Source organism: Zeus faber (assembly GCF_960531495.2).
Source record: "Zeus faber genome assembly, chromosome: 14".
Taxonomy (NCBI): domain Eukaryota; kingdom Metazoa; phylum Chordata; class Actinopteri; order Zeiformes; family Zeidae; genus Zeus; species Zeus faber.
Window position 1 is genome coordinate 16,797,391 of NC_137200.1, and position 71,235 is coordinate 16,868,625.

A 71,235-nucleotide genomic window follows, 5' to 3' on the forward strand; every position below is an offset into this window, starting at 1 on the left:
ACCCCCCCCTAAACAACATTTTGCACAGGGCCCCCAAAAAGCAAGAAACGCGGAGAGGAGCCTCGTGCAAAGAAATTGGAGCGAACAGGTGACTCTTTGAAATCAATGCTCATCGCGGAACAACTGTGAGAGGGAATACTTCCTCCATCGCACCGGACTCCACGACAGGCTCCGACGGAGTTCCACAAACGGCCTGCGGAAGGCAGCGGCGCGCCTTTGCTGCGTCGAGCCCGCCGCCCAACTCATCGGAAGAAGAAGAAGAATGCAGCGCAGCGCCGGTCCGCCCCGGTCCGCGGGTACCGGGACTCCAAGCCTCTATTTCTTGCCGAGAAGCGTTTAAAACCTCGCCACGCTGCCGGTAAGGTGCTGCTTTGGCGTCCCCGGTGATTGTTGCGGTGCCTGGAGCAGTGGAGGAGGAGGAGCCGGGGGGGCAATAATAATGATACCGCCTCAGATAGCCTAGCCTGTTACCGTTAGCGGCTGGCTAGCGCTAGCTTCGAATGGAGATGAAGCGCTAATGTCAGACAGCGTCATCCTCGTTTTAAAGATGTGGTTTTAAAAAACACAACAACAACAAAAAAAAAAAAAGAATATTACTAAATATGATTTAATGTTGGGAGGTCAGACTTGTGCTTAGATAACTTCGAGGCGAGTTTACTGACTGGTTAGCCATGTCTTGTGAAACAATAGAATACAAATAATAATATGAAAAATGGCAATAAAACAATAAACAAGGGAAGTTACAAAAATAGAAATTTGGAAATATACAATAAACCTACAAATTAACAGTAAAATGGCGATATACAAGACATCTAAAAATCAACTAAATAATAGAAGAAATATAATACAACATAACATGACATGAACCTAAAAATGCGAATAGACAATAAACCTTAAAAAAAACCCAAGAATTGGCAATATATAATGAACCTAAAAATAAGAAAATATTGACAACATACAATAAACCTCAAATGGGAAATTGTGCAAATTTGCACACACACAAAATATGTACTTGTGTGTGCTGGCATTTGGGTTGCAGTAGTGCTTCGTACTGTACTAAGGAGTGTAACTACACAGTAATAATAAACTGATCTGCAAGGGAGTCTGATGAAAGACATCGCAGTAAGTTGTAAACATGTCTCTGGTAAATTTGATCTCGCTGTGGCAATAGGGTATGAGGCAAGGGAATACTTCTGAATAGGAATTTTGACCATTGACTAATAATGGATGGAAACCTATGCATGAATAAAACAGATAATAATATGAATGAAGTCACACTAAGCCAGGATCTGCAGTTTAGTTGTCAGTATGATGACAAGTTTAGGTCAGCCGCAAGTTTCGTCGGCCACAAAGCCTACAATAGGCAGACACAATAAATCCCCGATAAAATTAATAAAACCATGAACAAAATATAAAACCCGGGTAATGAAAGCTTGAACTGAGTCAGTGTGTATGGAGGTGTGGGTGCGGAGAGTTCAAAAGAGTTTGTTGGCGCTCAGAGGAATGAATGACAGTGATCAGCCGAGACACAGTTACTCCCGGTACCAAACACAGTTCTCTCTGCAAGGAAGAGATTATTCAAAGGCAATTAACTAAAAGCAATCCATGACCAATGTCATAACCAGCATGCAAACACACACACAAGGAATCTTCATGCAATCGGGCAAATGCAAAGCTAAACTCCACAAGTTGCGATACATCCACACACCCCCCCTCGCATCCTTCGGCAACCATCTTATATGTATATATCCCCTGTGCGAATAACAAAAACGTCTCTGATAGGCCGAAACCTTTAACAAGCGCTACAGATGCACAGCTTTATTTAAAGACAACAAAAAAAACCTTATTTTACATATTCTTATATATTGACTTATTGTTTTACATTTATGTTTCATGTATGCACCGTACACCAAGTCAAATTCCTTGTATGTGTAAACTTACTTGGTAACAAAGACGATTCTGATTCTGATTTGATGAGACAACTCCCATCCATAAGGCTTGTGATAACTTCTGAAAACATTTAAGGTGCAATGCACTCAATTGCAAAATGGTTATAGCATAAACCCAATTCCAAATGCTGTATTATACGAATAAAATACATGGTAATAAAGTTCAAGTTCCTGTTCTCTATCAGTGCATTATAAGGAGAATACAAATTCCCCCTCGGGGATCAATGAAAGTGTTTCTTCTTCAACTTGCTCCGACAGAGATGAGCAACAGTGCCGGGCTGCAGTTTGTCAGCCCGTACCCCTTCGAGGCCATGCAGAAGGTGGACGTAGTGCGCCTCGCCGCTCTCAGTGACCCAGAGCTGAGGCTATTGCTGCCCTGCCTGGTGAGAATGGCTCTATGTGCCCCCGCCGACCAGAGCCAGGCCTGGGCCCAGGACAAGAAGCTCATCCTCCGTCTCCTCTCCGGGGTGGAGGCCGTCAACTCCATTGTGGCCCTGCTGTCTGTGGACTTTCATGCCCTGGAGCAGGACACCAGGAAGGAACAGCAGTTGAGGTAAATGTGACTTATACACCATAACATTCTTGTGAACTGGAGACACAGAGATTGTTCTTCCGATTACAGTTTGTATGCTAGTGTGCCCTGGAAGCTTGCCAGGTGTGCTGTGAATTTTTTTTCTAAATTCCACCAGAAAAAATGGAAATTACTTGTGTTGCAAGATCAAAATCGCAAGCCTGCACTTATTCGTCATTTTTAGCCAGGATGCCAGCTCTTTGTTCATCACAAAAAGCTCAGGTTTCACACTGAAAGGGAGAATTATTAGTAGGCAATAATAATAAGCACATGTTTAGTTTGTGACGTTTTGAGTGGTTAACAGGATATTGGCGTGGCAGAAGAAGGGTTTATAGCATGAACAAAAACACATCAGAAAACCTTTCATGATGTCTTACTAAAATGATGATGCAGTTCGTAATTACATTTTTTTGTTTGTTCTCTTTGTTTCCTTTGAAAGACACAAAGCTGGTGGGTCTAACGGAGAGAGCATCCTGGTGTCTCAGCTTCAGCACGGCCTAACCTTGGAGTTTGAACACAGCGACCCTCTCCGAAGGCTCCGCCTGACCCTTAGTGAACTGCTGGCCATCATGAACAAGGTCCAGCTGAATACTCTGTGCTGTGGGGAGAATGTTTTTGTGTGACTTCCAGGACAGATAAAACTCACAGTTTTTATTTATTTTTTTGTTTTGTTTTTTTTCTTCTCTCTCCCAAACATCTGGGTTTTTTTCTAAAGCCCCTTTCCCACATGGAATCCATAACATTGCTGGATAAAAAATATCTGGCAAAGAGAGGAGTCTCTTCCCACATTAGATGACTGTTACGGTTACACTACATAATGGGTCAGGGTTAATACGTTGTTCAGTGTAGATGTGATGATTTGGACAATCTGTCGGCAATGGATGTGCAATCGGAATCGGTTTAATTTTTTTCCTGGCTCTGAGACCAGCTTTCCCATCTCCCCGCCCCTCCCGGACAGACTCGGTTCCCTCCGCTGACAGAGCCGAGACAACAGATGCAATAACCCTAATCCAATGTTATTAAATCAGTGTGATTATTTTCAACCTGTTCTACACTCTGCTCCGGAGAAGGAACTTTCTCCACCCGTTCCACCTCTCCATGTCCGCTGGCTCCTTGCCTGAATCCGTGCTGCTGTGCAGCCAGGGGGGCGAGCGAAGCGCTTGTGCCCGATGTCCCCGCACCGCACCCCAAACACGATACTCGTCATTTTGCAGAATTGTGAGAGTGGGGAAATTTATGGAACGGCTTTTACAGAACTTCGAAACCGGCTACTGTCCCTGCATTACGCCAATATGTAACATTGCCAGTAGATTTACGGCTTTCATTCCATGTGGGAAAGGGGCATGAGACTTTATTTTCTCGAAAGTTTGCATTCTTCTGGTTTATCAAATTTACTGCACTTTCCTTTAACTTCTTGCACGTGCCTGATCTACACCAACAATGGAAATGTCATATAGTGTAGTGCTTGCATAACGTAAATACATTGAAAGGCTGATTAGAAAGTGCCAGCTAAGAATCCCACTCAATGTTAGGTTGTACTGTTTCAGTGTGCGAGGACATGAATGAGAATATGTTGGGAGCATGATTGTAGTGGTTGTTGTGTTTTAGTGGATGACTTTGTTTAATTGTTTATTTAAACTGCATCTTGTCCAATGCATTTATTTTTGGCTGTTTTATTTTTTATTTTTTTTAAGAGGTTGTACTCTAAGTCAAAGTTAAAAATATGGGATATCTCTTTCAACAAGCATGTATTCATTGCTGTGGTTTTATAGGTGGCAGACTCGAATGGAGAGTTTTTCTTGAAGTCATCAGAACTGTTTGAAAGCCTCGTGTACTTGGAAGAAGTGGCAGATGTACTTTGTATCCTGCAAGCAGGTAAACAACTCACATTACAGTCTCAACTGTCAGTCTCTATGTAACACTATATTATTATTATAACGTGATGTGTTTTAATACAGGTTTAATTTGACATTTTGTTCTCTGAATTGTAGGAAATATGATAAAAATTGATATTTATTTTGCTTTTATTACATATTTAATACATTTCGGTAAGCATTTTTTTAAGTTGATCATAAAAGTTAATAACATTTAAGAATCCAAAACAAAATCGAATACCCTGAAATCCTATTAAAATAGGAATTCCTGAAATGAACCTGAAGCAGGCTTTATTCTTCAGGTATTTCATTTACTGAGTTACGATTTTTAATATATATATATTTTTAATTTGATTATTTTCCCTCTATTTGGCCAGAGCTGCCCTTGTTGCTTCCTATCGTGGACGTTGCAGAGGCTTTGCTTCATGTCCGTAACGGAGACTGGTTTCTCTGTCTGCTTGTGGCCAACGTTCCTGACAGTTTCAACGAAGGTCAGTCAGAAAGATCAATATGGAATATGAAATAAAGAAAAGTGTAAAAAAAAAAATATATATATATATATATATATATATATACACTACTGGATGAGAGTGAAATTTAAAGGCAGAGAACTCCATGTTTCCACAGATAAAGGCAACTATAATTCGGCGGGGACACTACCCATACAGCTTCATAACATTCTGATGTCAACTTTCAAGATGAAAGCCTTTTTAAATTGGAATTAGGATAGAATTGAATCATATCAGAGTATCATTATGTATTGTTCTATTTTAACCCAACTGTAATGTGTACATTAGCACAGTATCTGACCAGATACCAGTACCTCTATCAGTGCATCCCTAACTTTAGAGTCAGAATCAGGCTTTATTGGCAAAGTATGCTTCCACAAACAATGAATTTGACTCCGGTTTTCAGTGACTCTCATTACATGCAGAACAGTCAATAACAAATGTACAAAAAAGTAAAGCAAAATTTAAGAAAAATATTTACTTTAAACCCTAGTTAGAATCTGAATAAACAATAATAAAGAATATTTATATTATTTATATAGCTACACACAGGTTGTTATTTTGTTACTCCCCTCTACTGTTAGAAGTGCGGGATGTGGTTCTGCCTGGAAGCGTCAGGGTCTATTTTATATTTATCTATTTGTTTGTGTATTTATTTATTTATTTATTTATTTATCTTCAGCTAGAGTGTGTAACCAGCATTAAACTGCCAGTTCTTGAAATGATCCAGAAGTGCCAAAGATGGAAGCTAATATAATTTTAGTACATGTCAAAGTCTCATTCAGCCTTAAAGATTTTTTCAGCTGCAGAATGAGACATCTGTTGGCTGTTAAATCTTATTTACAGGCTGTTAAGTGAGCCATGATTCTTCAGTTTAGGGTATTTATTGCAAAACATGGCTGAGCTGTGACATTTAAGCTGTAATTCACTATAACACGCCAGGCAATGCAGATAAATGTCAAAATCCTTAGGCAAGATTTATACTATAAAAGCCAAATGACAACATAAATGATACGATTCGGGAAGAAATACTCCATGGATATTGAACAAAACATTGATCACAATGTTAATAGCTATGATTAGCCTGCCATATTTTCCCACTTCTCCTATTTTATAATCTGTTTAGTGAATTGGGGAAAAAAAAAAAGGCAATTCTTTCTTAGTTTATCTGAGATGAGTATACATTTCACACACATGCTTAAATGTAAACTTTCACTACTTCTAAGTAGTAAACTACTTCCGTAGCTAACGGTACATTCACTCATGATGTGAAAAGCGGTGTGTTTCCATCAAGCATGGTGTATGGCTCGCCATTATAAAGTCTGGGAAAGTATTAAATCAAATGATAAAAATGTAAGACCCTACACTTTATTTAAAATTGTTTTCAGCTGTTGTGAGGTGGTAGTATATTATCTGCTTCTAATTTAAAAACATCCTGACAGTCAGAAAAGGGACATTCGGGAGGTTGTATGTTAATTCAAGGCTTCAATCTTATTCAAATTCATTTTGGCTCTTGCAAAGTGCTTCATTTATGTTTTGAAAACAGAATTAGACTAAAGCCATTCTCTCAATAGTGGATGAATTAAAATGATTCTGATCAAATGATTGATCCCAGTGATCAAACAATAATGTTTAAGTTAAAGGAGCAATAGACTACTTATTTGCTTTTACTTATCATTGTGAAGTAAACGTTGATTGCACAGTGTAATGGCAATAGAATAATGACACTGCTGGTGTTTACATTGGTTCCCTATAAGCCTCTATCACTATGCAATACGGACGGCCACCGGGTGCGATTTCCTGGGAAAAATGATGGATTTACAGCAGTGAATCACAGGAAGTGCGTCAACCAATGCGCAACCATTAGCGGAAATGGCAAACGGTGAAGCAGTCTACTCCACGTAAATTATAAACCCTTGAATATAAAAACCACTTATGTAAACGTTATAGTGCTTTTTATTTATTATTTTTATTTGCCCGCTCCAGTCTGGTGGCGACATTGACCTATCACAGCAACGTGCCGAAGCAGTCAATGTGCCGTCTATGTATATACTGTATGTCTATGATTGTGCAACCAAAATAAATAACATTTAACTAAAATTGTGATAAATTTGTGACAGTTTTCCTCTTCAGTGAACATGCTTCTTTCTTCTCTCTTATCTCCGAAGTGGTGTCATCATTTCCACGGAAATGCTCCTTTAAAAATTACTAGAGTTTTCATTTTTAATCAGGTATATTAAGCATTTAATTTTTTACTTATTTGGAGTTATTTGAGATATTTTCTTAAGGCCAACACTCTTTGCCTTCTATTTCATTGTCTGTGCGTTTTGCAGTTTGCAGAGGGCTGATCAAGAACGGAGAGCGGCAGGATGAAGAGAGCATCGGTGGCCGGCGCAGAACAGAGGCCCTGAGGCAACTGTGTCAGATGAACCCGTCACAGGCGCTCAACATTCGAGCCATGGTGGTCAGTTTAGTTTAACAACCAGAGCTGTGGTGGTCGTTCACACATTTAGTGCCCTCGTCCGTAGGGCTAGGTTTGAAAATGAATGCTCCGATATGATTCAATTCTATAGAATCATATTTCTAGTTGATCACAGAAACAACTGGAAATATAATGTTTATTATAAAAGGATATATAAATATTATATAAAAGCTTTAAGCCATCTGTTAATTTGGACATTTAATGCGGCATGGTCACAGCAGTTTTGCAAAGTTACAGTCAGGTTGGATTTGCATCAATTATTGTAATTGCAAAATTGCGATGTCCTGAAGGATTGACTTTTCTTTCTTTTCTTTTTTTTCAATTTTTTGTTCATGCGGACCACTACGGTCTATTAACTCTCCTTCAGACAATCAAAAACGGAACACAATAAGAATACAGTAATTCATTCATTCAATGCAATTGAATTAATTCATCAGTGACATTGGTGGTCTTTAATTTAAATGGGAAATAGCTGCATAACTTCCAAACAAAGTGTGGATGCTACAATTTTCATATTGATTCAGAAATTCAGTCCTACCAATCAACATATAGTATGTGATGATAATGAAGCATTACGTCTCCTACCTCCAGGTGGAGGAGTGCCACCTGCCAGGCCTTGGTGTTGCCCTGACTCTGGACTACAAACCAGACATGGCGGACGAGGCTGTCAGTCCGCTGGTGTCCTACGTGAGTGGCCTTCTGCTCGGCACCAACGGCAAGGTCCGCACCTGGTTCAGCATGTTTATCCGCAACGGGCAGCAGGTAAGGGCCACAAATTAAAGTGTATGTATGATTTAATTTGTCAAAAATGACAAAACAAGTGAGAATATTGAAATATGGAATATAATTGGAGAGCATCATTATTACTCAATGATGAAAGGATTAAATTCCTCAAAAAATACATACCAAATTAGGTGAAGTTGAAACAGATGTACTGTTCTGAAGTTGTCTTGTATTTGTCCTTTGTGTCCGCAGAGAAAGAGGGAGAGCAGCTCGGTTTTGTGGCAGATGCGCAGGCAGCTGCTGCTGGAGCTGGTGGCCATCTTGCCTCGCTCCCGCAGCACCCACCTGCCCAACGACAGCGACATGGAGGAGGAGGGCATCACTGGGTACTCGGGCCTCCGGGAAGAGCATGTGGTGAAGGCCAGTGCGCTGCTCCGTCTCTACTGCGCCCTCATGGGCATCGCTGGCCTCAGGTGAAGAGTCTTTCCAGGGTCCATGCTGCTAGTTTGTTTGTTTGCAGATGATGGAGACAACAGTAAATGAATAATGATTTTGTTAATATCAATTACGTATCCTCTTCTGAATCGTAAATAAATCAGTTAATGAAAAGGGTTCCTTCCGTTGATATGACGATTGAGATAGTGACAAGGGTGTCTACTCTACATCTCTCCTACCTCCTTCTAATATACCTCTACCCTACCTCCCTCCAATATACCTATACCTCTGCTCTAGCTCTACCTCCCTCTACTCTACCCTACCTTCCTCTTATACACCTATACCTCTACCCTAGCTCTACTCTAGCTCTACCCTGTGAGAGCTGATAAGGGAATCTGCTGTTTTGATGAGAATTTTTCCTTATTAGTTGAACGTCGTTGGACTGAGATTGTGCCAGTACCTTCTTCCATATCAATGTGATCTGCTCCCAGGCCCACTGACGAGGAGGCTGAGCAACTCCTCCAGCTGATGACGAGCCGCCCCCCTGCCACCCCGGCCGGCGTGCGCTTCGTCTCGTTGTCCTTCTGCAAGCTGCTGGCCTTCCCCACTCTGGTCAGGTGCGTTGGCCACCATGCCAGTGGAGTACATCTCCATTCCAAATTTTTCATTTATTTCAAAATGTTTTGCCTCCACTCTCATCACCTTTTTTTTCTCTAATTGTGTATTTTGTTGAGCAGCTTTTTTCTTGCCACTGCAATGTCATTCAGGATAAATGTCATCTTATCTTTCTCACTTTAAAGTGGAAAAAATTAACACTTAAAACATATATCTTCAAAAAAAAAAAAACATTTATAATTTCATATTTATCACACATATATCTAGAAGGCACATTTATTGTGTGTGTGTGTGTGTGTGTGTGTGTGTGTGTGTGTGTGTGTGTGTGTGTGTGTGTGTGTGTGTGTGTGTGTGTGTGTGTGTGTGTGTGTGTGTGTGTGTGTGTGTGTGTGTGTGTTCACACTTAGCACCCCGGAGCAGGAGCAGTTGATGGTGATGTGGCTTAGCTGGATGATCAAGGAGGAAGAGTACTTTGAGAGGTGAGGAAACAGAAACTCTGTAACTATAGTGACCAGAGAGCCTTTATTGTGACGGATTAAGCTGGAAGTCAGGAATATCTCCCGGATGTATTGTCTTAAGTACAACAAACAGCATGCAAGCAGATATTGCTCGCTATAGAGCTAGCCTATTATTATGTTTTTATTATAATTTATTTATTTTTTTAAGTTTAATAAAGTGCAGGATTAGAGGAACATCTTTATCTCTGTTCTCTTCCTCCCAGCGCTGCAGGTGTGTCTGCCTCTTTTGGAGAGATGCTCCTGCTGGTTGCCATGTACTTCCACAGCAACCAGCTGAGCTCCATCATCGAGCTGGTGTGCTCCACATTGGGGATGAAGGTGAGGTGGAGGAGGGGCACTTGTTGTTAGCACACTTTAACTAAAATTTTAAACCCCTGATCAGTTTTTTTTAAGTCACGTGGTCCTCAGCCAGCGCTTGGTCTTCCATGGAAAAAAAGTTTGGGAACCCCTGGTTTAGTGCACCAGATCAGAGCCAGAAGCAGGGCAGCGCTTGTCAGTTGTTCACGGGAACCCCCAGGGTCCTTCAAAAAGTTCCAAGGTATCCCCAGTGAAATGATTAATAATTATACTTCAGTTATTTAATTTACAAGATGTTAGAACCATTAGAGATTGACTGCAATAATGATAGCTTTGATCACAGTTTCAATGTTATCTGTAAAGTAGTATAGTATAGAACGATATAGAAGTTTGGACAAATCACATCTGATAGTAAAATATAAAAGTCTAATTTAGTCCCAGAGACAAAATCTTATCGAATGGGGTCCATGGCTAAATGCGTATCAAATTGAGGGTCCTTGATATGAAAATAATCACTGACCTACATGACTGAAGCCCGTGGTGCCTTGGTGCACATCGTACCAGCCAGCGCTCTAGGTTCCCTGCGGGCAGTAGATTGTTTATTAGTTATTAAGTGTTCTATGGTTTCCTGCCAGCGCACTAAGTATTTCCACTCAAATGTGTGATGTAATTGAGTTTATAGCTTGCTTGTTATTACAAGCCCTCCCCCATGGGGCAGTCTCATCAATTCAGTGCTCTGCCCTCCGTGCAGGATTCCTTCTTATCAAATATCAAAGGAGGAAATTACTAAACCTGCTGCCTGCAGGGTGTTTTCACTCACAGTAAACCTTCCTCTGGTGATGTTCTCCATCTTCCTTCTCGCCGACGCTCTGCCCCCAGATCGCCATCAAGCCCAGCTCCCTCAGCAAGATGAAAACCATCTTCACTCAGGAGATCTTCACCGAGCAGGTCTGCATACTCTACTTCTTTATTGGCTGTTTAATTGTTGCCAGGCCTTTGTTGTTGTGTTGCTTGTTTATTAAAGTCAGAGCAAAATTAAAACACCAATAGTTTGCTGACATCACTTAAAACTTAACTCCTCAGGCATTTTGCTCTTAACATGAAAAAAATAACTTGTGTGTAAATACAAGAAATCTGTGGTGGAAGAAGCATTTTACTTCAGTGAAAGTACAAATACCATGACACAAAGTGGACGTGCCACATTGACATTTCTACTTAAGTAAAAGTATTTGCTCTGAAATTGACTATGTATTAAAAGTAAAAGTACTTAATTAAGTAGAGGGTTAATAAAGCAATATCGTACCATATTTTAACGTATTCTGTGAGGCTTGTATCTTCATGAACCCTCACAATCCATCCTAATATGATTTCTGCACTCGGCATCAAGGTGGTTACTGCACACGCTGTGAGGGTTGCAGTGACAAACAACCTGAGCGCCAACATCCAGGGCTTCCTACCCATCCACTGCATTTACCAGCTGCTCCGCAGCCGAGCCTTCACCAAGCACAAGGTCTCCATTAAGGTAATTCAGTCGAGAACACTTAGACATAGTTTAAACAATTGATTCATTCCAATCATACATCAATACGATGTGCATAGAATAGGACTGCCGCACAACCCCCCTGTGGATCACAGAATGGAGTCGAGAATTAACACTGCTTCAGTATTATCTGCAATAATTCCAGCACTTGGCCAGGGCAGAGTTAAGAGTTGCAGAGAGATTTAAATGGTCTGTCTTACTAAATGGAAGAGCTGTAATGGGTAGACATTAGACAGCAATATCAGGCAGGCACGTTTACTATCAACTCAATTGGGTAGTGGATGGAGTTGAGGCTCCAACCAGGGGGTGAAATTAATTAACTATATAGTCACAAAAACAATACAGATTGTACTTGCATAAAATAACAACAAGCAAAACAATTTAGAACGGATAATAACAATTGACCACTATTGTTTTACAGGACTGGATCTACCGTCAGCTGTGTGAGAGCACCACTCCTCTGCACACCCAACTGCTGCCCCTCATCGACGCCTATGTCAACTCCATTCTAACCCCGGCCTCCAAGGCCAACCCTGAGGCCACCAACCAACCAATCACAGAGCAGGAAATCCTCAACGTCTTTCACAATTCTGCAGGCGTGAGTTGGCTCTCGGTCCCTTACAAACTTTGAAATGTGAAATTGCGGCTTCATCATATTGGCTTTCAATGATTCCATTTCATACAATTCTCTGCTGCAACTTGATTTGTTGATTCCGCCTTAAGGTTTGAGGTAGTAGTAGATTCTGTGAGGTCATTATGTTAAATCCAATATTTTATCATATTGTATTTTATATATTTTTTTGGCACACTGTATAAGAAACAGCCATTCAATGTAAAAGTATCCTTATGTAATAGGTCACGATTCTCCAAATCCGCTATTCGATTTGACTTTGGCTTTTAAGGTCACAATTTGATTTGATTTAAACATGTGTATTCTTCTTCAGCACTGACGGCTATTTCATTGTTAGACTATCAAGTCTTGATTTGTAAAAAAAACACTTGTTGCTCAATAAGTAAAATTTGAGTCCAGTCACATGAAATCATTATAAATAATATTTTTGTAAATATTATAAAAATCTAAAAATATTATAAATTTTTTTTTTCTAGTGGAATGAATATAAACCAAATATTTCATACAGTTTCATAGATAAAAGATATGCATGGGAGCCGTAAGAGCCAGCTCTTTTCAATGAAATGGATCATCCGGCTCACTGAAGAGAGACAAACCTTTCAACACACTGCAAGTGTCTCTCTCCTCCGCCCACTGCATCTGTGTCCACTCTGTACATTCTTCTCTAATCTGACTTTTTTCCTAATTCTATTCACCATATCACAGCATTATGTTCCATTTAACATTATTATTTTAAATATCACAATCCAAATCAAATCCATGACCTTAAGTGCTCTTATGGAGTTCGTACCGGTGCGTACAGGCACTTCTCACAAGCTGCTGGTCTCTTCTTTAAATAATTAGAACACACAAGCAGCTACTGCAGCTCGGGGCTTTGCGCTTTCCAAGCTCCGCTTCAGCAGTACAGCACACCGTTTATTTTCAGACAAGGTTACATTAGAGATCACATTTATGTCGGACAATATTACCCACACAAATACGGGGAGAATCGCGAACCTGCTTGTGATTTCGAAATTCGATTTATTTTAGATTTTCAGGCCCTGATTTACTTAATTATTTAGTAATTAGTATTTATCTTGTTACAGTCTAGTTATCACCACATTGCTTGTCCGTACGTCCTACACACTTCTCCCCAGGGGAGCGAGGAGGCTGAACCTCTCCCTGTTCTCTGTTTGCCAGCAGGGTGAGGCCGGTCGAGGAGGCCGCCAGCGCTACTCTATCACCCCCCAGCTGCTTGTTCTCTACTACATCCTGTCCTATGAGGAGAACCTCCTGGCCAGCACCAAGCAGCTCGGTGAGTGCTGAAACAACGGACACCACCACGTCAAGCCGTTTGTTTCCTGTGGAGGAAGTGTGACACCCAACCAGATAACTGGTTATCAGTAATCATCAATTGATAGCGATAATTTGATTTGATTTTGTCTGTCTCTCTCTTTGTCTCTTCCTTCCGTCTGTCTGTCCCTCTTTGTCTCTCTCTTTCTGCTCTCCATTTATCGCCTATGGCACAGTGCACAGGCACAGTGTTGTGCGGGGCTCTAAACTAACTAGGACGGCTGTAGGTTAGACAGACGATTAGTCGTTAGCCTGGTTGGTGTTTATTCTCCTCCTGCTGTGCACTCTCCTTGTGCCCTTCATCACGCCAAATTTATGCACATGTTTACGCCCATCTCTTTTAATTGCTGTGTTTACGCAAGTGCTCCCGCAGCCTTCACGGCAGGAGTAATGACGGCTATCAGCGGCGGTAATGAACCCACATGGATGAAGAATCACCTCTGCTCCTCCCTATAAAACACCCCTCCATCCTCTCCTCTTCATCCTCGGTTGTCTTTCTTTCTTAATTGCTGTTTCTCCTTGTCTCCTTACCCGTCTTTGTCCTCTCCTCTTTTATTTATTTATTTATTATTAAGCCCTAATGCAGAAGAAGCCGAAGTCATACTCCGCTACTCTCATGGACCAGATCCCCATTAAGTACCTGGTGACGCAGGCCCAGGGACTGCAGCAGGAGCTGGGGGGTGAGGGCTGCTGTCTCCACACAGACTGTCATAAAGCTAATTTAATTAACATGGATGTTATTACACTGCTTTTAACAGCAAGATCTGTAATTGCCACACTTCTTAATTGAACTTGCTGGAGATTTTGTCCACCTGTTGTGATGCATATCAGAAAACATGTCGGGAAAAAATGCCTTAGTATCACTCAAGTTTTTGTGCTTGGCTGACAAAAGTGAAAGTTGGTGTTATCGATGACGTGAATATGAAATTTAGGTAGTGGAAATGGGTCTTGACGATTTATTGGGACTAGATATCGTCTGGGAAACCCACCTACAGTGGAGTTTCTCATTTGTACTACTGTGCTACTCTCGAATAGGGCCAACACTATCTAAAACACATTAGCAAAAACACTATCCAGCTGTATTGTTTTGTATGTTCACTATTGGCTTGAAAACAATTTTTACTGGTGGTTTTATTTCCTCCAGTATACTGCCTGCTTCATCCCCCTCTTCCATTCTGCTCACAGGTCTCCACTCGGCCCTGCTGCGGCTGCTGGCCACTAACTACCCCCACCTGTGTCTGGTGGAGGATTGGGTGTGTGAGGAAGAGGTGACGGGCACCTTGCCGCTTCTGAGGAAGATGATGCTCACCAGCAATGCCTGCAGATACAGCCAAAGCCAGCTCCACCAGGGTGAGAAACCCACCAACTTGCTGTTGGAGGAATGGAATTTCCTCTATAATGCCAAGTATTAGAGTAAATGATGAATTGACAAACATTTTGCATGTTGATCAGATATATAAAAGGTTTCAATCAGCAAAATTAAACATTTATTTGATAACGGTACTAAATTTACTTTTCAATGGTTGGTATTACGAAAAGGAAAGTGAAACATTTCACTGGTTGTCTTGCAGGTCATTAATAAAAAAAAGATTAAATCCGTGCAGCCAAAGTTTGCGAAAGTGAGGGCACGAACATTTGGCTCAAACCTTAAGGCCTCATATACGTAAATGACACAAAACTGAGTTATTTTAAAGAAATTCCAAAAAAATAAAATAGAAAGCCAGTGCTCTGATATAACACAATTTATGCCATAAAGTGCCTAACTTTGCTTTTTTTTCTCCAGATCACTCTTTATTACAATTTACAATATAAATAACATAATGGTGTCAAATTCATGGATATGGACCTTCATGAGTAATCCTAAATCAGTTTGATAGATCAAGTCCCTGATTTTGATATATATAAATCCTGATTGAAAAAGAAAATATTATTATTTTTATTATTGTTATTATTATTATTACTACTATTATTGAAGTGTCGCCGTGTTAAAAGTGACTGTGTTAGAAAGGAAGGTACAGTGGTACCTCGACTTACGACTGCATCTACTTACGTCTAATCCAAGATACGAGTAGCGATAGTCGCGAAAATTTGTGTCGACTTGCGACCGACTGCTCCAAGATACGACCTTAGAAATTTGTAGTTGGCGCGTCGGCGGTCAGTCAGCAGTCAGTCAGCAGTCAGTCAGCGGGTGACCTACATCGTGTGTGCACGTAGTTCGTGTCTTATCCATATTTTTTTCATATTTACTGTGTTTGTGCTGTGTTTTTTGTTTATTTTCACCCTTCATGATGAGTCCTAAGAAGGATGATGGGGAAAAAAAGGGCAATGATTCCCATTGAAACCAAGAAGGAAATCATAGAAAAAAATTAGCGTAGTGTATATGGGAAAAATTGCTTCGACATACAACATACGACCGTTCTTTTAGAACGAATTACAGCTGTAAGTCGAGATACCACTGTATTTGCTTTGAAACGAAGTTTAGTCAAACAACACAACTCCGAAACTGAATATACATACAACAATGTACTTATTTACTTAAGTGCAGTAACAATGTAATTGTCCTTCATTACCTTCTACCACTGGGTTCCAGCTAAAATGCTCCACGCTGCGTGTAGCTATGCAGACAGCAGAAACAGCATTTAACGGCTGCTAACCATCAAGCATATCTTCCCCGCAGCCTTTGAGAAGCTTCCTTCCAGCAGCCCCAGGCTGATGCGGATCCTGGATCACCTGACTCTGCTGTCGCCAGGAGACCTCATACCTTACGCCGAGGCCCTGACATCCAGTATGGCCGTGCTGCTGGAGCCCGGTGAACCATGCCGAATCCTGCAGACCCTCAACAAGTTGTGGATGGGCCTCAACACCGTGATGCCCCGCAGGTACCGGTTCTGCACCCAGGTCTTAAAAACAAGATGAAGATGCGGAATATGCACGTCGCAAAGGGCAGCTATATCATTATTTATAACATTGTCAGTCACTGTGCCTTTGTGCGAACAATTAAGGTGGTAATAAGCGTTCTATCTGCTGCATGTCAAGTGTTCTTATTAGAGTATCGAAGTTGATAAGTTATTCAAATGAATGTGTAGATAAGGAGTGTATGGTATGACGCTTTTAAATCATAGTATATATTATAATACATGGAAAAACACAATAGAAGCTTTACTTTTTAAGTTCATATTGTATTGTTCCTTGTAACATTTACATACATTGTAGGCCAAGTGTTTCTTTAACCTTTGTCAAATGTTTCTGTGATCCATGACAATTCGTCAATAACAAAATAGTTCACAATAATTACGTTAAAATAATTAGAAAAATGAAATATTCACAATATAATAGATGGAAATACTCGACGGAATGACATTTTTATTAAAAACAATAAAATAACTAACAGTTAGTCTGAAAGACACGGAATGAAAACACAGACAAATATAACCTTCGCAACTTCCAGGACTTCAAGGATCTGCTGCAAACGTCTTGGTGTCAGATACCACAGGACACCTTCAGAGGTCTTGTGGAGTCCATGTCTCGGCTGTTCAGAGCTGTTTTGGCGACACGAAGGGGAGCGACACAATATTAGTGGTTGTTTTAATGTTGTGGCTAATCACTGTATAGCGCTATGACCTAGACTACATATTTGATATTATCTTGTACATATTATGAATGAATGCAATGCGCTTCCATTCCATGATGACTGACAGAAATTAAAAATAAAATCGTCAAGGCTGTGATCAGCGCAACAAAACAATCCTGTCTTATGATTGGTCAGGACTTTCTGGAATTGTAATGACCAATTTTAGAGGTTGTGATAACAGATTTGTGCTTGTAATAGAACTTCGAGTGGTTGTGATCCTAGATTTGTAGTTGGACTGTAAAGCGACTGAAAGTGGGGGGGGGGGAATATATATAAGTATATTCATCCAAATATCAAATTAGACATTTGTGAATTTTTATTCTCACTTCAAATTCAGAACACAGGCGTGTGAATATTTTATGTGAGTGTAAATTTCAATATACAAGTTCAGATTTTTGTTCTACAAGTTCATCCTACAAAATGCAAGCGCTTACATTTTGCAACATATTTACCTTCATATTAGCAACCCTAACTCCAAAGGTTTATGTTTAAGTGATGATTGTCAACTTTTTTTCTGGCAAACTCTTTTTTATTCTGTTTTTATTCTGTTTAACAAGCCTGCCAAAGAACATCACTAGCGCATGCGCTGTAGGTGCACACAGTCTGCGCGGTCACAAAATCTGGGAGGTGTGCCGACCAGCGTTTCCATTATCCGGTAATTGCCAGTTTTTGACCAGGAAAATCTGTCGAAATCAGACATATTTAAATCTCTCCGGTCATAATGTCCGGTGAAAATAGTTCCCTCTAAGCACAACTTGAATTAGTGTTGGGTGGATCATTTCGATAGAAAAAGATCTGTTGATTTTCACGCTCGGCAAGTTGCGATGGGAAGCCGATCAGCTTGGACGATCTAAAGCTGATCTGAAAGCTTCACCTCTGACCAATCACGTTTGTCGATATAGAACTATGCCCCGCCCCTTCCGCCATGGACAGCTTGCGCTTGTGAACACACACGGAGCGGAGACAGCCGCAGTGTCTAGAACTCTGAGGAGAAGCAGAAGGATGATGTGTCGTTGGGACACATACATCCAGAGTTTGGTGTTTTTTGGGATATTTAAGTTCCGACCCAAGGCAGATGGTAAATATTCATTGTGTAAAATATGTCGACGGGATGTCCCGAGGAAGACGGACAACACCACAAACTTTATTATTTATTAAGACCTACTTGTCATATATATTTTGTTTTTGATTTGATCAAAATGTTATCTTTGTGAAATGTTAAAAAGGGCGGCTACACTCACGAATGGAAATGATTTGATTTCAAGCAGCAATATTCGTAATTTTTATTTTTTTATTTTTGAAATGCCGTTAACTGACGGGGCTTATTTTATTTTTAAATTGTATTTCGGGGGTCTCAAGTGACAATATGACATAGGTGATCGGTCTCCTATCTCACAATATGTGGTCGGTGTTGCAGGTTGTGGGTGATGACGGTGAACGCCCTCCAACCGTCAGCCAAGCTCCTCGGACAGCAGATGTACAATCAGAACGACCTGATGGTGGACCCTCTCATCGTGCTGCGCTGCGACCAGAGGGTGTACAGGTAACCACTGAGTTCAAACAGCAGGCTGTATGTTTACAGTCCAACATGTTAAATGTTTCCATCATTTGTTTCAAGTAATAAATTACTTGGGAACTTGTGTGCAAAATTCTCCTAATGAGCAGGAACTTCAGATCCTGTTGGTTTTCTGACTGAAAGTGTCCTCAACTGGCACAGAACTTACAATACAGGGACAAAATGTATGTGCAAAGTGAGAAAAGGCAACTGCCTTGGGCCTCACTTTACACGCTTCTTTAGGTGATAATATCCGACCACATAATGTCAATTTCCATACCAATGATGCTCAGCCGTATTATACTGTATATATTTCTGTGGAGCTAAATCTTGCAGATGCCTTAAGCGCCCTCATTACTTGTCGATTTTCTATCAATGATTGGATGAGTACAAAATGAGTACACAATCACTGGATCAAATCAGGGCTTCAAGCCTGAGTGTTCTAGATTCTGATTTATATTTTAACTCCCATTTTAAGAAGGTGACCAGAACAGCATTCTCTCATCTTAGAAACGTTGCCAAAGTATGGCCCGTCTTAGCCCAGTAAAATGCTGAAAGGCTCACTCATGCAATTTTAATTTGACTATGTACTATCTACTGTAATGGCCCTTTTTGCTGGTCTTTCTAAAAGGTCCATTCAGAGGCTTCAACTTATTCATAACTGCGTGACTCCCACCTCTGTCCCCAGATGCCCCCCTCTGATGGACATTGTCCTCCACATGTTGAACGGCTATCTGCTGGCCTCCAAGGCCTACCTGCACTGCCACCTGAAGGAGACCGCCGACTTTGACAGGCAGAACCAGACCGTCTCGAACTTGGGCCTGCCCGGTCAGCCTGACACTCCCGAGGTCACCAGGGAGGAGCTGAAGAATGCCCTGCTGGCTGCACAGGTAACGTACATCTAAGAACCATTGAGCTGAAGACACTGGTATGGCAGGGCGGTGGCTCAGGAGGTAGAGCGGGTCATCTAGTAAGCAGAAGGTTGCTGGTTCGATCTGATGTGCTGATGTGTCCTTGAGCAAGACACTTAACCCCCTAACTGCTTGCGGGGCGCCTCTACATGGCAGCCCACTGCTCCACGATATGTCAGATACCAGGATAGGTAAATGCAGAGAAATTGCAAATTTCCCCATTGTGGGACTGATAACGGTATATAAAAAATAAAAAAGAGATATATATTTTTTTAAAGTACAGAACAAATATACCGAATGTAACCAAATTTTATGAATGTCGCTATGTTCATAAGAGTACAGTTCAGTTCCTAAATGTGTGCACTTGTGAGCTTCCCTCCGAGGAAAAGGTTTGCCCTTTCAAACCATCCTTTTTGATTCATAATATACAACTGTTGAAAGTACAACCTCACTGAACACTTAACTATTGAGAAACTAGTGCAGAACTACTGCTCTGCTCCTCACTGGGCTAAATTGCATTCCAACAGGCCAAACATCAGAATCAGCTTTATTCGCTAAGAATGTTGACATGTACATACAAGGAATTTTTTCAACATACAGCTGAAACAAAGACAACAAGCCAACAGCATAAACATTTAATTGTTATACACACACACACACACACACACACACACACACACACACACACACACACACACACACACACACACACACACACAACAGCAATGAAATTGTAGCAGGAAGTCAATGGTGCAGAGTGCAAAGATGCTGGAATAAATATGGAATTATTAACAGGTTACTTTATGTACATGAGGTATGTGGATTTGACATAAAATGCATATATACAATGTACAGTATATACACCATGTTTAAGTTTATATTGACAATGAAAAATGAAGTGTTGGGTCTGGTTGTTTTGGTGTACCGTGTTCTGCAGCGCCTACCAGAGGGGAGGAGTCGGAACAGGTTGTATCCAGGGTGTGAAGGGTCTGCAGTGATGTTTCCTGCACATTTCTTGACTCTGGACACGTACAAGTTCTGAATGGAGGGCAGGTCGGCACCAATGATTTTCTCTGCGGTCCTGACAGTCGGTTGTAGTCTGTTCCTGTCCTGATTGGTGGCCAAACCAAACCAGAACGTGATGGTGGTGCAGGGGACAGACTGGATGATTGCAGAATAGACCTGGATCAGCAGCTCCTGGGGCAGGTGGAACTTCCTGAGCTGGCACAGTCTGTTGGGTGTCCTCTTTAGGCTCTGGGAGATTGCGGATCCCAGAAACCTTAAGGATTCCACAGCAGACACGGTGCTGTTGAGTACGGTGAGGTGTTGGGGGGGCTCCTCCTGAAGTCCGCTGTAATCTCCACAGTTTTAAGCTTGTACAGCTCCAGGTTGTCCTGACTGCACCAGAGGGGCCAGCTGTTCAACCTCCCGTCCCTATATGCAGACTCGTCACTGTCCCGCATGAGGCCGATGACTGTTGTGTCATCTGCAAAATTCAGTTTTCTAACAGATGGGTCTCCCGAGGTGCGGTTGCTGGTGTAGAGGGAGAAGAGCAGAGGGGAGAGCACACATCCCTGGTGGGCGCCAGTGCTGGTGGTCTGGTTGCTGGATGTAGTTTTCCCCAGCCTCGCCTACCTGCTGCCTCCTGTCTGTCAGGAAGTTAGTGATCCCATGGCAGGTGGGGGCCTGCACAGTGAACTGGGGGAGTTTGAAGCAGAGGATTTCAGGGACGATGGTGTTCAATGCCAAGCCCAAATCCACAAACAGGACCCTTGCGTATGTTCCTGGCGAGTCGAGGTGTTGCAGGATGTAGTGCAGTCCCATGTTGACTGCATCATCCACAGTCCTGGCAGCAGATATGTGTGTGATGTTGCAGGAGCGATGTGAATGCGGGCTTTTCACCTGCAGTAAAACCCATTCAGGTCGTCAGCCAGTTGAAGGTTCTCTACAGTGTTAGGAGATGATTTCTTGTAGTTGGTGAGTTCCTGCAGGCCTCTCCACCCTGTTGCAGGTTGTTGGTTGAAAACCAGCTTCTCTCTGTAGCACCTCTTTGCTACCGCGATCTCCTTTGTCAGTGTGTTTCCAGCCTGGTTGTACAGGATCCTGTCCCCACTTCTGTAGGCCTCCTCCTTGGCCTGATGAAGCTGCCTGAGATGTGCAGTAAACCAGGGTTTATTGTTGTATGTGCAGAAGGTTTTAGTCGGCACACACGTCCTCACAAAAACTGATGTGTCAGTGAGTTCGTCCCGATCTGTAGCCGCAGCCTCAAAAACACCCCAATTAGTGCAGTCAAAGCAGGCCTGTAACTCCAGCTTTGCCTTGTTGGTCCATTCCCATGAAAACTTCGTTATAAACGATATGTGATATTACTGTTATTAAAATAACTGTTACGTGAAAATAAATGTCTTCTGAGTTTGTCACACTACAGAAAAATGTGTTATTAACCACCCAGCCAAATTTGAAAAGTTGTCATGTATATAAAATTTGTTTTCAAAATCGTGAAGGGGGGAAAAAAAACGTGTAATAACATAAATGTTTACGTTGGAGTAAATTCTGTGTTTAAATGTTCTGCTGAACCCAGTCCTGTGTCCCTAGTTGCTCACCTCAAAGTCCCGCTGTCTGGCCGCGGGGCTCTCCGGTGCCCCCTGCTGGCTCCTCCACACAGGCCAGGTCGGGGCTTAGCGTGCACCTAATGCTGACGTGAACAAACCCTGCGCGGTCAAACCAACGGGATGGTTCGTTTTTGTTCCTGGCCGGCATAGACGCTGATTTATTGTGCCAGGGGTTGGGGGAAGCACCCACGGGTTCCATCACGGTTTTCCTAAAGACACCGTTTACGCCGTGCGCTTATTCCCAAAACAGTGTTTTATCCCAAACTCTTGGTTTGTTAACTTAGCTTATTCCACCACTGATGCTCCAATCCGAACCCGGTGTTTATATAGTGTAGGGGAGGGTCTACGCGAAGTCAGGCCACTGTGCGTCATCCATTCCTGATTTAGTCCCGTCCAAAAAAATGTGTACCACTAAAATGGTAAGAAACAGTTTAACAGTCTGCACAATTGAGCACCACATCGGTCAGTCTTTTCCCGTGTTTTCAGCAATTACTTTCTGACATGTATAATGTGTTTAGAAACAAATAGCTGAATTCACTTCACAGGGACTTTACAAACATCTTCAAAAATACGTACAATACATGTGACTATAAGTTCTCTGTTTTCAAAACATTAAAGATTTTCCTCATTGGGCCGCATTCAAGCATTCACAGCCTCAGTTGATTAACAGCAAACCTGTCCTTGATAATAAAAACACAACACCCAGTCTTCATATTCAGTCAGTTCCTGGCAGTCCAGCTTTCGTTCCTCATTTGAAGCAAACACAGCATCCCGGACATGAGATGGTGCAAGCATTAATCCTGAACCACTGTCTAACAGTGATGACTCGGGAGCAGAAGAAGAGTTGGAATCGACAATGCTGCAGCTTCCATCCGTTCGGTCATCATCCATTTGTCCCACTTGCCTTAGTAAGGCTCTGGACCTTTGCTATGGCTCCAACAAATATGCCTAAACATCTGTGGCACATATTATTTTATGTCAACACAATATGTTTTTAATTATATAATTTTTGCTTGTTTTAGAAAACATTCTTTGAAATAAATTACTTACTACTGCTTAATTGACAGTTCTCAATATCAGTCCAAAGCTGCTTTCACGCATGCACTGCAACCCTGAAATTACCCGGACATAACCCAGGTGAGCTGTATGTGTGAACGCAAATGTTGACCCGGACATTACGCTAACTATTAATGTCTGATTGACCGGTATGTGTTAACGGAGCAGGTGATTATCAAAATCATTCACAGCGAGCAAGTGGGCGTGTCGTGTGTTGATGTAGCTGCTGCGTACTCCTGCTCTCTTTATTATTCCTTTCCACTCCCGTTTATATTGCGGATACCTCCAAATTCATGGCGTATCAATGCAAAAAAAAAAAGCCCAACAACTGAAAAGTCTGTAGCCTCATCCACCATCTTGGGTGTGCTGTAAAACTCTGCAGCGTCATAGCGTCACGTCCTGCCTCCTTCACGCTCTACTTAGCTCCTCGTCTAAACCAACCGGAATATTTCCAGGTAGTGTAAACGTGTCTGACACAGACAATCTCGTTTTTTTTTTTCTACATGTGTGAAAGGGCAACTACGGACAATGTCCGGATAATCAGCTCCGGACATTGTCTGGACATTATCCGGAGTGCATGTGTGAAAGCAGCTTAAGATTGTTCTAAGGTGGAGTGGCGTTTTCCAACCTGAACCCGGGTTTGATCACTTGTGTCTGGTGTGACTTTCAGGACAGTGCGGCAGTCCAGATCCTCCTGGAAATCTGTTTACCAACCTCTGAGGAGCAGCAGCTGGGGGCAGACGCAGAGAGACTGCTGCGGAGCATGAGGGCCAACCCGGAGCAGAGGGCGGGCCCGGGAGAGCCCTGGAAGAGCAGGGAGGCGGAGCCAGAGGGAGGCCTGCTAAGTGACCTGAGGGAGGTGCAGTGCCTCATCTGCTGCCTGCTGCACCAGATGTTCATCGCAGACCCCAACATCGCCAAACTAGTGCACTTCCAGGTGAGACGCACAAACAAGAGTAGAACCAACAGATTTGATAAATAAATCCGTTAAAGGTAAAAAAATGTAATAAAAAGTCATGTGTGGATGCGGTGAATTCTGGAGTTGTCTGTTGGGCGGATTACAGTTTAGTTTTTTGTCCGAGCGTGCTGGTATGGTTTTTGGGAGTCTTCACCCAAATGGCCGACAGTTTAGTGACCACAACTAACTTTACTGGTTTATCAATCATGTAAAAAATATATATATTACAAATATGGACATAGACCACAAAACAGACAGAAATGTGAAAACCTTCCACTTATATACAGTAAATAGGTGAAGATAACCTAAAATATGTTCATAGAGAAATACAGTGTATTTCCTTGGACTAGTCCATCCATCCGTTCTCTCTCCCCCTCTCTGTCAGGGTTACCCTCAAGCTCTGCTGCCTCTAACTGTGGCTGGCATTCCTTCTATCCATATCTGTCTGGACTTCATCCCAGAGCTGCTGGCTCAGCCCCAGCTGGAGAAGCAGGTAAAACACACAAGCGCACACAAAGCGGGCATTGTGCCTTCCTCTATTTATAATGTCAGTTAACTGTGTTGATTTGGTGTTTGTGCATTGGACCAAAATTGAAATGAGATTTTTTTTTTGTTGTTTATTGAGAGCACCCCTAGTGTATTCCATCCTAGTCTCTTTTTTTCATGGTTCTCACTTCACGATGATACGCTCATTTATTAACTACTGAGTTATAAAACCAAAGAAAGAAAGGAAGAACACATAATATCAGTTATTTAAAAATAAAAATGTTGCTGAATATTTTGTGTGTGCTGTGTATAATGTGCCGTGTTTAAAGTTTGTTGAGACAGATTTCCCCCTTTAAACTGTGTTCTGTGTCTTATTAGATCTTTGCAATCCAGCTGCTGTCCTACCTGTGCACCAGATATGCTTTGCCCAAGTCCCTGAGCGTGGCGCGCCTGGCGATTGGTGTGATGGGCACCCTGCTAACTGGTCAGCCCTTGCTCATATCACCTCTTTTTACGTTTCCTTAACCAGTACCCTGCTGCATCCATGGTTGGTTCATCAAGACCAGGGGTGGGGCGGGGAGATTAATCCAATTTTGTTTTCAATTAAGATTTTGGCCTCTAATGATTACAAAAACAAGATAATCGAGATAAAACGATTATTGTGCCGCATTCCGTTCCGCAATGAGGCTGTGATTTTTGACTTGTATAAATCAAGTGCACACCTTTCCTGCACAACAGTAGGTAGTGCATGTGCGCTGCCACTGTGACCGTACCGTGCTGTGCCCATGTAATAGCAAAAATGCTCCGATACTCAAACCTGACACCACCGTAATGTAACGTAGTTGAAGCTCAAAAAAGAGAGCTAAAGAGAGAAAATGTCGGCTGTTTTGAGGTACTTCAAGGTAAAGGAAGAAGATAAAATATAACGGAATGCAAGCATCTCTCAGTCAAAACAATATTCCACAATTGTGCAGACGTATACAGTATATTGCTGTCACTACAGCGACGCGTCTGCTCTGGTCGTCCCTAGTGCACGAGCTCTGCCTCTGATGAAAGGCTTGACTCTTTTTTGAGACTCTGTTCTTGACGAGTCCGAGTGCTGCTTCTGGGCTGGTGCCGCTTCACAGTTGGTTCAACTTGCGAACCTTCTAAGAACCGGTTTGCTTTTCCACAGGAATAACGGGCCCGAGAGCCACGTCATTACATCACTGTGGAGGTCTCCATACGTCTCCACGTTCTCATCAGGATGGGGGACAATTATTGTTGTTATTGTTGTAATCATTATTTTTAGGGGTGCAGCCCTTTAAATGCTCTGAATTTTGAAATTGAATGCTATTTGAAACAGATGAGCAGCAGAAGAACATACGAACAGAGTCCACGGCTTGTTTGAACCGGCGTGGCACAAAGATCTCGTGGTTTAAGTTTCATTCAAATCGATCCACATACAGGGCAGAAATTTGTGAAAAACTGACCAAATTTAATCAATATCACAGACGCGGTCCAATGCATTTCAGGCCAAAATATTTCCAACCCGGCTAAAACTATCTGGTACACAATGACAGAACCTACGAAGGCGGTTAAGGTGCCATTTAAACCGGTTTGTCACAATGATCTTGTGGTTTAAGTTTCATACAATTCGATCCACATACGGAGCGGATATTAAATAATGAAAAACCGAATAACTTTGACCCCGAATATTCAGCTGGTCTGGCTTGACTGACAAGCCACTATTTGTAAACAAAATGAACGAGATGAGATTAACAGTGAGACGCTTTATGATGTCATCATATTATTTACTATAAATGTACAGATTCCGATTGAGGATGTCCATTGACATCGTGTACGGTGTGGACTCCCTCGCTCTGTAGTGATTCGGCGTAACAAACCTTGTGTTTACATATATATTTACATACCTTCTTACCTGGTAGTTGTCTGTAGATCTTTTCTTTTGATTTTTATCTCTTTGGTCCCCATTACTTAGAAAATATGAAAAAAAAACATAGTCCACAAAAACTTGTGACTACGTTGAGTCGAATCCCCTCTAATGTACGGCTGAGTGATGCTTTCAAGATCCAGGGAGACGTCGGAAAAATAGAAGCCGTGATATGTGCACATGTATATAATAACGCAGTGTTAGTATTTAAATCAAAATATCTATTTTTTCCCCACTTTCTGCAAATTATCCCAAGAGCCATGGATGTTTGAGAGCAATTTTCTTAGTCTTTACTTGGCTGCCACCTGCTGGTCCCTGCCTGGTGCTGCTGAAATGTGTTTCCACTTGTTGCTCAATAGTACAGGTTGTCGGAGCCTCCAGCTGTTGACTGTGTGTGTGTGTGTGTGTGTGTGTGTGTGTGTGTGTGTGTTCCTCCCCAGTGCTGACCCGTGCCAAGCGCTTCTCCTTCTTCATGCCCACCCTGCCGTGCCTGGTCGCCTTCTGTCAGGCCTTCCCGCCGCTCTATGATGATGTGGCCGCCCTGCTGGTGCAGGTGGGGCAGGTGTGCGCCTCCGACGTGGCCACCAAGGCCAGAGACATCGACCCGCTCATCGCCCGTAAGACTCTTCCGCTCAATCATGGTTTTTCTTTGATCGTCTGTCTGCGTCCTCACAGTGAATTCTGTTCAGAGGCCGGGCAAAGGAAATGATCCGGACGCGGGGATTTTGTGGAATATTTGTGATGTCCTCTCCCCTCTCGATCTCTGTTTCTTTGTCCTTCTCTTTCTCTCTCTCTTTTCCCATTTCTCTCCTTCTCTGTCTCTCTGCTTTATTGTCATGAGTGTCCAAAGACAATAACATAAAAGGACACATTTCATTTTCATAGATCAAAAGATCTCCCTCTCTCCATCCCTCCAGGGCTGCAGTACCTGAAGGAGAAGCCCCAGGACGTGTTGCTTCCCGGAGGGGGGGACCGCTCCAAGCCTGCCGTCCCCCAGAGAGCAGCAGAGGAACTGGGCGGAGCCGACTCGGACGTGCAGCTCTGCTACCGTGTGGAGGCCACGTTCATGGAGCTCATCGGCTCCAGCCTCAAGGGACTTTGGGGCGGCGGCACATCGTGAAGGATCGACAACACGAACTTCCAGGTCATACGGAGCCAATCCCACTTCAGGGTCCGGAGGTACACGTGGACACAACTTGCTGGGTGGGACTGGTCTGTTCATCTGGAAAACACACAGTCTCTGGCTGATACATGGATTGTAAAATAAGGAAATGTGTGTTGTGAGTATGCTTTATCTTAGTTTGGGAATTTGCACTCGGCCTGTTTTAGTGACCGCTGCTAGAATATTTTTCTTACCTTTTTGTCAGTCAATAAAAAAATTGATTTCATTTTTGTGATGTAGAGCTTTTGTACAGTAATTTGTAATAAAACCAAAGGTTTGGATGACTATCTTGTGGTTTTACACAGTGAGAAATGATTCATGTGGGTTTTCAGAGGATTGAAGTTTGCTTAAAAAAGATTTGTTTGACATTGTGAATGGCTGATGACAGACCTTAATTCGTTTCAGCGATGCAAACAACTCGCGAGCGTTTCGGCGAATGCCTTTTTTTTCCCGTCAACCTGGACTTTTTTTTATTTTATTTTCTTTCCAATTTAGCTTTTTTTTTCTGACTGAGATCCATCCGCGATGAATTAATTAGTGGACGCGTTCTCTGATGATATGTGAGAAGACACGGACACGGCTTCTTGTTTGGAAACGCACCAAAGCGGGAAGTGATGCTGCATTCACCGGAAAACTGGGAAAACTATAATTTATGTCAGCAGTGATGCGTTCACGGGAACTTGGAAAACCGTCGCCTCCCACCCAGAGTTTCCATGAGGAAAAAATTGGTGTCGGTCAACGTGTCCTGGGTGATTTCAATTTCCTTTTCAAATATTATCTGTGTTTATGGAGCTTAAAATAGTTGTTAAGCAGGCTATATAGAGAATTACATAATCAAGGCATGTAGATGTATAATATTTTTGTATTGAATATTCAACATAAAATAAGTCCAGTCAGTTAACGCTATTTTAAAAATAAATATAACAAATATTACTACTTGAAATCTGATAATTTTCATTTGTGAACAATAAGTAACAAATGCAGTAACGTTTTGCTAAAATAAGTTTTTTATCAAATCAAAAACAAATATGACTAGGTCTAAATAAAGGTTTGTGGTGTTGTCAGTCATTGTCGGGACATCCCATCGACATATTTTACACAATGAATATTTAGCGCCCATTTTGGGTCGGAACATAAATATCCAAAAAACGCCAAACTATGGATGTATGTGTCCCAACGACACGGAATTCAGGAATTAAATATGGTGATAATTATCATTATCTCTTTTATTGCCCAGCACTGATTCAGATTGTGCTGAGAGGGAATTATTCTCACCGGACATTATGATCGGGGAGATTTAAAAAATGTCGGACTTGAACATGTTTTCCCGGTCAAAAAACGGCAATTACCGGATAACGGCAAAACTGCTCCCACCACAAGTGTATATTTCAGACCTCTGGCAAACACTGGGGGTGTATGCCGGCTTCGGGCAGCTCTCTCTTTTCTCACCATACATGTGTTTGCATCCCTGTGGTTTGGTCTCTGGCTATAACCATCGGCTACCAGTTTTTTACATTTTACACACTGAAGTGCTTGTTTTGTAGGATCACAGAATATGGACTTGATGTTTGGAAATTGAATTTGAATTAATCCCCCTAACAATTATGAAAGGTTTTTTATTATTATTATTATAAGAATTGTATTATCCCTATAACTTTCTGAACTTGGTAGTTTGGTCTCAGTTAAAAAAAAAAGAAAACAGTTTTTTGTTGAGGATTTGGACCATACCAACTGGTTTCAAGTTATTTAGGCTGGAATATCGGTTTTGAAAAGCAATTTTAACAGTTGCATTTTAAAGAAGGAACCTTTTTTTTTTCATTTTTATTCCAACATTTGGAAGAAGAGCTTCATTCTTTGCTCGCTGTTTTGCCGGTATGAAATCGAGGAAGAAATCAGCAGCATCAGACCACCCTGCATCCCCACTGAGCTCCCCACACCACGCACATCTCCACCAGTCATAACATGCCCCCTCTACCTCCCTCTATCATGTTAAGCCCCAAACCAATCAGTCCCTGATAACAGGAAGCGTGTGAGGCGCCGCCTTCACCCTACACTTTTTGCCCTGACTGAATTTCCACCGGTCTGAACGTCCCCCTTGTGGGTCCAAAGCAGAGGACGCTGAGTTTGGGCCCTGTAAGGAGGAAGGAGGAGAGGACTTAGCCATGGCATGGTCTGCTGCGTGGTACTCCCTGGTGAAACAGAACTGTGGGCGTGGGTGTGTTCGTTCCCCGGGTGACTTCTCTGAATGGGATGGAGGAGCTCCTGCGCGGGGGCTAAGGGGCGTCGACAGCCTTCCCGCGTACGTCCCTGCCTGTCCAGGATGGCCAGCCTTATGTCGGTGCGCAAGGCCGCCGGTGAGGATCAGTATGTGCAGCGGCCCTCACACCCCCAGCGAGGAGGGAAAGCGGGCGCCCACCACCCTTGAGGACACAGCAGATGCGGTGGAATGGCCGGAGGTGGAGTGTGCAGTGATAAGCCTAAAGGTCATGTTGTGTGGGTCAGTGATGGGCCAAGAGAAAGTATTTTACTCAGGATCCTTCCAGAACCAAACAGACTACGCATCAACAGTGTGTATTCTGATAACTATCCATGCAGGTACGAAACCTAAGTAGAATGTAAGACTATCCATGCAGGTACTCACATAACTAGAATAATATAGCTGCAGGCAGCACTGCACGTGATCCCGTTTATTCGTTTAAGGTACGTGTTCGCTTTTTGGTCTCGGTGAAATGCATCACAATTTACTAAATTTTTTGTGACTGACCTTAAGGACTTGATTTTTGGACAATGGCTTCTGTATTGTCTTAGATTTTCAGCTATTTTTCAGCATATGGAACAAAAACAAACTTTCTAATTACTTTTTATAAAAATAAATACATGTTGTAATAACTACATTATTGTATTTTGTCTGTTAATGTACAATTGCAAAATTCAGCTTAATAGATTGTTGTTCTATATTGTAATGCAGACCAAATATATGGAACTTTAACATTAATTTGTGATTAGAATTATTATAGAATAACTTGTCAATACTTAACACTTTGTTTATTGAAATTGTTAATACCTAACATTTCTTAAACGTTAATTTTTTACTTTTGACCAAATCTTGTCATTGTTATACCTTGTATGTTATTACATCAGTCTCAGTGACGACAGGCGACATTGGGTTTCGTGTACGTCACTGACGTATTCAGCTAGGTTACGTATTTACGGAGGTTTACGAAGGCAGTCAAACTTAGGTTATTTTATTGGTGACGTTTTTCGTTGGATTACATTCTCACTGAGCTATGTTTCCATCAAATCGGAAAACAGGTTGTGGTATTTCTGTGAGTAATTACCATTGCACGGCTTCTGTTTTTCCAACGGATCTTGAAGGCATCACTCAGTCGCACATTACAATGGTTTGGACTCGACGCGCTCACAGGTTTTTGTGGACTCCTTTTTTCAATCGTCAATCTGGCAAAGTAATGTGGACCATGAAGATAAAATATCAATCTCACAGATCTACAGAGGTCTACCAGGTGAGAACGTACATAAATATACATGTGAACGCATAGTTTGTAATGTCGAAACACTACGGGGCGATGGAGTTTCACACTGGACACTGGACTCGGTCCGAACGTACATTCTGAATCGAGCTGTACGTTTATAGTACAGAGTATGACGACGTCATCACGTGTCTAGCTGTGAATCTCATCTCGTTCATTTTGTTTGGGAATAGTGGCGCGTCAGCTAAGCAAGACCAGCTGAATATTTGGGGTCAAAGTTGCTCACTTCTTTCATAATATCCGCTTCATATGTGGATATGTCGATTAGGGTGAGATTTAAACCACGAGGTCCTTGCGACATACCGGTTTAAACGACACCTCAACCGTGTTCGCGGCCTACGTCATTGAAGCGCTGCAGATCGTTGGAGCTGGGTCCGACTTGTTTTGCTGTGAAATGCGTCGGACCGTGTCTGCGATTTAGGTCAGATTTGGCCGGTTTTTCCACTCATTTCTGCCCTGTATGGGGATCGATTTAGAAGAGACTTGAACTACAAGATGTTTGTGACAGACCGGTTCAGACAACACGTTAACTTGAGAATTTTCCCAGAACAATATCAATAGGGGATCCCGAACTAAGGGCTTGTATATATGTACGTGTGTGTGTGTGTGTATGTGTATGTATTTTTAATTATTAATTATTAGTAATTAATTAATTATTTTAATATTTTTTTAAATTTGTATGTTTGTGTATGTGTATGTGTATATGTATATTTGTATATATACATCTATATGTGTGTGTGTGTGTGTGTGTATATATATATATATATATATATATATATATATATATATATATATATATATATATATATATATATATATTGAAAGACAGAAAGTAAAAAAAAAAGAGAGAAAGAAATGATTAAAAAAAAGATACGTGACGTTTTGGCGGGTTGTACCCGTACGTGATGTGGCTAAATCCTTTCAGAACTTCTTGCGCTGTGCTTTGGGACTCCCGACAGCAACTCAACCTCCTCAGCATTGTGCATAGTATGTGTAATATATACTGAAGTAAAAGTAATATAAGTAAAGATAAGTAAAGAAACCGGTAATGTTAATGTCATACAATGTTATGTTAATGTTAATGCTGTTTGATGTTTAGCCGTACTTAACTTCACGTCAAGTTTGCAAGCTAACAACCTACCTAGCTCCCGTTACCCTGTTAATTCTGTTTTTATTATAGTTTATATACATTTTTTTAGCATTAGACTATTTGTTTAGTTCCTTTAGTTAACCCAGCATTTAAAGCTTCGACTTAAGTCACTCACATATGTTACCTATGGGAGTATCCAGGATGCGTTACGTGGTATTAAAAAAACCCCACATTTTAGTGTTACACCGTCCACAACTTCCACTTTATGTTATGAATGTAAAGTGGATTGGAAGAACAAGCTTTATTACTCTGCAAACAAGATGAGCGGTCACGAGAAACAACCAACGAGACCAACAGCAGGTTTGTAAAAATGTTATTATTATTATTATTATTATTATTATTATTATTATTATTAGGGTTCCAGCACGTAGTTTTTGCTAAAGGTAATCGATCCGCGTTTTTTCCCCTCCGCGTTTTCCGGCTAAAAGTATCTGAAACGCGACATCGACAGAGACAACAGGAGACATGGTTGAGGTCTCGTTAGAACCGGGACGTTTCAGACGACTTGTCGTTCGAGTTTGATCAAAATCAATCTACAGTACATTTGGAGCATAAATTAGTGGAAATCTGTCGTGATTTCAAGAGTCTCACGACGGCCGCTTTGTGACACCCGGAGTTTGCCTGCAGCCCCAGAGCGACGGGTCTGAATCGTGTCTGTTTTATTTTAGTCCCAAAAGTTTAAAAAGCGGAAGAAATGTGTCCGAGGGACATTCAGCGTTTGAATGGAACCGTGTTGTTCGGAACTTCCACAGAGACGTGAGGCAGGACATGTGCGCTACAGGTAGTAGACAGTCACCTTCTAACTTTTAGGATAAAGTGATTACATGCAACAGGTGTATCGACTTGTAGTAGTAATTCTGCGTGTCACCGGAACTCAGGAAACTGGTCAACTCTGCGTTCAACGGAAACGCGGAAGATTGTAACCCGTTTTAGTAGTAATGCTGATGTAAAGACGAGAGACAGCGCAAACTGATGCTAAAACTGTAATTTGTATTTAACATGACTAAGCTGGACCCTGTGTATTGCTGCCTGCAGCTATATTTATCATTAGTAGTAGTAGTAGTAGTGGTCCAGCCCTCTTTTTCTGTATTGTAAACAACTGTCTTCTTTAATTTGAGTGAGGGAATATAGTTGTAGAACTGCTAAAACCCTTAGTTTTTTGCCTATATTTTCTTGAGTTTAATGTGAATCTGGAACAATTTTCTTTCCAGATCTGATTTTGTATCACAAAACCCTGCAGCCCCTTCTTACATTTTATGACTGAAAATGTGTTTCCTGTAGACTGTCTCTCTGTGCCGATCTTTGACCAGAAGAGAAGGAACAGAGTTCCTGTGACATCCAACCCCTGCGAGCAGCAATTCTGCCTCGTCCCGGAGTCCATGCCGAGCAGCAGCTCATCATGGAGCACACCTGGTGAATTATCGAGCTGTCACAATAATCACATAATCCCCAGATCACAGTTATTTGAAATGATTAAAATTATTTCCAAATGTCACAGGATTTTCAAGCCAAAATGAGAAATGTGGCAGCAAATAGAATGTGAATTCAGCGTTTTTCCATCACCATGGCTGAGGCCAATTCAAATTTCTGGCTAAAAATGAATCAAAAAAAGGCTGTTAAATTAAAATGATTTGTATGACAATTAATTGCCGACTAAAATGTCATGATTGTGAGAGCCCCAGTGAAAAATCAGAGATACAAAATACAGAATAAGAATCAGAAACTTTTTTGTGTCAGCCACAGGGTGGCAGCCGATGCAAAGGACAAAATGTTTAAAATAATGATTGTTTACAGTGGAAAATGAAAAAGGTAAACCTAACTCAGAGAATTGAAGTGGAGTTTTTTTGGATGCATGCGACTCCCTTTCCTGTGTTTTTATTTTACATCTAATTATTTTCCGTATGAAATTACATTTTTAATCACAACTGGGTTAAGGGACCAACCCGTTCTGTACTGTTCCAAATGCTCGGTTGCTTTGGGACTTCATTTAATAAAAACGTTTTTGATGTTTTTTGTGTAAATACTTGTATTTACTTATAAATAATAAATCCTGCATTTCTGGAACGGGTACACCGCATTTGCCACATTACATTACGTTCTATGCGCACGCCCCTGATAAAATCGTATATTGCAGCTCCCCAGCGATCGCCGATTGGAATTTTGCGAGATGGCCAAGCCTATTTCACAGTCTACAATCTATTTATCTTAAAGCCCACCTCATAATTAAACCTTCATTGGAGGTTTTGCGTTTCCTTCTCACAGACAAATAATTGATTAAAGACATAGTTATTGACGTTTTAAGAAATGTTTAGTTTGTCGAAGAGCTTAGTATCCTACTTGTACAATACTAACTATTCTATTCTACGTCGCGATCACGTGTGACCGCAGCTGCAAGTTCAACTCCAGCAGTGTGTGCTTTCTGCAGGTACATCAGTGGGTTACCAGGCCCTCTGTTACCCCACCACCGCTACCCAGGGCTTCCAGTGGAACAGACAGGGCACCCCACAGGCTCCCCAGCAGTCCCAGCACGGTGGGGGCAAGATGCCTGCACCCACTCTGAGAAACACCTCACAGCTCCCCTACAAAGTTGTAAGCAGAAGGTACTGTCACTGTCCTATAGATTGCAACCATATAACATTTGAAGTATTGGTGTCTTCATGTCCTTTAAAATATCTAAAAGGTTAGATTTAGGCATTATCATTTTTAGGCATTAAAAGTCATTAAAATTTGGATTTAGGTGGTCATTTCATGAGCTGAAACATTTTACCAAATTGTATTTCTTTTTGTGGAAATGAGTCAAATTCTACATCAGAGTCAACATTTTTGATTGTATAAGCTATAAACCTACCTCTGAACCTCATACTTGTCTTCATATTTTCATATTAGAGAGAAATACAAGAAAACTTGTCCTTGTACTTGTGTGAAGTTCTGTGTAAAAAAAAAAAAAGGAAATTTAGGAATTTATCCCAGTTCCTAATTATTTTACATAATGGAAACTGTTCTCATAACAGTTGAGAGAATCATGTAGTTCATAACCCTATTAAACTTTATTGAATAATGATGATTTGCCCAAAAAATCCGAATCAAAATCAGTCTAAAATTTTGTTAGAATTTGTCTTAAAGGGCCTTAAAAAGTATTTACTAGAACTCCCTGATATCTGCAGACAACCCTGATTAGCCTGGTATCGAACCTGTTAATTTCCAGCTGCCTGGTGACGTCCAAGGAAGTCCAACGCACGCAGAGCAAGCCGGTGCCCCACACAGGGTTTTCTCAAAAGGCTCCACAGCCATCATACACGAAGACCAATCCCCCAAATAACCACTTTGCCCAAACGTCCAGACCTCCTCCTCCTCCTCTGTCTCCACCACGCTCCAGCATGCCTGCTGCTCATGCACAGCGGGTACCAAAACGATCCCCTGATGGAAGGAAGATTAGCATGCATCACACTCAAACTGCACCCCAAACTGGAACGCAGGTGAAAAAACGTTCGACAAACGGTCGAGAAATTTTCTCAATATTTTCCAATGTCTTGTTGAGTCAGGATTCATGGACCATTACGCCGAACTAATCCTGATTTCTAAGACTGGGAAAAAAATAAAAATCAATACCGCGATACCATTCAATTTATGATTTAGCATAATTGTAATATCAATTGGAAGTTATCCAACCAAGCTTTATCAACGTAAATGAAGTACTCCGCTAAAGAAAGTTGTTGAAAAGTTGTAGAAATAAGGCTTTGCAAACATTGACAAAAACGGTTCTGTAGTTCCTGTTAAACTCAAGAGGTATCGAAAGAACACCTAAAAGTTATAGGGAATAGTGATGGAAGTGGTTACAACTGGCATTGAATCACAGATGGCCTCAAACCTGCAGGACCATGGAAAGCTCCGCAGGGCGCCGCCTTGGGTGCAGCGGCCCGGAAAACATGGTAGAGCAAAATATATTACATGAACTGTTATAGCTTCTACATTGTAATAAGATTGGGTGAAAACTATTATTTCTGAAATAAAAATATAGATTATAGATTTTATATATATATATATATATATATATATATATATATATATATATATATATATATATATATATATATATATATATATATATATATATATATATATATATATATATATATATAATTATTATTATTATTATTTTTTAAACTCAATCTATTAAAATATTTTAGAGTCGCTGCACATAAACCTAGAAATACTAAGTGAAATTGTGGGTCGCCAGCAATACACCTGTCAAGTGTGAAGTAGATGGAATGAACGGTTGTTGAGATAATCGAAGGACACATGATAGATACATACATACATACATACATACACACAAACAGAGTTTCCTTCCTTTAAAAGTTAGATATTGAATCGCATCGTGACCCTTTTTATCAAAATCAAATGGAATCCAATCAAATTGTGAGATTGTTTCCAGTCCTACTGATTTCATGGGTTGTCGTCTCTGCCTGACAGACGCTGCCATCCGTTGGCCGCTCATTGCGCATTGTGACTGCAGTCATCGAGGGCATGAGACACTGGAGCCAGTTCAAGGACAGAGCCCCATTCTTATTTGAGATATTTGGTTAGTCTTTTACAAGTCAATCAGTCAAAACTCATATTTGTAATCTGGAGGCAGTGAATCCAGGGGTTCTCAACTTACACCCATGATCCATCTTTAGGTCCCAAAGTTACAATTAGATGGTTGTGAAAAATGATTTTTTTTTATTGTGGAGCCAGCACCACAAATTGTATGCGTTACAATTCACATGTCTATAAACAGATTGAGACACAAGAATCTTTTTTTACCGCACTTTCCATACAAGTTGTTCGATGTGGGTTGATGTATCGCGTCGGCTACTTTTCTTTTATCATCGACCATGTCTGGGTGAATCTGATAGACTGACCTTCCTTCACTAGCTACGTTGGACTCTGCCGTCACCTTTGGGGCACACGGAGCCAAGAACTTCCTCCTGAGGGACGGGAAGGATGCGGTGCAGTGCCTCTTCTATGAAAATGTACGGCCTAAACACTTCTGGTTGAGAGGGAACTTGATAAGATGGCAGGCCTGATGTAGCAAACACAGTAAAGTTGCCCCAATCTCATTTAGTTCCAGTGTGCCCGTTACATTCACAGTATGGTAAACCAACAGTAGAAACAACACATAGAGTACGACATGCAGAACACAAATACATTCAATGGCTGTTTCTTACAACGTGCCAGCCATAAAATATGGGATTTCTTTTGCAAAATATTTCCACGGATTACCACTTTTAACCGTTAACTCTTGGCTGCCCTACCCCTGACTACCCTCATATATATGCTACATCCAAGTCCTAATGTATTGCAAAATATGTGGAGTCCTTCCATATATTTGTTATATTTTATCTGTGCCCAACAGGAGCAGTTCCTTCCCCGGCTGTTCCGCGGGCAGGTCTACCGCTGCGTGGGAAACTACGACCGCACCAGAGATGTCCTGGTGTGCATGTCCGTCCGGGCTGCCAAGCTCTCGGAGCAGAGGAACGCCCAGTTGGCCGTGGAGGTGTGCGATCTGGAGATGAGGGAGCTGGTGAAGTCGTTCAACGAAATGTGAGGAGCGACGGCTCGTTTCCGGGAATCCTGCACGCGAGTCACGCTGTAACGATGACTCCTGATGGGAAAAGGTTTCTGTTGTTTTGAGTGTTCAGGTTGTGGTTTAGATGTCTAACCTGTGTGGGGCGCTGTTATGAGTTTGTGGTGTAATGGTTCTAAGTTTGGAAGTACAGTAGCAGGTGTTGATTCAGCTGGACGTTTAGTTCTCATGTATTACATAAGAATAAAAACCCTCTTTCTGGATGTTTTGAAATATTTTCTTACGAAGAAAACTCCCAGAACAGCAAATATTGTTTTAAAGGGGTAAAAGCAAACAGGTTGAGATTATATCTCAAAATATATCTTTGAGGCATGGGGATCGGTTCAGGATAAAATGTGACATCACGTATACAGTTATTAGTGTTATTTACAGTCAAACGTCACAATGAAAAACCCGATAATTCTAACTCTACGAAAAACAATAGTTTCGCCAGTGCTGAGACCCGACACACAACGCTTCAACCAGGGCGCAAGTCCTGTGCAGTTAATTTCCACAGGAACACAGTATGAGGTCCAATACAATACAAACAAATCTTTCCTTGTTATTCAACCAATATAACATAAGCACATATAAATAAATATATAAATAGATATATAAATAAATATAACAGCAACATAAGTACAGTTAATTCGTAATGTCAAAATCTTGACCTTTTAATTTAGCGATTAAGAGTGTACGTACCTCTTCTGGATAATTGGCGAAACGTGCCGAGGCTTAATTGAATCACATCACTTCCTGTCGTTCTACCATTAGTGACACTGAAACGTAAGCTTTTTTTTATACTTATTGTACTGGGCCAAGTACAGGAGAAACACTTCACCAAAGATAGTGAGAAATGAATTGCAGAGTCTTCCTTCAACGGTAATGTCTCTCTGGGACCCCTCGCTGTAACATAGTTCCCAGCCTTGTCAAAAAACCCTGAAACAAAAGTCTGAGCGGCTTCACGTGTTAAAAGTCCAACTCCTGAAACGCTGTCTCTCTCTTATCCAGACCCTATTTACAATCAAAGGGCAACAGTCACTAGACGCCAAGCTTGAGTCAGCAGCCAATCCTAATCTCAGTTGCTCATCTTTGTTTCGAGTGACACTCTTTTTTGCTCTGAAGGCTGTATCTCAGGCTCTCAGCAGCACATGTACCTCTGCAGTCATCTATGGCTTCTGATTGGAGCGTGTGGTGATGGACTTGGTGACAGTGACATCCTCAATGCACTTACTGATGTAACCAGTCACTGATGCCGTATACTCCTCCAAGTCAATGGAGCCGCCGGTGGTTGCTGCCTCCCTAAACATTTGCCAGTCTGTGCACTCAAAACAGTCCTGGAGGGCAGAGATGGCTCCTGCTGGCCAGGTGTTCACCTGTTTCTTAGCAGGTTTATATATATTAAAAGCACTGGAAAATGCCGGAAAGAAGAACCTGTAGTGCCCCTGTAGCTGGAATAGTATGCAATTTTACACTTGTGCAATTTGGCTGTATGTACAACATTCATAAATTTTGTTGCAATACAATTTTCCATTGAAGAGTTATGACCTGTTATTTACATTAGGCTACGCCTTCAAAAGTTTGGTAACCTATTACACACAAACGAGAGATGATATTGAAAAACTGCCTCACGACTCTTGTTTGGGGTTATCCAAATATGGTATGAAAAAATTTGGTGAAGATTCGATTATGTGCCCAAAGAAGCAAAAACTGTATTATGCACAAAATCCAAAATGCAGAAAATTCTTCCAGGTGCAACTGGCTGTGGCCAGTTTTTGAGAACACGTAATAACTGACCATTCTATTATGGCGCTATTGGTACCATGTTTTAATATGTTAAGCATTTCCACAGTGGGCATCTATCCACAATGTATGAATACTTTAGCACTTGTAGATTTTGAGATATCAGTATTCAAACACTCCTCCCATAGACTTCCATTATACATTTTAATATTTAAAAAAAATTATATACAGTATAAGGGGGTATACAGTATAAGTACAGGGGTAGTACGGGGTATACAGTACAAGTATAAGATGGGATGGTAGCTCAGGAGGTAGAGCTGGTAGTCTAGTAATCTAAAGGTTGCTGGTTTGATCCCAGGCTCCTCCTGCTAGCATGCTGTATTGTCCTTGAGCAAGACACTTAACCCCTAATTGCTCCTGATGGCAGCATCTGTCGGTGTTTGAATAATTGTAAGTCGCTTTGGATAAAAGCGTCTGAAACATGTAAGAATAAAGAAAAGTAATAGCGTACATCTCCTGAAGATGCACATTTTGACGTTAAAACTAAGTTTCTTCGAAAAACGGCACAGAAGTAGATAGACGGCAAAAATCGGCAAAATAAAAATAAAGAGGAACAGGATAACAAGAGTGTGAGCCGAGCTCTCACACTAATGAGAACAATTAAGAGCGAAGTCCACTAAGTGTGATTGCTTTGAAGCAATAACAAAATTAATTAATCTACACTTTACAATTACACCTTACGAATAGTAATAATAGCTTCTATGATTAAAACGAATGCGTTCGCAGAGAGTGTCTGACATTTTGTTGAAAGCCAAAACTATTTAGGGCTGTAAGCAAGCGAAGGATTGAGCAATTGTTTGAGTTTTTAGATTGAGTGTATTTGAAGGAAAACACAAAGCAGGGAAGGAGGAAAAAGAGAAGAGTTGCAGTCTCTCTCATTTGTGACTAAGATGAGGTCTATCGAGATGACTTTTAGACTAAACGCTTTTCCCACCCTGTTCACAATCAAATGGTCTTATTCCAGTGAGAAAATCGCTTATGTCTTTTGAGATGATCGATCGCGTGTGCGTGAGCTGATGACTCTTGAGATTGTTTGACGGACTGAATCTTTTCCCGCACTCTTCACAGGGTTCGGTTTCTCTCCCCTGTGACTGCGCTGGTGACTCTTGAGATGGGTGGATTTACTAAACTTTTTCTCGCAGTGTTTACAGGGGTACGGTCTCTCCCCCGTGTGCGTGCGCGCGCTGGTGGCTCTTGAGATTGCCCGACTTGCTGAATTCTTTCCCGCAGCTTACGCAGCGGTAAAGGGCGGTTTCTCGCCCTTGTGTGTGCGCTGATGAATCTTGAGGTTGTTCGGTTGGCTGAATCTTTTGCCGCAGTGTTCACACGGGTACGGTTTCTCTCCTGTGTGCGGCGATGTTGCGTGAGACGTCCTAATTGACAGAATCTCCTCCCACTCTGGTCACAGCGGTATGGCGCATCTCCCGTGTGTGTGAAGTGATGAAGCTTGAGATTGTTTGATTGACTGAACCTTTTCCCACAGTGTTCACACGGGTACGGTTTCTCTCCTGTGTGTATACGTTGATGCTGTTTGAGATGTCCTGCTTTGCTGAAACGCTTCTCACACTGTCCACAGGGGTACGGCTTCTCCCCTGTGTGAACCCGCCGGTGAACTTTTACTTCAGTCCTTGTCTTAAAGCTCTTCCCACACTGTTCACAGTCGTATCGGTTCTTTCCTCTGCAAGTTGGGTGACCTTTTCTGTGATGACCGAAGAGAGGAGAGGAAAAGAAAGCCAAGTTGATTACAAAAAGTCAGAGGGGTAACTAAGAAATGAGGGTTATTTTGCAATATTGACCAGCTGGCTACATTAAGCCACTACTCTGCTTTTTGATTTGAAATCATTTCATAACTAGTATAACTAGCACAGCGGTGTGCTCGGCAACTGCTAAGCTTCCACTAAGAAAAATGGTCCACAACAATGTAGTTAACCCTGCAACTGCATAGAAAACTATTTGACCACCAAAGAATAAAACCCAAACTATTGACAGTTAAAAAGGTGAAATTAGACGAAATTGAACTTTTACTTGAAGAGACAGGCAATATTGCAGACAGGGAGGGTCAGATACATATATACATACATACATACATACATACAACACCTAGAAAGCAAAGGTAAACCTCTTTCTATACCACCGAGGCTTCAATAAGCACGCAATGATTTGACCAAAACTATAAATGTCAATAAAGTTGAGTTAGTATTGTGAATACCTGTAATGTTAATATCACTTTGCTTATTTTTATTAAATGGGGAATAAACAATTGATGAAGTTATTACCTGCTGACAATTACCTGGTCAACTGCTTGGTAGGAGAAAAAAAAAAACCCAAAAAAACAAAAACATTAAACTAACCTGACTGAGGTTGTCTGGTCTCCTTCAAACCTTCACCTCTGTCTTCAGTCTCAGTTTGAGAAGAGTGTGAAGAGACCAGCTGCTCAGCACCAGCTGGCTCTAAAGCAGCGGCTGGATCTGAGCTACAGTCCTCTCCATCAGCTTCAGGTTCCATCTGTTCAGTTGAGGTGCTGGCTCCAGGTTCTGCCTCTCTCTTCTCCTCAGTTTGGCTTTGTTCAGTCTTCACAGGGACAGGAGGGAGGGGGAACTGGGTGATCCCAGCCTCCGGACCGACGCGGAGCTCCTCCTCTTCCTCTTTAACGTGTGGCGGCTCCGGCTCCTCCTGGCCCAGACTTGGGCTCCACTCCTGCTGCTCAGGGGGAAGCTCCTCTTTGCAGACGCACAGCTGCTGGAGCTCTGGAGGGAACACTGACATACAGACACACACAAGGAAGACGTGTGAAACCTCAAGATTGGCACATTCTACTATACACTCCTTGCAGTCAGTTTTCTCATACTAAAAACTGCCCAGAAACGCCAATACTTCCTGAGATTACTCCAGGAGATTGGAGAGAAGCTGCAAGGCCCTCCAGAGGGTGGTGAAGGCAGCGGAGCGCATCATGTTCCTGCCCCCCACCCTGTCCCCGCCACGTCCCCTCCGTGCAAAGCATCTATCGCACACGATGCCTCCGGAAAGCACGGAAATCATTTCAGACTACAGTCGCCCGGGCTATGGACTGTTCACGCTACGGCTGTCTACCAGACTCAAACAGTTTTTACCGCCAGGCCACCAGGCTTCTCAGCCGGCAACATCAATCTCAGTGATCACATGATCACCCTTACTGGTCCCTTCTTATGAACATTCAATTTACATCACCGCAATTTAATGTACATATTTATTGGCACTCCAACACATATCTACAATATTATAAAAATCTACCCTATTGTCCATATTCCCCTTCTTTAGCCTGCTTATCTCAGGGGACAAATTATATTGTCTTGTGCCCACACAAAAAAAGCCCAAAATGAACGCCTTAAAAAAAACGTAACTAAAGATATCCTGCAACTTGATGGTGTATTGACCCCCTCTCCATCACCTCATCTATTTAAGCAGCGGTTGATTCTTCAAACTGAACTGAATCTCTTATCCACAGAACATGCCGAAAATGACATGACGTGAATACGGTGAAAAGACCCGGAAGATTCTGGCTCACCAGTCACCTCGAAAGAATGCAGATCGGTCTATAGTTGCAATCAACAGCGAGATGGGCATTAAAATGACAGACCCCTTAGAGACCAATCAACGTTTCCACAAGTAGTATTCAAAGCTTTATACGGGTACTCCTCACTTAACGACCTACCTGTTTCACGACTCTAATCCTGTTTTGGAGCATAGTTCATACCGTCAAGAGATTATTAGCAAAATCCACACTTTACTCGACCCTCACAAGTTAGAACCCCTGACGCGTTTAAAAAGACAATGGGAAGAAGAACTAGATGCAGCACTTTCTAAGGACATATGCATAAGAAGGAAGCCATAAGAACTACTACTACATTGGCAAAATGTTTCCTCCTCCATGACCCCAGAGCGCTCGTTTGAAAAGTAGTTCACCTTCATAACCACCAGATGGAGCCAACGTCTAGTAAACTGTATGACCAACAGAGGGCACTATCCCTTAAAATGACCTTTGAAAAGTACACCTTATATACCACGAGATGGAGCCAAAGTCCAGTACATCGTATAGAGGGCACTGTCCCCCCCCCCAGGCCATTTAAGGGACAAGCCATAACTGCAGTCAGCAGAACCAGTCTTTTGGGTTTTTTGGAAGACAGCTGGTTTAAAAAATGACAGCTACACCTTCTCCCAAGAGGGAGGAGGGTGTTTGACTATGAAGGCTGCGATTGGCTGGTTGAGAAGTGACATCGGAGGACAAGTGGAAAAAAAAAAAGGATTAGGGCGACGGGTGGCTCCAAACAGGGCTCTGATTATTTTCTGACACAGAAAGAGGCGAGATAGGTAAATGAGCAAACGCCTCGCCGAGACTATAAGGACAGGAGAGGAAAGGAAGAAAAGCAGCCAGGTATTGCGAAGCCTCTGAGTTTTGTGGTGTGTGTTGTTTTTTCCCTGATACTCAATAAAACTTTGCAGATTCTTTTTTCAAAGTTTTTGAAGGTCAGAATAAGATAAGGGCGCCGGGAAGAGATCCAGGCTTTCTTCTTCCCAGGACTCAGTCGTGAATGTTTTCGACTGCAATAATTCATAGGCCTCGACCTGAAACTGTTTGACCACAATAATTCGCAGGCTCCGGCCTAAGTATTTCAACGATGACCTTATGAGATAAGAGTGCCGAGCCGAGACCCAGTTTTTTACCGGCCCCAAGTTGGAGCTTTGTTTAGCCATGACAGAGAGGACTTGGACACAAGGTGCGGTATGACCAATTTGCGCGTCGGGTTATTACATGAATAACGAAGGGCTTCTCTTGACAGTCAAAATCGGCTGATCAGCCATTGATCAGTCTCAGTAGTCTCACATCGCCTGGCCATCTCTAAAGCTATTAAATATGCCGTTGTCACACCAGTCATGGTAAATAGGCCCATATGAAAAATACAATAAACATCCTATAACGCAAAAACACGATCACCAATAAAGAAAATTAACAGGTGTCAGATTATCATTGTTTAAAACTAAATGTATGAATATGTTTAAAAAGTGTAATATTGAATATTTTGCCATTTGTACTCATGTGCTTATAATATGCCAATTACATAGGCCTTCATGATTGCAAATTGCGCATATCCTTGATGCGTACAGTATCCATACAGTGTACAGGGGAGGATCATGCAAATAACGTTGCTTGATTCCAGCTGTCTTTTCTTGTTGTTCCCACTACAGGGGAACTTCCCACTTCCCACTACAGACTTACTTAGCAATAACTTAGCAATAAAGAGACAGACACGACCCGTTGGCGCTCCCACTTCTGCGATGGTAAATTCCGGTCTTTCAGAGATTTTTTTCAAGATTATTTTCGTTCTTCAAAGGCCGTCATATACTTAAGTGTTTGAGACATGTCACAGGTTGAATAATATTTAAAAGTAATCAATCAAATTAAATTCATTCAGTCTGTCAGTATTCAGTACACGAGAGTTCACAATCGCCACACCCCCTTACCATGAAATAACACTATATACACTATATATACCAGCCACGCCCCCTTACCATGAAGTAACACTATATACACTATATACACTATATATACCAGCCATGCCCCCTTACCATGAAGTAACACTATATACACTATATACACTATATATACCAGCCATGCCCCCTTACCATGAAGTAACACTATATACACTATATACACTATATATACCAGCCACGCCCCCTTACCATGAAGTAACACTATATACACTATATACACTATATATACCAGCCATGCCCCCTTACCATGAAGTAACACTATATACACTATATACACTATATATACCAGCCATGCCCCCTTACCATGAAGTAACACTATATACACTATATACACTATATATACGAGCCACGCCCCCTTACCATGAAGTAACACTATATACACTATATACACTATATATACCAGCCATGCCCCCTTACCATGAAGTAACACTATATACACTATATACACTATATATACCAGCCATGTCCCCTTACCATGAAGTAACACTATATACACTATATACACTATATATACCAGCCATGCCCCCTTACCATGAAGTAACACTATATACACTATATATACCAGCCATGCCCCCTTACCATGAAGTAACACTATATACACTATATAAACCAGCCACACCCCCTTACCGTGAAATAACACGGGTCCTCGCTTATCGACCAATTCACTTAGCGACCCAGTCCTAGGAACGGAACTCGGTCATGAAGTCAAGGTTCTGGATGACCTGTACTGTCATCTAGTGGATTCAATACACTGCTGGTGGCCGCAGACAGTTTCCAGATTAAGAAAACATTTACAATGGATGAAACAAAGGTAAAAATGTATAAAATAATATTTAAATGGGAATTCAGATAGTTTTGGATGTACCTGGCATGGCATTTTAATTCAAATGTAATTCAAATGTATATATATTCAAGTATATATATATATATATATATATATATATATACACACACACTTATATTACTTATGTATATATATATATATATTCAAGTATATATATATATATATATATATATACACACACACATGTATACACACACACGTATATACATACACACACACACACACATATATATACATATATACTGTATATATATTTATACATACATATATATATATATAACTTTATTTGAATTGGAATTGAACTTTGTACATTTATTTGCAATTTTATTTCTCATTTTCTAGACCAAACCGTTTTGTTTTCTGTTTTGTTTACTCAATCAAGCAATGAGGACGGGCGGGCCAGAGACACATGAGTCAACACCCAAGGCCATGGCATCCGTCAAGAAATCCTCCGCGTGATCGGCAACCAGACGATCATGGGATGAGCGCATTCCTACACAATATAAATACTGCTCCCACCGTCCCATCCCAAGAATGGTCACTCTCATCGTGAATGCTGGATTTGTACACCCAGGTTTGCTCCAAGGAATATGGACTGAGAAAGAAACTGCAGTTTAGCTGTGGGTTTATATCCTAACGGGATAGATGTGGGCGGGTTTTAGAAAAGATGCCCAAAAATAACAAAGGCAAACTCTGCAGAGGGAAACTCTTTCTAGATTTATATCTCATAGCAATATGACATGCCTCAGTGCCACTGATGGCCAGCTTTTCGCTTGTTTATAGGGAGGAAACATTTCCAACTTTAGAACTTTGAATCGGCCATTTCATCGCTCAAGCCCACTGGCTTGAGCGATGAAATGGCGCGCGCGTGTGTGTGTGTGTGTGTGTGTGTGTGCTGGTTGCCGTTGCCACATGAGTGCATGTGTTGTGGTGTGTGTGCCGTGTGATAAATAATCTTCTAATCTGAGCATGAAGCGCCTACAATGGACATTTCAGCGTCAGAACTGGACTTCACACACAATTTGTGAAGTCCAGCTCTTCTGTGGAATCAGACCAGACAGGCTATACTACACTCCCCACACAACATAGTATGTCTAGTATATTTAGTGTATATAGTGTATATTGTATATATAGTGTCATGAAATGTTCTATCTGCTCCTGGGCTATTTCTATCTGGCCCACTCTGTACAATAAACTGGTGTTTACAACCCAACGTCTTCTGTGTCTCTGTGCCAGAGGTCCCTGAACACGCCACTTGGACGGCGCGTGGCAGGACAAATATGCACTGTAGCAACGTAGGAAATATAATATAATATATATAATTTATACCCATACGAATAGCCTATCCTTTGCAGAGAATCACATTTGTATACTTCTGTTTATATTTTTCAGCTACCTGTGTTTTTAGTTTTTATTCTATATATGTTTTTTTCTCAGACTGTCAAGCTTTTAAAAATGCGAATCGTCTGTAGATACGCACCAGTAATCAGGACATATTCATGACATGGCATCATTTAGCAGACACTTCTGTCCAAAGGCACTTAGAATAGGTATGTTAGTGTAACTCATCTGTCTGTCTCTATCTATCTATCTATCTATCTATCTATCTATCTATCTATCTATTGGTATCTATCTATTGGTATCTATCTATCTGTATATCTGTCTATCCATCTGTCTGTGTCCGTCTATCTATTTATGTCTATATCTCCCTGTCTATCTGTCAATCTGTCTGTCCAGCTATCTATCTATCTATCTATCTATCTATCTATCTATCTATCTGTCTGTCTGTCTGTCTGTCTGTCTGTATAATATACAGTACCAATCAAATGTTTGGACACACCTACCCATAACACGTTGGTGGTTGTTCCTCCTGAGTCCTCAGCTCCACGCGTAAGTCCTGCAGGCATGGGTTTGGGGATTTTAATTCACACAATCTATTGTGGGGTAGTGAGTCCGTGGATAGTAATGGTCTAATTGAAGACGATTTCTCGGATGAGGACTGGTAGTCCTTAATGATGGCAGGTCAACTAGGTCCCAGTTCGGTAGAGATACAGTATTCTGTCAGCAAGTCGGCAAGATGTGGAGGGTCGGATCTGTTGGACAGGTGTCCAATGGGCAGGGATCATTCCCCTATTCTGAGTCTGTGTGGTAGAGATTTGAGAGAGGAGTTGGTAGTTACGTCAAGTAGGATGGATTTCTCTAAGGCTAACCGGGAGAAGTTCTGAGAGCGGGATCCGAGATCATTTTGCTTGTTCAGCGTAAGAAGGGCAGCCCACTTGTCGATTCCAGAGAAGAAAAAGGCCAAAGAGGAAGAGTGCCATGGTGGAATGAAGCATGTGATATCGCAGTAGTGAAGAAGAATCTTTGATCGTCACACAGCACATCACAACAACACATGCATTCATGCAAACATACACGCTTTGGATGGTGAAATGGGTTCTCTGCATTTCACCCATCCTGGCTTGTTCTTCCTCTGGAGGCAGCCAGGAGCAGCAGGCAGCATTCGACGACGCGCCAGGGGAAACTGGTTCCATATGTCCATCACTGGTCAGACAATGATGTTATGCATGTTTCTGGTGGGGCTCCTTACTGATGTTATGTGGAGGAAACCCCATGTGAGCACAGGGAGAACATGCAAACTCCACACAGAAAGGCCCCTCATCGGGAGATAACCTGCCAGAGCAACAACAGCGCCCCAGGCGGGAATCGAGCCCAGGACCTTCTTGCGGTGAGGCAGCAGTGCAATGCACTATGCCACCGTTCCACATGTGGTATGGGCCAGTACGGGCCGGTACAGGCCAAAAATAAGGCCTCTAGAAAACTGAGGAGAACTCCAGTTGGAACTTATCTCGTAGAATATAAGAGGCTGAGAGCAGTTGCAAGGAAAACAACAAAGTTTGCTAAAAGAGAAAGATGGAGGAAAATCTGTGGAACAATAGTGCCAGAAACATCTATCGAGCGAGTCCGGAGTGTGGTGCATTGTATGGCAGAAATATACGGGAACCTGTCCATGCCCGTGCCAGTGGAGGGAGGGAGGGAGGGAAGCAGCTTTTCAAGCAGATAGGATGGTAATTCGGGCAAAAGCTGCGACATTTTTTTTTCCGGGGCATTTCGTAACCACTCCAACAAATTTAATTAGCCGTCTTTGCCGGCCAGTAGTACCTCGACGGTTATGGCCTGAGTCCCAATACAGATTTAAGTCTACAAGAAATATCGAAGAAGGAAGATGCTGGAGTCCCAGTATTAGAAGTCGGTAAACATTCGAAGGAGAACTGGGCCTCTCATATCCAGGTGTATACCGATGGATCTAGAGGCCCTGTCACTAGAGGAGTAGGGTTTGGTGCGAGTCGTGCGTTCCTCAAATCCAGCTCTACCAGGGAAGGAGGTCGTGGGATGGGATGTCTCAGTATACTCAGCCCAGCTCATTGCTCTGCTGTGGCGCAATTGCGGTGGGTTGAGGAAGTGGATCCCAGAGAAGCAGTTCTGTGCTCTGATTCAGCAGCGGCTCTGGAGGGAGGAGTCACCGGTGCTCGACCGAACACCACTCAGGGAATAATGACTGGAGTCTATAGATCGGAGAGAGAAATCTGGGTTTTTATGGGTTACATCTCATGTCGAAGTTGAGGGCAACGATGGAGCAGATAGGATGGATCAAGATAGTCTGACAGGGCAAAGAGTGGACGCTGGGGTTTCATTTGGCCCAGAATAATGTAGAAGCACAGTCAGGGAGGGGCTTTACAGGCGGTGGCAGAGGGAATGGGAGGCAGGGAGAAGAGGGAGACGATGATATAATATACAGTCGTCAGTCAGAGGGAGGAGTAGGGGGTGGATGAGTCGGGCAGATGATATAAAGTTGACAAGATTAAGTCTTGGGCGTTGAGTCAGACTGCAAGAAAGGTTATAGACTTTCCTAAATCTACGGGCATGCATCCAAGGATATAGGTCATTGACGAATAAGCACAGAGTTTATTTTTGTTTCTTATTTATTTATTTTTAATTATTTATTTTTTAACTTTTTTTGAATTGTAAATGTTAAATTTTTTTTGAATTTTTACTTAAAATGTTTTATTTTACATTTTAAAATAGTTTATTTATTTTTTTCAAAATTTTGAATTTAAACTTTTTCATATTATTATTTTTTTTACCATTTCTACCGGAGGGAGGCAGCAATAGGAGAAGAAGAACGGCAGGGGGCGCTAGTGCTGGCGCCTGCGCTGTCGGACGTCGCTGTCACGTCCCGCGTCACATTTTTTGTCACGTGACAGATCCAACATGGCCGCCGCGGAGCTCCCTTCGGAGTTTGACGTTGTCATTTTAGGAACCGGTAAAAAAATATATATAAAGAGATATATACATATATACTTTTATATTCAACAACAGAACGTTTCGTTGTTATGCTTCATTAATGTTTCAGCGTTTAATGAGAAGTGACGCTAGCTTCAGCGTTAGCCTGCAGCTGGTGGGTGTGGCTAAGTGCCAATGTTGCAGTGTACCTAAGATGCTAGGACCTGGGTAAATGCAGAGAAACAATATCCCTGGGTTTGTTTTGGTTGATTATTATTATTATTACTATTGTGAAACCTTTGATAAATGTCGACATTACGTGACTGTGATTTGGTAGCCGTTAGCTGGTATTAAGATGCTAAACCACGACACCCGAAATCGAATTTAGTGCATAAATTAAATTTAAAAAAAAATAATAATCTAGAGTTTGCATCTATGTTCTATGATGCAAACTCTCGATTTTTTTTTTTTTTTTTTTTTTTTTAATTTCATTTCATTTAGGAACTGGGCTGTCATGACATAATGTCATGACAGCCCAGTTCCTGAAATCCAGGAAGGGAAATAAAGTCTGGAAGTTCTCTGGATTCCACCTGAGGAGTTGTGTTTTTAGGTGCATATCATACAGTCAAACGAAATTCGGTGCGTATGTTCAGGACGTGTGGTGGGACGTCGCCTCAGGGTTGTGGCCTATTTCCTGCCGAGCCCCGCCCCGTGCAAACATGTTTTGATTGGTGGTGGCAATGTTTTCCGACCGATCTTGCTAATTTATAAAATAGTTGTGTCAACCCTGCAATGGTGTGAAACCAAATTCGGTGTCGATACAGTCAAAATACAAAAAGCCTCTTGGACCAATAATAGTCCGCCATGATGTGTTTTTTTTTTGCTTTTCCGCAATTGCGCATATTTGTAATACGGCATCGCAGGACTAAGATACAAATTTCTATTAAAAATGAGCAAGATCGTCAACTAAAAAAACGCGGTGCACACGCCCACATGCACTAGTCAGATAGAGCACTTTAGATTTTGGTTAATACCTGCCCCGAGAGCATGTGCACCAAATTTGGTAAAACTGTCTGCCAACTTCTCAGATACGTCCGTGGCATTTTGTGGCGCAAAAAACCCCCCCCCAAAAATTCAATTCAATCGGCTTCACGGTGTGAGGGGCGTGGCCTTTCCAAAATTGCCTACAGCGCCACCAGCTGGTCGATTGGGCTCATGTTTCTTGAGAAGCGTTTGCGTTTTGCGTCATTTGCAGTTATTGGGCCGAGTGTCATGTTTCTGGCTCGTTCCAGATCACGGCAATTTAAGACGCGGGATAAGACAACGGAGAAGAATAAAGCAGCAAGAAAACAATAGGGTTCTACCCCCTCAGGGTTTGACCTCTAATGGTGTGTGTGTGTGTGTGTGTGTGTGTGTGTGTGTGTGTGTGTGTGTGTGTGTGTTATTGATTGAACGTTGGTGTGTGTGTGTTAAGGTCTTGTAGAATCCATTGTCGCTGCAGCTTGTTCCAGGGTGGGACACCGAGTTCTGCACCTGGACCCGTGAGTTATATACATTTAGATATATAATATATATTATCAATATAAATATATGTATTATCAGCGCTGTGTGTGTGTGTGTGCAAATTCTATTATTTAGATCAAAGTTGTGATGAGCTTCAGTGTAAACTGCTCCAACTGGTTGTAGGCGGAGCTACTACGCTGGGAAATGGGCAAGTTTCACCTTCAGTGGTCTCCTGAGCTTGATAGAGGAACACAACTCTGTAGGTACCTTCCTGCCTGTTTGTCTGCCTAACTGTCTCCCTGTCCCTCTCTGTGCACCTGTCTGTCTGACCTGATGCTTTCCTTCTTCCTTATGAGGAAACGTTGTGAATTCAGTGTGAATCGCTTAATTCATCGCGCTAAACTATTTAATCGAATTAATCTAAGACTAGCGCAGTGCATGCCTGCTTGGAGCGGGAACGCGCATCGCAGAAGCCCCGCCCTGCTACTGCACAGGGCTGAGTGGCTCGCTGTTTGCTTGTTTATTCAAAGTTTATTAATATAACATGTCACACGCGTGTCCACAGTGCACCAAATTCAACACTGCATGTCCTTGGGTCCCCAGCAATACACCCTCCAAGTGTGCAAGTGTGAAGTAGATCAGATCAAGGGTAGTGGAGAAAATCAAAGGACTTGGCCAGAGAATCCTTCCTTTCTTTGTTGGATAAAATGCAGCATCATCAGTTAAACACATTGAGTAAATAGAATTGTTATTTGTCAATTAGTTAATTGTCATTTCAATTTTAAATCATGATGATGTAATTTCCTCCTTGAGGCCTGTTTCCATGGTGATTGACCCTTAACTGCTGTGTGTAGCCCCGCCCCCCTGCAGAGCCACTCCGTGATTGGTCGAAGCTGCTCCTTGAAGGAGAGGATTTGATTTGTCTGTCAACCAGAGACTCAGCCCCCATCACCAACCTTCAGGTGTTTGACTACACCAGGTAACCCTGCAGGCTATGGCTATCTAGCTAATAATATCACTAGCCTGTTGGTAAAACTGTTAGCATTACAGCAGGCTATGGCTAACTAATTGACTAGCTAACCATGCTTTCTTTATGTGACTGCAAAGAACAACAACAACAACAACAAACCTTTTTAATTCAAGGTCAATTTTCCTGTTTTCGTCTTAGTGAAGTAAAGATCGTGGAGGCTCCAGACACCACAGAAGGAGTCGCAGAGGCTACAGACACCACAGAAGAAGTTGCGGACCACCAAGGTAACAACTTATTTTGAAGTTCTTCTGAAGTATTTTATTTTATTTTTTTTTTTTTTCTGTCAGAGTCTGATGTTGTTCTTTTGGTTTAGGGCCGGAGGTGGAGGACAAAGAAGAAAAAGCAGCAGCAGGAGGAGGAGGAGAAGAGAAGGCAGACGAGCCCCGGCCCCTCAGTGCTCAGAGCCAATCAGAGCGGAGCAGGAAGAGGATCAGCTATGCCCACCTGCTGAGGGAAGGGCGGCGCTTCAACATCGACCTGGTGTCCAAGGTGCGACAGGAAGTTAACCACACCATGACTTCCTGTGAGGAATACTGTTCAGGCTGCTGCTATGTGATGTATTCACAGCTTGTCTTTTTTATCTTAGCTGATGTATTCTCGCGGTCCGCTGGTCGACCTCCTGATCAAATCCAACGTCAGTCGCTACGCAGAGTTCAAGAACGTCACCAGGATCCTCACGTATCACCATGGCAACATCCAGCAGGTAGTCTGCAGACTGTAGTGTGTACACTGTAGTGCATAGAATGTAGTGTGTAGACTCAAGTACTTGTGTACTCAGGTTCCGTGCAGCAGGGCTGATGTGTTCTCCAGTAAGCAGCTTTCCGTCGTGGAGAAGAGGATGTTGATGCGTTTCCTCACTTCCTGTTTGGAGCAGGAGACCACGCAGGATTACCAAGGTACTAGTACACACTAAGTACACGCCCTGTACACAAGTATGCTTGGTTTATACTTTCTTTTTTTTAAACTTTCTTACTTTTAAAAATAAAATTCCCTAAAAGCGGTTCGCACCAGCGACGGTTACGCTTTGATCCGGATTGAGTGTGAATCCTGGATAAAGTTTAAATAAGGATCACGTTTCGACCTCTGGGCTGAATCCTCTCGCATCAGAGTCTAAACCGAGTCTCGTTTTAAAGCGAAGCTCGACTCGCCGGTCGACCAGCGCACACTGTCCACTCTGGCTCCCGGCGGCTGCGGTCACTGGAGCCGCACCCGCACACACTGCATCAACACCACGTCAAACCACGTGTCCCAACGCGCTCTTTAAACTCTACAGACGAGGTGGGAGGAGCTCAGGGACACGCCCAACCTTCAGGAAACACCTGAACGCCTGATTCTATCAAAGCTACGACTAACTGTTCCTGTTTCTGTTGAGGTTGACTCGCTTTAAGTTGTTGTATTGACATAATGCATGTGTATCATATTGCGTGTAATAAAAAAGCAACAACATTGAATTACCACCCACGCAATTAATGGTTCAGATTCCTTACAGCCTCTTGCACTTGTATCTGCTTGAATTAAGAAACAGGCTCAGGCACTTAAATTGGATGTTGCTCCAATGGTCCTTGTCTGCTTAGATCGTTTCAAGCCTCATGTCGCTTTGGACAAAGGCGTGGGCCAAATGAATAAATGTAAATATGTTACTTTAAATCAAGATTGACTTTAATCCTGTTGTTCTAACACGCTTTCACATTTGAATTCTGATTTTGGTTTAACTTCATTAGGGATTAACTTTATAAGGAATGAACTCTATTAGAAATTAACTTTCATAGGGATTGATTTGGTAAGGAATTAACATTATTATGGATGAACTGTTTTAGAAATGAAGTTTATTAGGGATTAACTTTGTTAGGGAATTGACTTAATAGGGATTAACTTCATAATGGCAGCAAAATAATGACGTTCCTTGATGGAAACTAAGGGACGGACTCCTGAGTTTCAGGAGAATTAAAATGATCCACATAATCCATCTCCCTTCTCCTCCTGCACTTTCTTTTCCTCTCCTCTCTCCACCTCTTCCTTCTCCCCCCCTCCAGATTTCTCTGAACGACCATATTTGGAGTTCCTGCAGCATCACCAGCTGACTGACAACCTCCAGCACTTCCTGCTTCACTCTATCGCCATGGCGACCACGGCCACATCCACACAGGAAGCGCTGACGTCGACGCGTCACTTTCTGAGCTGCCTCGGTCGCTACGGCAACACCCCCTTCCTGTTTCCCCTGTACGGCCTTGGAGAGATCCCACAGTGTTTCTGCAGGTACTTACTGTATACTGCGCTGTACTATACTTTTATACTATGTTATACTGTACTATATATTATACTATATTATACTGGGAGAGTGTTTCTGCAGGTCTGAATATATAACATTATATTGTGTTATACTATATCATACTTTATTATATTATAATATATTATTTTATACTATACTATATGTAAGGATAATGTACAGCTAGTTGGTGGTTATTGCAAAATTACCCCCAATAGGGTGAGGGGGGTAATTGGAGGGTTGGAATATTATATTAATGATGTTGTTATTGCTATGTCATCATAGTAGCAGTAATACTTCCCATACTATTTCCTGTACTTCCTGTTGCAGGATGTGCGCTGTGTTTGGAGGAATCTACTGCCTGCGTCACTCACTTGAGGCTCTGGTGGTGGACAGTGCTACCAAGAGGTAAGTAGTAGATAGGATAAAACTTACTAGTACTTACATACTAGTACTGTGTCAGTAATACTACAGTACTCACACAGTAATACAGTCAGTAACACTATAGTACTGACACAGTACTACCAACAGGGCCGTGGTACTAAGTGCTGACATAGTACCACAGTACGTCCTGATCCAGACAGTACAGGGACCTCTTCGTGTCATTTCCTCTCCACGTCTACTCTTCTTGTTGCCTTGTGTCCTCTACCTGCTGTCAATCATCTCCTTCTCCCCGCATCTCCCAGGTGCACAGCAGTGATTGACAGCCAGGGACAGCGAATCAGCTGCAGCCATGTTGTTCTGGAGGACGGCTGTTTGGATGAAGCCCCGCCCACAAGGTGGGTGGTTGGTACTGGCCCAACAAAATGAATAGATTGCAGATTACTGATAATCTAAATGTACTTTCAGAATACTCTCTTAATCTGACAGTCATCTGGCTAGAGTGATGTTAATTTGAATCATATGGTGAGAATGATGTTAATATGACTAAAATCTGTGTTTTAATGATGTTTTTATGACAGTAATCTGGTTATTCTGACGTTAATCTGACTAATCAGGTGTGTGTTTTGCAGATTAATGTCCAGAGCGGTGCTGATCACAGACGTGTCGTTGTTACCTAGCGACTCTGAGCAGCAGGTAATTAGTACAGTGCTAACACTCGCATACATTTCAATGGACAAGGATAAAGGGTTAGCATGGAAGGATTACTTCACAAATACTATGATCCTAACAAAATATAGGAACTATTTAATGTATAAAATATATGAACTATATAAGTGTGTGTGTGTGTGTGTGTGTGTGTGTGTGTCAGGTTTCCATGGTAACGGTTCCCATCGAAGGCCAATCAGTCAGACTGGTGGAGCTCAGCTCCTCCAGTATGACCAGTATACCCGGAACACGTAAGACTTGACAGGAGGTGGAGACGGGAAGTGGGGTGGAGGAGATGGGAAGTTGGGTGGAATAGACAGGAAGCCAGATGGAGGAGTCATGAAATGGGGTGGAGACAGAAAGTGGAGATCGGGAATGAGGTGGAGGAGACGGAAAGTACGTTTGAGGGACAGGAAGTGGGTGGAGGAGACAGGATGTGTGAACAGTACTACTAGAATGTACTACTGTGTGATGTCTTCCAGATCTGGTCCACATGACCTGTCAGTCCTCAGGCTCCGCCCACCAGGACCTGTCGCCCCTGGTAACCAGGCTGTTCAGGTCACAGGACTGCGGTCACCACGGTAACGCCCAATCACACGCAGGGTGTTTGGATGCTGGAACGCTAACCTGGAGAGACAGACAGCAGCTAACCTGTCTGTCTCTCCCTGTCTGTCTCTCTGTCTAGACCAGCGTCCGTCTGTTCTCTGGTGTGTGTATTTCAACATGGCTGACAGTGCAGGGTTCCAGGTGCGGGACGTGGTGTCCAACGTGTGGCTCTGTCCTGGTCCAGACAGCTCTCTGGGACACCAGCAAGCTGTCACTCAGGTAACTAAGCAACCCTCAGCAACAGGAAGTGTACTAAGTACTAGTAGCATGCTAGTAGTAAGGTACTTTGCTCCCACTTAGTGGTGACGCCTGTCTGTCCCTCCAGGCCGAGCTCATCTTCCAGAAGATTCTTCCCGACGAGGAGTTTTGTCCTCCGGCTCCGAACCCTGAGGACATCTTGTATGACACAAGCCCCGCCCCCCAGGAGGAAGGGGAGGAGTCAGAAACAAACACTTCCCCCCAGGAGGAGGCAGGGACCAGCCCTGCCCGACAGGAGGAGGCAGGGACCAGCCCTGCTCGACAGGAGGAGGAGGCAGGGACCAGCCCTGCTCGACAGGAGGAGGAGGCAGGGACCAGCCCTGCTCGACAGGAGGAGGAGGCAGGGACCAGCCCTGCTCGACAGGAGGAGGAGGCAGGGACCAGCCCTGCTCGACAGGAGGAGGAGGCAGGGACCAGCCCTGCTCGACAGGAGGAGGCAGGGACCAGCCCTGCTCGACAGGAGGAGGAGGCAGGGACCAGCCCTGCTCGACAGGAGGAGGAGGCAGGGACCAGCCCTGCCCCACAGGAGGAGGCAGGGACCAGCCCTGCCCCACAGGAGGAGGCAGGGACCAGCCCTGCCACACAGGAGGAGGCAGGGACCAGCCCTGCCCCACAGGAGGAGGCAGGGACCAGCCCTGCCCCACAGGAGGAGGCAGGGACCAGCCCTGCCCCACAGGAGGAGGCAGGGACCAGCCCTGCCCCACAGGAGGAGGCAGGGACCAGCCCTGCCCCACAGGAGGAGGCAGGGACCAGCCCTGCCCCACAGGAGGAGGAGGCAGAAACAGACCCCTCCCCCCGTGAGGAGGAGGAGCAGCTGGACAAAGAATCGTGAACTCATACAGAGCCCAGTGCATTGTGGGTGAATTCTAACGTTGCCTTTATGTTTTTAATATTTATTTGTTTCAAACTGTAACTTGATTCTGAAATAAAGTTTAACTAGATGCTGAACCAACAACCATTTATTCTACTATATAGATATATCTATATATATATATATATATATATATATATATATATATATATATATATGTGTATATATATAGATATAGATATAGATGAATCTATATATATAGATATAGATATAGATAGATAGACTACTCACAAAAAGTTAGGGATATTCGGCTTCCGGGTGAAATTTCAGGATGAACCTAAAATGCACTATAACCTTTACAGGTGAACTTAATTTGACCTTCTCTAAACTTCTGAATGCACATGTCCAACTGTTCAATGTTTCAGTACTTTTTGCACAACTTGCTGTTCTCTAACAAGGAGCTGAACGGCAAAATTCACAACAGGTGTCTGATCCATGAATGGACCAATACATTTCCTGGTTCAGTTAGAATTGGTATTTAAACAGTTCTCTTCATCATGCTGTTCACATTTTGACATCATGAGACCAAGACGACACCTAACAACTGATCAACAGGACCTCGCCTTGCGAGGCTTCAAACAGGATGTTCTCAGAGGGAAGTGGCCACTGAGCTTAGAGCGTCACAGAGTGTCATCAGCAGGTTGCAACAGAGATACAGAGACTGGAAGAGTCACAGAAAGGCATAGACGTGGACGTCCTTTGGCCACATTCCACAGTGATGAGCGCTTCATTGTGAACAGTGCCCTGCGGAACCCGATGGTGATGCCACTCAACTCCAGGCACATTTAAGGGAGGGGAGAGGCACCCAAGTGTCACGTCAGACCATTCAAAACCGTTGACATCAGCGTGGTCTGTGTGCTAGACCACCTGCAAGGTTTCCTGACCACACCACCAGGCACAGGCATCATCGTCTTGCACGGGCCAGGGAGCATTTACACTGGACGAGGGACCAGTGGCCTCAGTGCTGTTCTCTGATGAAAGTCGATTCACGTTGAGCAGAAATGATGGCCGCCAACGATGTTGGAGACGTCAAGGAGAGCGCTAAGCATCAGCCACTGTTGTCACCAGACGAGCCTTTGGTGGTGGTGGTGTTACAGTGTGGGCAGGTGTGTCTAGTCACTACAGAGCTGCCCTACACTTTGTGAATGGTACATGACAAGCCCATACTACCTGAATGACATCATTAATCCAGTCATTGTGCCCCTGCATGAACAACACAGGCCTCATTTCATCTTCATGGACGACAATGCTCCAGCTCATCGAGGTCACATCGTTAGGGAACGGCTGCTGGAGACTGGGGCACCTCAGATGGAGTGGCCTGTACTCTCTCCAGACCTGAATCCCATAGAAAACCTATGGGATCAGCTGAGTGGCCGTGTAGAGGCTCGTAACTCTGTACCCCAGAACCTCAATGACCTGAGGGCTGCCCTTCAAGAAGAGTGGGGGGCCAGGCCTCAGCAGACAATAAGTCGACTTGTGAACAGCATGAGACGTGGTTGTCAAGCTGTAATTGATGCTCAAGGGCACATGACAAGTTATTGAGACATTGACATTTATTGTTTTGGTAAACCCACCACTGTTGTTGGCTTTTGTTTCAATAAATTGTTTGAGATGAGGAAATCACCATTGCAAGCTTCTACTTCAATGCCCTACTTTCATGATATAATGTCACTGTAGCGTGAATTTTTTACATTTTCCATAAATTTCACCCGAAAGCCAAATATCCCTAACTTTTTGTGAGTAGTGTGTGTGTGTGTGTGTGTGTGTATATATATATATATATATATAGTTTGCTAAGATAAACCTTTATTAATTGCCAAAGGGAAATGAAGGCGTTGCAGCAGCAAAAAAATATAGAGATATATATACCAACAGACGTACCAACCTATATACTGTGGATAAAGAGTATATACCAACAGACCTACCAACCTACATATTGTGGATAAATGGATATATACTGACAGACCTACCAACCTACATACTGTGGATAAATATATAGATGTATACTAATAGACCGACCAACCCACATACTGTGTATAAATATAGAGATAATAGATATATACCGACAGACCTACCAACCTACATGATGTGTATAAATATATAGACAACAGATATATACCAACCTACATACTGTGTACAAATATATAGATAATAGTAACCAGTATTAAACACTTGATGAAACACACGTAGAGGGGGAGGACAATGTTCACCTCAGTTTACTTCTGGTTTCGTCGGGACGTCCTCAAAACACAGACGCAATTAGTCACCTAGCAACCAGTTAAAGAGTCTATCACTCGGATCAATACTTTCATAATTTATTAGAATAATAACGATCAGAACATGAAGAAACAAGAGTCGGCATTTTGAGAGGATGAGCACAAAAGCAGCACACAGCTCATTGGGTAACGCTAGCTGGTCCGTTGAACGGCAGCTGGTCAGTTAAACGGCAGATCTTTAGTTGAACGGCAGCTGGTTAGTTGAACGGCAGCTGGTAAGTTGAACGGCAGCTCTTTAGTTGAACGGCAGCTGGTAAGTTGAACGGCAGCTGGTAAGTTGAACGGCAGCTCTTTAGTTGAACGGCAGCTGGTAAGTTGAACGGCAGCTCTTTAGTTGAACGGCAGCTGGTTTGTTGAACGGCAGCTGGTTAGTTGAACGGCAGCTGGTTAGTTGAACGGAAGCTGGTTAGTTGAACGGAAGCTCTTTAGTTGAACGGCAGCTGGTTTGTTGAACGGCAGCTGGTTAGTTGAACGGCAGCTCTTTAGTTGAACGGCAGCTGGTTAGTTGAACGGAAGCTCTTTAGTTGAACGGCAGCTGGTTTGTTGAACGGCAGCTGGTTAGTTGAACGGCAGCTCTTTAGTTGAACGGCAGCTGGTTAGTTGAACGGCAGCTCTTTAGTTGAACGGCAGCTGGTTAGTTGAACGGCAGCTCTTTAGTTGAACGGCAGCTGGTTAGTTGAACGGAAGCTCTTTAGTTGAACGGCAGCTGGTTAGTTGAAAGGCAGCTAGTTAGTTGAACGGAAGCTCTTTAGTTGAATGGCAGCTGGTTAGTTGAACGGCAGCTGGTTAGTTGAACGGCAGCTGGTTTGTTGAACGGCAGCTGGTTAGTTGAACGGCAGCTGGTTTGTTGAACGGCAGCTGGTTATTTGAACGGCAGCTGGTTTGTTGAACAGCAGCTGGTTAGGTTAAGCGGCTAGTTAGGTAACGGCAGCTCATTGAATGACCATGATCAACAGGGAGAAGCAGCTCGCTCGGTAACGCTAGCTTGCTATGCAGCACTAACTCGTTAGTTAGTGGTAGCCTGTGTGTGGAGCTAGCTCGTTAAGTTAGCATGTCCCACAGGCAGCAGCAGCAGAGGGCGCTCCCGCACGCTGCCAGGCAGGTTTCCATCCCGCTGAGGTTCATCCGTCCTCTGGGTGGCGCTCCACCCACCATGTAAACTGAGGAAAGACAACAAGGTCACTATTAGTGTAGAAAAGGGTTGGATGAGATTACACTGATCCTGAAGTTAGATAAATGTTGGATTAGTTTGAGGTCAGGATGAGATTAGTGATAGATAAGGATTACATGACACTGATCCTGAAGTTAGATTAGTGTTGGATTGGTGTTAGATTAGGATTAGATTACTGTTAAGGATTAGATGACACCGATCCTGAAGTTAGATGAGTGTTGGATTTGTTTTAGATTAGGATTGGATTAGTGTCAGAGAAGGATTAGACAACACGGTCCTGAAGTTAGATTAGTGTTGGATTAGATCCTCTTGTATAGTTCAAGATACCGTGTTAGATCACGGGCCTATGAAGTTAGATTACTATCGCATTAAAATGTGATTATCATGAGGCTTGGTCTACCTGTTTCTTTGGACGGCTGCTCGTATGAAACTCCCTTTGTGCCGTCCCAGCCGTACTGTGGCCCCCCCTGCGGGGCGCTCTGGTAGCCCTGGAAGGCCTGTGGGGGGCAGGGTCCTACAGCCTGCTGGGTTACTGGAGCATGGAAGGCAGGGTAAGATTGACCTGGGAAGCCCTGGTACTGTTGCACTGGAAAGCCAGCGGGCTGGGAGCTGTAACCTGTAGGTGGTGACAAAGGAAGGAGGCTATGACCAGAACTGCTAGGAAGCTAGGACCAGAACCACTGGGAGGCTAGGACCAGAACCCAAGGCCAGGACCAGAACCACTAGGAGGCAAGGGTCAGAACCACTGGGAGGACTGGATCAGAACCATTTGGAGGCCTCAGGACCACTAGGATGCCAGGAACAAAACTACAAGGAGCCCTGGATCAGAACCATGAGGAGGCTAGGACCAGAACCACTAGGATGCTAGGACCAGTATCACTAGGATGCAAGGACCAGAACCACTAGGGTGCTAGGACCAGAACCACTAGGGTGCTGGGAGGCTAGAAACAGGACCACTGGGAGGTAAGGAACCAGAACCACTGGGAGGCCTTGATCAGAACCACAAGGAGGTTTGGACCAAAACCGCAAGGAAGCTAGGACCAGAAGGAGGCTAGGATCAGGACCACTGGGAGGCCTAGATCTGAACCACTAGGAGGCCAGGATCAGAACCACTATGAGGCCGAGAAACTACTAGAAGCTAGAAACCAGAATTTACTCCTGGAAACTGGAAGCTTGCCCTGGAAATGGGAAGCTTGCCCTGGAAATGGGAAACTAGTCCTGGAAACGGGAAGTGACTCCTGGAAACGGGAAGTGACTCCTGGAAACAGGAAGTGACTCCTGGAAACAGGAAGCTGGTCCTGGAAACAGGAAGTGACTCCTGTAAACAGGAAGCTTGTCCTGGAAACAGGAAGCTTGTCCTGGAAACAGGAAGCTTGTCCTGGAAACAGGAAGCTTGTCCTGGAAACAGGTAACTAGTCATGGAAACAGGAAGCTAGTCCTGGAAACAGGAAGCTTGCCCTGGAAACAGGAAGTTAGCCCTGGAAACAGGAAGTGACTCCCAGAAACAGGAAGCATGTCCTATTAAAAGGAAGCTAATGCTGGAAACAAGAACTAGTGTTTAAATACCTGGAGGGTAGCCAGGAGCTGCAGGAGAGGGGGTGTAGGGGGGGGCCTGGTCACTGTTCATTTGGAGGAAGATGGAGGATGATGGATGGAGGGATGATGGATGGACGGATGATCGAGAACAGGCGAATCAAAGTTGAATCTAGAAGAAAAGAAAACAATGGAATTTGAAGATAATTAAGATGAAAGTTTTTTTTCATAATCACAGATTATAGATCAAAGATTACACATCCGATTATAGATAATTATTATTATTATTATTACTAAATATGTGTTTTAGTAGCAACATTAACAAAGTGGATCAGAGAGATCAGTTGATCAAAGTGGATCCATCCGTCCCAGGATGAAGTCCATCCCTCCACTAGTGTTGTCCATCCTCCATCTCACAATGATGTCCATCCCTCCATCCCAAGATGATGTCCATCCCTCCACTAGTGTTCTCCATCCTTCCATCCCAGAGTGTTGTCCATCCCTCCACTCTTGTTGTCCATCCTCCATCCCAGGATTATGCCCATCCCTCCATCCCGGGATGATGTCCATCCCTCCATCCCGGGATGATGTCCATCCCTCCACTAGTGTTGTCCATCCTTCCATCCCAGAGAGTTGTCCATCTCTTCACTAGTGTTGTCCATCCTCCATCCCAGGATGATGTCCATCCCTCCACTAGTGTTGTCCATCCTCCATCCCAGGATGATGTCTATCCCTTCGTCCCAGGATGATGTCCATCCCTCCATCAGCAGGATGACGTCCATTCCTCCACTAGTGTTGTCCATCTATCATCCCAGGATGATGTCCATCCCTCCACTAGTGTTGTCCATCCTCCATCTCATGATGATGTCCATCCCTCCATCCCAAAATGATATCCATCCCACCACTAGTGTTGTCCATCCTTCCACCCCAGAGTGTTGTCCATCCCTCCACTAGTGTTGTCCATTCTTCCATCCCAGAGTGTTGTCCATCTCTTCACTAGTTTTGTCGATCCTACATCCCAGGATGATGTTCATCCCTCAATCCCAGGATCATGTCCATCCCTCCACTAGTGTTGTCCATCCTCCATCCCAGGATGATGTCCATCCCTCCCTCCCAGGATGATGTCCATCCCTCCCTCCCAGGATGATGTCCATCCCTACACTAGTGTTGTCCAACCTTTCCATCCCACAGTGTTGTCCATCCCTCCACTAGTGTTGTTCATCCTCCATCTAAGGATGATCTCCATCCCTCCATCCCAGGATGATGTCCATCCCTTCACGAGTGTTGCCCAGCCTCCATCTCAAGATGATGTGAATACCTCCACTACTGTTGTCCATCCCTCCATCCCAGGATGATGTCCACCCCTCCATCCCTCCATCCCAGGATGATGTCCACCCCTCCATCCCAGGATGATGTCCACCCCTCCATCCCTCCATCCCAGGATGATGTCCACCCCTCCACCCCTCCATCCCAGGATAATGTCCAGCCCTCTACTAGTGTTGTCCATCCTCCATCCTAGGATGATGTCCATCCCTCCATACCAGGATGATGTCTATCCCAGGATGATGTCCACCCTCCACTAGTGTTGTCCTTCCCTCCATCCCAGGATGATATCAACCCTTCACTAGTTTTTTTTTTATTTTTAATTTCTGCTGCCGTTCTTCAGATGTTACTAAACACCTACAGCGACCACTGACCTTTGACCCTATGATATTATCTACCTGAACTATAATCTCAGTATTGACTTTAGAGATCAGAGTCTGACGTTGAAAAGCATTGTTTCATTTCTAACTCACTGTGTTGGATCAAAACATTTCACTGTTCAAACACAGAGTGGATTCCAAACCACAAATTAACAATTCAAATAGGAACACACACACACACACACACACACACACACACACACAGGTCCTTTCTTTCAGTCGAACAGAACATGAACAGTTGGTTCCATGGCAACCGTACCCGTGGCAACACGAGTAATATAATCTATTTTGATATATAGACTGGTGTAATATGTAAACCATATATACTAGTTTAATATATAACCACATAAACTAGTTTAATATATAGACCAAATGAACTAGTTTAACATATATATATAAACTAGTGTAATATATAAACAATATGAACTAGTTTCATATATGAACCATAGAAACTAGTGTAATATATAAACTAGTGTAATATATAAGCCATATAAACTAGTTTCATATATAAACCAAATAAAATAGTTTAAAATATAAACTAGTTTCATATATAAAGTAGTGTAATATATAAACCATATAAAATAGTTCCATAAGCAATATACTACTACTTTCATATATAAACCATATAAACTAGTTTAACATATAAACGACTTTCATATATAAACTAGTGTAATATATAAGCCATAAACTAGTTTCATATATAAACCATATAAACTAGTTTAACATATGAACTAGTGTCATATATAAACCATAGAAACCAGTTTAATACGTATATAAACTTCAGTGTGATATATAAACCGTTTTGGAGATGCTCTGACCCAGTCGTGTAGCCATCACAATTTGGTCCTTGTCAAAGTGGCTCAGATCCTTACGTTTGCCCATTTTTCCTGCTTCCAACACATCAACTTCAAGAACTGACTGTTCACTTGCTGCCTCATGTATCCCACCTCTTGACAGGTGCCATTGGAACGAGATCAGCAATGTTATTCACTTCACCTGTCAGTGGTTTTAATGTTGTGGCTGATCGTTGTATAAACCAGTTTAGTAAACTTTATAAACTAGATTAGAACATACAGACAGACAGACAGACAGACAGATACTTTATTGATCCCAGAGGGGAAATGACTGCATTACAGCAGCTTACATCACACACAACAAAAAAATAAAGTGACAATAGAATAAAATAAAAATAGACAACTGAAATATATATATATATATATATATATATATATATATATACACACACATATATATATATATATATACACACACACACACACAGTAAGAAGAACAGTATATAATAAAAACTAGTTGAGCATATAATATAAACTAGTTTAGAAAATAATAAAAACTAGTTTAGTATATAATAAACTAGTTTAGTATATAATATAAACTAGTTGCGTATATAAACTATATACCTGTTTATTCTGGTTGTGACTCAGTTTGTTTCCGGTATGACCCTGAATTCTGTCGTTAATCGAATTTAAGTTACTTCATTTACTGCACAATGACGGTCTGTCTGTCACACTAAGGTCAGTCTGTCTGTCACACTAAGGTCTGTCTGTTCCACTAAGGTCTGCCTGCCTGCCTGCCTGAATCTAACTTGAATCAGGGAAACTGACCTGAAAGTTACATTTTTTTAAATAATACACCATAAGAAAATACACATTACAACTATGTATTCTATAATCAGGTATTTACATCATGAAAATACAGTAAAAGTACAATATAAACATACTTAAAATATGAATATATCAAGTTATAGATCAAAATACTTATTCAAGAGTTTACCTCCTTATATAAAATAGTTAAATACCGTCACAATACTCATCAATATCTACATAAGTAGTTATAGTAAGTGATATTGAACACGTTATAATATATTATATAATACATGATATAAATACACCATTCTACTTCCTAGTTTGCAGTATTTCTAGTGCAATCATTGATATAAAAGCTTAGAAACTTACCAAAGACCGACGCCGGTGGTAAGCTCAGACTGCGAGTCCAAGTGGAGAGGGAGGGAGGGGGGAGAGAAAGAGAGAGGGAGGGAGAGGGAGAGAGGGAGAAAGAGGAGAGAGAGGGAGGGAGAAAGAGCGAGGGGGGGGGGGGCAGGATGTGTGGGCACAATATCACTGCACTTTCAGAGCAGTGGCGGCCATGTCGAAATGATGTCCGTTCTATAGTATATCCCGTGCATCGTGATGTAGGGCCAAAATTGACATGCATGCTCAGATTTAAGTCCAGAGTGTTGTGGTCCCTATGGAGACAGGCCAATATCAAGATTAAATATTAATATAAAATATTGATTTAAAATAATATTGATATGATACAGTGCCCCACCAAGGCCTGAGGGACTCCTCCCTTCCCCCCCGAGGCAAAAGTTGGCCCTGTCCACATTCCAGCACCACCCTCTTGCAGCTACTCTGAACTGGGTTCACTAGGACTCCATGTCCTGGGCCTCCTTCATATTGTGGCAGCAGCACCCCCAGTGGTGGGAGGTGGTGGGAGGCCGTCTTCCTCTTCACCATTATTTGAATTTTTCGAAGCAAAGCAACTTCTACTTTGAAAGAGCATTGGACACACATACACATCTTATTATTTATGTATTTATTGACATGAAAGGTAAAGAAAAAAAGTACTTTTAACATCACTAGATTCTATATAAATACAGTGCACATCAGAATGAGTAGTACCGAGACGGAATGAAAGAGGAAGTACATACAAAGCAGAAGTACATTAGCATGAAGCTGTCTCTCAGTGGAAGACTGTCTGTCTCCACACTTTGTCCGGGAGGAATGGCCACAGACAGGAAGTGATAGCATCCCTGAAGGGGCGGGGCTTCACCCCCAGTGCGAGCTGCTCCAAACGACCACATGCCAGCTGGGCGTTGACTGGACGCTGGGCCGATCCTGGAGACTCAACCTGCAGAAGTCATGATATTTATACTTGTTAATGAGAGTATTAAAACCAGTTCACCGTATGATTTGGCGTATGTATGTAGATGATAACAGACAATATTGTAGCAAAAGACATTTATATATATGAATATTATTTACTGGAATGAGGTGATTGGACGGCAGGCTGAAGGCCTCAGCCATGGCCACAGCCATCTGATACTTCGTCATCTGTTCTTTAGAGGAGAAGTGGAAGATGCCTCGAATAGACGGATCCTGAAAGACAATATAAATACAAATATGATAAATATTAAAGACAGAAATATTGACATAAAGCTCCAGATCCAGAGATAATTTTTATTATTACTATATTATACCACGATTATTAGCACTAGATTGACATACTTCTACTGGCACCAGCTGGAGAGAAGCGGGACTATTCCCTGTGGGCCAGTGATCAGGGTGGGAAAATGACATAATTTTATCAACACTATACTTGCGAACTATTAATTGTGGGACAGTGACAATTTGTAATTGCTGTCGATACAATGGTGTGTTTTTTGCAAACTAGGGAAAATGTCATACGTACCTAACACGACTAAACTGGACCCTGTATATTGCTGCCTGCAACTATATTTATCATTATTAACACACACACACACACACACACACACACACACACACACACACACACACACACACACACACACACACACACACACACACACACACACACACACACACACGGCATATTTGCAAAATATGCCGTGTGTGGTCCACACAAGCCACAACGTCACCCCCTGGTGACATCATTATATTTTATGTTATAATTAATTGAGGATTGATAAGATTAACAATTATCTATTAAGGAAATTCCTTTAAATTTGCATCCCTAATTTCACTCAATAACAATGCTTTGTAATTATTTGAACATAATTATTACAGAGAGACAAACAAGCAGACTAGTAGACAGACAGGTACCTCCACCCGTCTCTCTGCTAGCTTCCTGCACACAGCAGCTACGTCCCTGCAGTCTGTTGGGAACCTCTGCATGCAGTGGTCCAGGTTACAGCTCTCTGGTTCCCCCTGCAGCACTGCAGGCCACAATGCAGTCACTGCACTCTCTGCTGCCCCTTGGACCTCGCCAAACAGCACCGGCACCCGCAGCACGCAGCTCCCTGCAAGACGTCATACCAGAGTTGGAACAAGACCAGATCACATCGACTGACAGGTTTCCGACTGATGTTCCGACTCAACATTCAGGGGGCAGCCTTATAATGTGATGGTATTGCATTGTGGGATATGTTTAGTCCTAGTATCATATTCTGATGGCCAACCGCAGGAGGAGAGGTTAGGGTTATGTTGCTGTCGCGATACTATCATATACATTTACATTTACATTTAGTCATTTGGCAGACGCTTTTATCCAAAGCGACTTACAAGGGAGAATAACATTCAGCTACATTGCGACAGAGATTAGTGTAACAGATAACATAACATAACAGATAACAGATAACATATACAATTCTATCGATACATTCACAACAATATTATCATATTGTAGAACTGTATATGACAGCATCTTATCGCGGCAACATCTTGTGATAGCACGCGATAACAGTGACATACTGTGATACTATCTCGACATGTCGCCGCGTACTATAGTAGTACGCGGCGACGAAATTCCAACGTCATCACGATAGTATGCTACAGCGACATATCGCGATAGTATCGCGGCAGCAACCTATCGTGATTGCATCAGGACAGCACGAGACAACAGTAAGTTATTATCGATATTACCACGGCAGCACGCGACAACAAATTGTGGCAGCGACATATTGCGATAGCACATGACAACAGCAACATATCGCGATAGTATCGCAGCAGCAACTGCAATCCACACACACACACACACACACACACACACACACACACACACACACACACACACACACACACACACACACACACACACACACACACACACACACACACACACACACAATGATCGGAATATTTACAAGTCGCGCTGGTGTTCCGAGTTATAAAATTCTGTCGCAGTGTGTGTGCGATGAATGAAATAAAATGGAACCAGGCAGACAGATACCTGGGAAGAGGCTCAGCACCTCCCTATCCAACTGCTCCTCCTGTACGGGTTGACAGACAGACAGACAGGTAGGCAGGCAGACAGACAGGTACCTGGGCAGAGCCTCAGCACCTCCCTCTCCCCCTCCAGCTTGCTCCTCCCATACTGGTTGAGGGGGTTGGGCGCGTCATCCTCCCCGTATGGAGGATTTCTGCCATCAAACACGTAGTCACTGCTGATATAGAGCAGGAACACCCCAGCAGATCCTTAAAATAAGGTAAGGGGAAGTAAAGAAGACAAAGCGAGGTAACATAAGGTTAGATCAATTATGATAAGGCAAGATAATGTAAGGTAAAATAACCTAAATTAAAATGAGGTATAACATATAAAAAAAAAAAAATCCCAAAAACAGATTAGATGGGATTATCATCCAATCAGCGGTCAGATAATATAGGCTTGTCAGACAATCAGAGGACAGAATATATGGGATTCTGATCCAATCAGAGGACAGATTATATGGCATCTTCATGCTGACCGGCCTCATTGGCGAGCGTGCTCGTGGCGTGCACGTTGAGGTTGACGGCTGCCTCGGTGTGTCGCTCGACCACATCAGGCCTACGCTCTGCGGCACAGTGGACTATGACATCAGGCTGGGGGGAGTGTGGGGGAGAGGGAGAGAGCGTTATCCACCCGTCTACCTGGCCACAAATTCAATCTGTCTTACTGAGGTTCACAGGTAATCGAAAAAAGGGGCGGGGCGTCACGTGGCAACCAGCGACAACCAAAGCCGATTCTCAGCTACGCTACGGGCTCGCGTTAGCGATGCAGCACGAGAGTGAAAAGAGAGGATTGTTCACTCAGTCACCAGGTGGGTTGACGCCCATTTACGAACAAAGTCCGAGCTGCTTCCGGTCCGTGCGTAGGACGGAGGGGGCCGCCGGTGGTCACGTGCGCCTCTCCCAAAAAGTTTAACTACGCGCAGGGCATTCACGCGCCCCCCACCCACCCACCCAACCTTGTGGTCGTGCACGAGGCTGTGGACGGCGTCCTCGTCCAGCAGGTCGCAGTACAGGAGCCGGGGCCTCGCCCGGCGGAACCCGGTGCCGAGCACCGACCAGCCGCCGTCTTGGAATTCTCTGCACACGGCCCGACCCAACAGGCCCGTCGCCCCGGTGACAACCACCTTGCGGGCGGGCGGAGTCACCTGCTCCTGAGACACACAGAAAAATACAATAAGTAAATGAGAAATAACTGTTATGATGAGGTATAATAACAAAACAATAAGGAAGAATAACAAAAAAAAACCAACAAGTAGTAATGTTGTATGTTATGATATAAAAAAAATATTTATATTGATTTCTAACTTGTTTCGACAAGCAATTAAATGCAGAGCTAAT

At 42.8% G+C, this 71,235-nt stretch overlaps 5 protein-coding genes across 7 annotated transcripts in view; 3 read left to right on the plus strand and 2 right to left on the minus strand.

Annotated features, from left to right (window-relative positions):
• Nucleotides 1–263: 263 nt before the first annotated feature.
• On the plus strand, nt 264–28,006 carry ints2 (integrator complex subunit 2). Of its 2 annotated transcripts, none has more exons than XM_080014236.1 (25): nt 264–358; nt 2,208–2,502; nt 2,960–3,098; nt 4,293–4,395; nt 4,772–4,885; nt 7,237–7,367; nt 7,977–8,147; nt 8,361–8,581; nt 9,035–9,160; nt 9,566–9,637; nt 9,880–9,994; nt 10,853–10,921; nt 11,361–11,495; nt 11,935–12,111; nt 13,324–13,438; nt 14,052–14,156; nt 14,662–14,826; nt 16,154–16,355; nt 18,525–18,650; nt 19,351–19,552; nt 23,912–24,178; nt 24,585–24,692; nt 25,064–25,169; nt 27,059–27,235; nt 27,536–28,006. In XM_080014236.1, the coding sequence occupies exons 2-25, from the start codon at nt 2,210–2,212 to the stop codon at nt 27,736–27,738; spliced, it is 3,642 nt and encodes a 1,213-aa protein (XP_079870362.1). In that variant the 5' UTR covers nt 264–358; nt 2,208–2,209; the 3' UTR covers nt 27,739–28,006. The 2 variants fall into 2 exon arrangements, with proteins under 2 accessions (XP_079870362.1, XP_079870363.1); XM_080014237.1 differs by having other exon boundaries at nt 13,327–13,438.
• A 2,094-nt stretch (nt 28,007–30,100) lies between these two features.
• spata22 (spermatogenesis associated 22) lies at nt 30,101–38,068 on the plus strand (the record flags this gene model as incomplete). Its single annotated transcript, XM_080013453.1, has 6 exons — nt 30,101–30,134; nt 33,760–33,891; nt 34,904–35,067; nt 36,952–37,060; nt 37,396–37,493; nt 37,877–38,068. 6 exons carry the CDS (start codon nt 30,101–30,103, stop codon nt 38,066–38,068), a joined length of 729 nt encoding a protein of 242 aa, XP_079869579.1.
• A 12,461-nt stretch (nt 38,069–50,529) lies between these two features.
• chm (CHM Rab escort protein) lies at nt 50,530–58,239 on the plus strand. The gene is made up of 16 exons (XM_080014291.1): nt 50,530–50,586; nt 52,021–52,087; nt 52,233–52,308; nt 52,904–53,028; nt 53,218–53,303; nt 53,393–53,568; nt 53,666–53,782; nt 53,858–53,975; nt 55,113–55,335; nt 55,676–55,753; nt 56,032–56,124; nt 56,359–56,422; nt 56,598–56,685; nt 56,917–57,015; nt 57,120–57,259; nt 57,366–58,239. Exons 1-16 carry the CDS (start codon nt 50,535–50,537, stop codon nt 58,128–58,130), a joined length of 2,367 nt encoding a protein of 788 aa, XP_079870417.1. The 5' UTR covers nt 50,530–50,534; the 3' UTR covers nt 58,131–58,239.
• Nucleotides 58,240–60,507: 2,268 nt separating this feature from the next.
• On the minus strand, nt 60,508–66,849 carry LOC307239781 (uncharacterized protein). The gene is made up of 4 exons (XM_080013336.1): nt 66,826–66,849; nt 63,183–63,321; nt 62,017–62,232; nt 60,508–61,605 (listed from the first exon to the last, which is right to left on the minus strand). The coding sequence occupies exons 2-4, from the start codon at nt 63,241–63,243 to the stop codon at nt 61,487–61,489; spliced, it is 396 nt and encodes a 131-aa protein (XP_079869462.1). The 5' UTR covers nt 63,244–63,321; nt 66,826–66,849; the 3' UTR covers nt 60,508–61,486.
• Nucleotides 66,850–67,456: 607 nt separating this feature from the next.
• mat2b (methionine adenosyltransferase 2 non-catalytic beta subunit methionine) overlaps nt 67,457–71,235 on the minus strand; it is a 4,714-nt gene continuing 935 nt past the window's right edge. For both annotated transcript variants that reach the window (XM_080013255.1, XM_080013254.1), the window contains exons 2-7: nt 70,854–71,048; nt 70,374–70,488; nt 69,952–70,104; nt 68,734–68,930; nt 67,915–68,028; nt 67,457–67,780 (exon numbers count right to left, since the gene is read on the minus strand). In XM_080013255.1, the coding sequence (XP_079869381.1) occupies nt 67,613–67,780; nt 67,915–68,028; nt 68,734–68,930; nt 69,952–70,104; nt 70,374–70,488; nt 70,854–71,048 (942 nt within the window). In that variant the 3' untranslated portion in view covers nt 67,457–67,612. The remainder of the gene's footprint in view (nt 67,781–67,914; nt 68,029–68,733; nt 68,931–69,951; nt 70,105–70,373; nt 70,489–70,853; nt 71,049–71,235) is intronic.

Excerpts from the sequence above, each read along its gene's own strand:
- ints2 (XM_080014236.1), top strand. The coding sequence starts at position 2,210 with ATGAGCAACAGTGCCGGGCTGCAGTTTGTCAGCCCGTACCCCTTCGAG. Across the intron at positions 9,161-9,565 it reads GCCTTCCCCACTCTGGTCAG|CACCCCGGAGCAGGAGCAGT; the intron begins GTGCGTTGGCCA and ends GTTCACACTTAG. Across the intron at positions 24,179-24,584 it reads CCAAACTAGTGCACTTCCAG|GGTTACCCTCAAGCTCTGCT; the intron begins GTGAGACGCACA and ends CCTCTCTGTCAG.
- chm (XM_080014291.1), top strand. The coding sequence starts at position 50,535 with ATGGCCGCCGCGGAGCTCCCTTCGGAGTTTGACGTTGTCATTTTAGGA. Across the intron at positions 50,587-52,020 it reads CGTTGTCATTTTAGGAACCG|GTCTTGTAGAATCCATTGTC; the intron begins GTAAAAAAATAT and ends GTGTGTGTTAAG. Across the intron at positions 56,125-56,358 it reads GATGAAGCCCCGCCCACAAG|ATTAATGTCCAGAGCGGTGC; the intron begins GTGGGTGGTTGG and ends TGTGTTTTGCAG.
- LOC307239781 (XM_080013336.1), bottom strand. The coding sequence starts at position 63,243 with ATGAACAGTGACCAGGCCCCCCCCTACACCCCCTCTCCTGCAGCTCCT. Across the intron at positions 62,233-63,182 it reads AGCTCCTGGCTACCCTCCAG|GTTACAGCTCCCAGCCCGCT; the intron begins GTATTTAAACAC and ends CACCACCTACAG. Across the intron at positions 61,606-62,016 it reads GCAGCCGTCCAAAGAAACAG|TTTACATGGTGGGTGGAGCG; the intron begins GTAGACCAAGCC and ends GTCTTTCCTCAG.